This window comes from Salvelinus namaycush, chromosome 31 (assembly GCF_016432855.1).
Source record: "Salvelinus namaycush isolate Seneca chromosome 31, SaNama_1.0, whole genome shotgun sequence".
Taxonomy (NCBI): domain Eukaryota; kingdom Metazoa; phylum Chordata; class Actinopteri; order Salmoniformes; family Salmonidae; genus Salvelinus; species Salvelinus namaycush.
The window spans coordinates 21,930,222-22,002,310 of NC_052337.1; the positions used below are offsets into that span (position 1 = coordinate 21,930,222).

The 72,089-nt window shown below is 42.6% G+C and overlaps 1 non-coding gene across 1 annotated transcript; it reads right to left on the reverse strand.

Annotated features, from left to right (window-relative positions):
* Positions 1 to 31,992: 31,992 nt before the first annotated feature.
* Positions 31,993 to 32,049, reverse strand: LOC120026591. The gene has a single exon (XR_005473163.1). It is a non-coding gene; the product is annotated as a U7 small nuclear RNA (small nuclear RNA).
* Positions 32,050 to 72,089: the final 40,040 nt, after the last annotated feature.

The following is a 72,089-nucleotide window of genomic DNA, read 5'->3' on the forward strand; positions in this document are numbered from 1 at the left end:
TGCACATCTACCACTCCAGTGTTTAATTGCTATATTGTAATTATTACGCCACTATGGCCTATTTATTGCCTTACCTCCTTTATCCTACCTCATTTGCACACACTGTATATAGACTTTTTCTATTGTATTATTGACTGTATGTTTGTTTATTCCATGTGTAACTCTGTTGTTGTTTGTGTCGCACTGCTTTGCTTCATCTTGGCCAGGTCGCAGATGTAAATGAGAACTTGTTCTCAACTAGCCTACCTGGTTAAATAAAGGTGATTTTTTTATTTAAAAAAAAGCCCTATCAATTGAATTTACCACAGGTGGATTCCAATCAAGTTGTAGAAACATATCAAGGATGATCAATGGAAACCGGATGCACCTGGGTCTGAATACTTATGTAAATCAAGTATTTCTGTTTTTTTATTTTGTATAAATTTGCAAACATTTCTGAAAACCTGATTTCGTTGTCATTATGGGGTATTGTGTGTAGATTTCTGAGGAATTGTTTGTACTTAATCCATTTAATAAAAAGGCTGAAATACTTTACTTCATAGAAAGTACAAATGACATATGCTCTTCATTGGTACACTCATTAGACCAATATTTCAGAATTCATAAGGGCACTGTTTCACTATCCAACCCCCTCACCTCGTCCCCTTTTTCTCCTTTGGAACCGCCTTCTCCCCTATACCCGAAGGGTCCCTAAGCAAAATGAGACAGCAATCATTGATATAATCAGAGATAAAACAACTGAAATAGCACCCTATTCCCTATATAGTGCACTTCTTAGGAAATACTTACTGGTCAAAAGTAGTACACTAAATATAGGGAATGGCTAGAATGGTTGTTTCTGAGAACAGATGGGTTCATAATAAGAAGGTTATCAATGTAATCACCAAGTGGTGCCTCACCTGTCGCCCAGGGTCACCCGGCATCCCAGGCTGACCGTCCAGCCCATTCTCTCCATATTTCCCATGGAGCCCTGGTCTGCCCGCCACGCCCTTTGGGCCAGGCTCACCCTGCAATACAACAGACACCATCACCCAATCAGAGACTATGGATCTGTGACAAGGACACCATTACCCGAGCCGAGGCTGTGTAAAACTGTGACACAGTGAGGACACATCATAACACACTTGGGCTACATCCCAAATGGCACCCTATTCCTATATATAGGGCTCTGGTGAAAAGTGGTGCAATATACAGTACTAGTCAAAAGTTTGGGCACACCGACTCATTCAAGGGTTTTTCTTTATTTTTACTATTTTCTACATTGTGGAATAATAGCGAAGATATCAAAACTATGAAATAACACATATGGAATCAGGTAGTAAGCAAAAAAGTTAAACAAATCAAAATAGATTTTAGATTCTTCAAATAGCCACCCTTTGCCTTGATGACAGCTTTGCACAATCTTGGCATTCTCTCAACTAGCTTCATGAGGAATGCTTATCCAACAGTCGTGAAGGAGTTCCCACATATGCTGAGCACTTGTTGGCTGCTTTTCCTCCACTCTGCGGTCCAACTCATCCCAAACCATCTCAATCGGGTTGCGGTCAGGTGATTGTGGAGGCCAGGTCACCTGATGCAGCACTCCATCACTCTCCTTCTTGGTCAAATAGCCCTTACACAGCCTGGAGGGATGTTTTGGGTCATTGTCCTTTTAAAAAACAAATGATAGTCCCACTAAGTGCAAACCAGATGGGATGACGTATCGCTATGGTAGCCATGCTGGTTAAGTGTGCCTTGAATTCTAATTAAATCACAGACAGTGTTACCAGCAAAGCACCCCCTCACCATCACACCTCATCCTCCATGCTTCACGGTGGGAACCACACATGTGGAGATCATCCGTTCACCTACTCTGCGTCTCACAAATACACAGGGGTTGTAACCAAAAATCTCAAATTTGGACTCATCAGACCAAAGGACAGATTTCCACCGGTCTAATGTCCATTGCTCGTGATTCTTGGCCCAAGCAAGTCTCTTATTATTATTGGTGTCCTTTAGTAGTGGTTTCTTTGCTGCAATTTGACCATGAAGGCCTGATTCACGCAGTCTCCTCTGAACAGTTGATGTTTAGATGTGTCTGTTACTTGAACTCTGTGAAGCATTTATTTGGGCTGCAATCTGAGGTGCAGTTTACTCTAATGAACTTATCATCTGCAGCAGAGTTAACTCTGGGTCTTCCTTTCCTGTGGCGCGGTCCTTATGAGAGCCAGTTTCATCATAGCGCTTGATGGCTTTTGTGACTGCACTTGAAGACACTTTCAAAGTTCTTGACATTTCTGGATTGACTGACCTTCATGTCTTAAAGTAATGATGGACTGTCATTTCTCTTTGCTTATTTGAGCTGTTCTTGCCATAATATGGACATGGCCTTTTACCAAATAGGGCTATCTTCTGTATACCACCCCTACCTTGTCACAACACAACTGATTGGCTCAAATGCATTAAGGAAAGAAATTCCACAAATTAACAAGGCACACCTGTTAACTGAAATGCATGAAACCTCATGAAGCTGGTTTGAGAGAATGCCAAGAGTGTGCCAAGAGTGTGCAAAGCTGTCATCGAGGCAAAGGGTGGCTATATAAAATATATTTTGATTTGATTAACACTTTTTTGGTTACTACATGATTCAATATGTGTTATTTCATAGTTTTGATGTCTTCACTATTATTCTACTATGTAGAAAATACAAAAAATAAAGAAAAATCCTGGAATGAGTAGGTGTGCCAAACTTTTGACTAGTACTGTACATGAATGCTATTTAAGGCACCATTCCTGCCCAATGGCATTATTTGTTTATCCTTATGTTAGACCCCCTTGTCATCAATAACTTGCACTGCAGACAGGTGGAGAACATGTACAAATCAGATAGCTTAAACACCTGTTAGCTCTTGGCAGTGTGGACAGTGTGGACTGTTATATTTCTGGTTCTGAACAGTGATTGATATTTTATGTGTGTGTGTGCGTGCGTGCGTATGTGTGTGTGGACAGTGATTAATATTGTACATGCAGAAGCTCGCCAGACTGATAAATGAGTTCTCAGGTGCACATATTAGGGATGCATTATATATCGGTGAACATATCGGAATCGGACGATATTAGCTAAAAATGCCTACATCGGTATCGGCCGATGTCTAGTTTAACGCCGATGTTAAAAAACGATGTCAAAGGTACTGGGCATACCTATATAACGTAGGTACATGACGTAATGCCGCCATGTAAAATTTTGCGCTACACGTGCAACACAGCATTCCTAACCTAACCCACACAATGTCTGCTGTGTGGATCGAGCAGTCAAGTCGAGCAGTCATTTGAAAGAGTAAGAACATTTCAGCAAGACAACTCAAAGGGGAAATCCATTAAAGCCAAGATAATGGAATTCAATCAACCGTTCTCTGTCGTGGATGATGTTGGCTTTCGCCGACTGGTCGAGCACCGGTACACAGTAATAGCGTCATTGCTATTAGCTTCACAACATACATACTATGGAACGCCGTTTGGGTTTTTGATACAGAAGCACTGTCAAAGCTGTACAAAAAAGTTTGCAAATAAGCAAACACCAACCACGAACGATGTGTTAACAATACCGCGTTGGTAATAAAGCATCATTTGTTCAACCGCAACTTCTGGGGTAGCTAGATTTAGCTTGGTACCTAGCTAGCACCAATACAACCAGCCTGAAAACAATGACCAGTAGAAACTGTAGTCATTTCATTATTCTTATTAATGATTTAGGAATCCTTGTGAGTAAGTATTAGCTATGTTTCCACTTGATGATCACCTATTGAAATTGAATTTCAGTTCATGAAAATAAATAGCTAGCCAGCTACTTAACCCTGTTGCCCAAAGCTAACGTTATAAGCAGCCAGCTAGCTTCATCTGGCTAGTGGGGCTCGACCGGTCCGGGTTATGTGTTGTGAAGCTAGGCACAATAAGGCACAATAGTGGAATTTGCAGTTTGCCTGCAAAATAAAAGTATGTCATTGACAGTGATGCAAATTAATACAAATAGTAGAATTATGCCATACTTTTATTTTGAAGGTTAACCGCAAAGTCCACTATTGTGGCTAGCTTCACATGGTTGGGTCCGACAACCATTAATCAAATAAGAACTGTCTTATAAATTAGGGTTATTTTAGATGATGACACCTAGCTATATAGTTAGCTAGCTAACTATAGCTACTGAAACAGATTATGTCGTGTTATTTGACACGTCAAATAGTGTTATTTAACGTGTATCTTTTTTGACACGCAAAGACCCATACGGCTTTCCCCATAGAAATCCTGGTTGAGAATGAAACGACTGAACAAATGAACAACAAAACCGCACAGCAAGTAAGTGAAAGAAATAGGCTTTGATTATGTTTTACTGGTAATGGGGATACGTAAATGCCAACAAAATAACTTTCTGGTCAGTGTGGTGTGTGTGTGTGTAACCTATATTTAACTAGGCAAGTCAGTTAAGAACAACTTCTTATTTACAATGACGGCCCGGACGACGCTGGGCCAATTGTGCGCCGCCCTATGGGACTCCCAATCACGGCCGGATGTGATACAGCCTGGATTCGAACCAGGGACTGTAGTGACACCTCTTGCACTGAGTGCCTTAGACCACTGCGTCCATGTGTGTGTGCTAACTATTTAAAAGGCTGCTAAAATGTTAAATATTGGTTATCAGTATCTGGGGTTTTTGGCAAGGAAAATATTGAAAAAATATAGAAAAATATTGAATATCGGTATTGGCCAAATCTGTGTACACACACACACACACACACACACACACACACACACACACACACACACACACACACACACACACACACACACACACACACACACACACACACACACACACACACACACACACACACACACGCACATAATACAGCCATTCTCCACGCCACGTGTGTGCCACACAGCCTAGACATCGTAGCTTTCGTATTGGGGAGGGAGAGGAAGTGTTTACAACTGTACCCAAAACCTCAGCAGTCTATGATGTGGGCAGTCTTGTTAGGCCCGTAGCGTCAGTGCTCAGTTCAGCTGAGGTCTCTGACTGGCTAAGACACAACATAGCAACATAGTTGTTCTGTTGCCACAAAGCCACAGCTTGGAAATCAGGCTCCAAGCCTTGTGCTAATGTGTTTGTGTGGTTGTGAGGGATGTGGGAAGAGCCTGAGATGCTAATACCTTTAGCTTTACAAAGTGCTAACCGCTAAACAGATTCTCCCACGCTTTCTTTAAGTACATGTTTAGTACAGTCAAATCCTCATAGCATTATGGCATCTATTAATTCAGCTGCAAAACAACTTGAGCCATTTTGATTTGACCAATTTCCCAGGGACAACAATGGGGTCATTGGGTGTTATTGTATAACAGTAATGCGCCTAAACCCAGAATGGATGTCATCAGTACTCAAAAATATGTTATTTTGATTTGATAACAGAAAGACCCTCACATTCTATGATCCTAATGATCACCTTTAATGACACCGTTTCCATCCAGAGGATTTCCATCACGTCATCTTGGATTGAAATAGAGTGTGCAGGCCTTTGTTATTTTTACAGTATGTACACTTTATTAGTACAGCCCCTATCCTTTTAAGGATGTGTGTATAACAACAAACATTGCTCCTGTCATCAGTACCATTTCTCCAATTATTCCTGGAGGCCCTTGTTGGCCAGGATCCCCTGTTGGCCCCTGGGTGGGATAAGAAAGATAGAAAGAAAGAGAGAGGGGGGGGGGGGCAAGACAGACAGGCAGAGACAGAAAAATGTGTAACTCACAATAGGTCAAACAGTATGAATCAACACTTTTGCTGAGTGTTGATTCATTGATCAGGCATTCATCTCAACTGCATCATGACATTTAAACCAGTATTCATGGTGTACTACCCAGATGATGAGACTCTCTACCAAACCTAAAGTAGGACCAAATATGCAGGGAAGGGGTTTCGCTCACCTGTGGGCCTGTCTTTCCCATCTCCCCAGCTGGTCCTGGGGGTCCCTGCTCCCTCTGCAAGCACACAGAGAAGGAAACAGTGTCAGGAAGAACCAAAACACACCCTGCTGTATTTTATGACCCATAAACTCTATAAGACCCTTAATGTGTCCCAAATAGCACCCTATTCCTGTTATAGTGCAACATTTCTACCAAGACCCACAGGGGTCTGGTCAAAAGTAGTGCACTATATAGGGAATATGGTGCCATTTGGGATGCATTCCCAGTCTAGTCCTAGTCAGTGGGTGTCCATTACTTACAGGCCAGCCAGCATAGAGCAAATGGTAGAAAGAGGTTTGCTGGAAGAAACATGGAGACATTACAAATTATTTAAAGTTTCACGCGTCAGGAATCAAAACGATAAGAAAATGTAATGTATATAGATTCCATCAACCATAATTCATAGCAGTGCCATCTTAATGGGACATTTCACTCATAAATAAAAGTGTCAGCTGATTTCGGACCTGGTTTTCTTGGTTTTATTCTGTGCCTTATTCTCTCAAGAAAAAGCACTGGGGCTAAAATCAAAGCTAGTTTTATCATCCCTACTCATTTGAAATAGATAGCAGTATCTGATCGCTGTCTGACCACATGGCTCAGTTCAAAGCCCAGAGTAACAAATTGCCTTTTATTCTTACACAGCACCTTTATTCAATAATGGCCATGCAGTTTTCTGTCACGCTGATAGTCATGCTGTACTATACAGCCTGCAGCTGCGGTCAGTCTCAGACTCAGAGCAGGCAGGGGGATTAAACTGATGAGGGATAGATGGAGCATCGGCTCACACGCACCAGCAGTGTGGGGTCAAAGAATGTACAGCTAGCCTGGGAAAACCTCTGGGCAATACCTGGGAATTTCAGGGAAAGTTACCAGAATTTTGCAACCCTGCACAGGCAGTCTATAGAGTCATAGCCTAATACTGTATGTCCTTGTGGAGTTGAGGTAAAGCATCTGCATGCTTCCCATCCAAAACAGTTTGTGTATATATTTTTAGGATTGATTTTCTTACTTGAGAAATACTGCACCAAACATATTAGTTGGATATAAAAGTTTGCGACTAAGACCTCCTCAGCAAAAACGTGAAAATTAATTACAGATTTCTTGAGTTTTATCTAAGATTAATTTTGACTACATTGAGGCTACGTCATCTCAAAAGGGACAAACAGTACTACTGCCGCCTTTTTCTAGTTTTTCAAGCGAAGGTCTTATAAAGGAGTATGCAAGGCACAGACGTTCACTTCACCTAGCCGCGTTCTGCTAGGAGCAAACTGAACCTAGTATGCAGACGCCTTTAGGTTTGAGTTGGGGCAAGGTTGGGTTATTGCTGGAGGTGGGATTTGGGGGTGGAGTTGACATGTGACAGGTTTGAGTTGGGGGTTGGAGTGAGGCTGATTTTTAAGTGAGATGGGGTGAGTTATTATTACCGTAGTATTTATTAGGGATCACCATTAGCTGTTGCCAAGGCAGCAGATACTCTTCCTGGGGTCCAAACACATTAAGGCACTTACATCGCACAAAACCCCCAAAATAAAACAGTACAACATATAACATTATTACACCACTACATATCTACAATACAATGCACGTGTGTGTAGAGTGTGTGTAGAGTGTGTGTGTGTGTATGCGTGTGTGTGCCTGTGTGTGTGTCTCTTCACAGTTCACATTGTTCCATAAGGTGTAGTTGTATCTGTTTTTTAAATCTGATTTTACTGCTTGTCTCAGTTACCTGATGTGGAATAGAGTTCCATGTAACCATGGCTCTATGTAATACTGTGTGCCTCCCATAGTCTGTTCTGGACTTGGGGACTGTGAAGAGACCTCTTGTGGCATGTCTTGTGGGGTATGCATGGGTGTCTGAGCTGTGTGCTAGTAGTTGGAACAGACAGCTCGTGCATTCAACACGTCAATACCTCTCACAAAGACAAGTAGTGATGCAGTCAATCTCTCCTCTACTTTGAGCCAGGAGAGATTGACATGCATGTTATTGATGTTAGCTCTCCATGTGCATTTAAGGGCCAGCTGAGCTACTCTGTTCTGGGCCAACTATAATTAGCTTATGTCCCTCTTTGTGGCAGTTGACCATATGGCTGGGCAGTAATCCAGATGTGACAAAACTAGTGCCTGTTGGACTTGTTTTGTTAATAGTGATGTCAAGGAAGCAGAGCATCGTTTTATTATGGACAGACCTTTCCCCATCTTAGCTACTGTTGCAACTATTTGTTTTGACCATGACAGTTTACAATTCAGGGTTACACCAAGCAGTTTAGTCTCCTCAACGTGCTCAATTTCCACATTATTCATTGCAAGATTTGGTTGGGGTTTAGGGTTCAGTGAATGGTTTGTCGCAAATACAATGATTTTAGTTTTAGAAATATTTAGTACTAGGTAAAGTGTGAGCGTGAGGTTGGAGTAGGATTTGGGATGGAATGGGAGTTGTCAACTCACCCGAAAAGCAGCCCACTCCTCAATAGTGTTCTTCCACAGGTAGAAGGACGGCAGACCAGGTGGGCCGGGGGGGCCTGGATCCCCCTGTCGCCCTGCACGCCCCTCAGGCCCCAGCTGGCCCTGTGAGGAACATCATAGGTACTAGTTATCTACACCTAGAATGAGTAAGCTGAAGTCATACAGTCAGTCATAATGGACTGTGAGAGATTTTACAGGAGGACTTGGAGTCAAAGAGAGGCTGAAAAGCTATTGCTGTAAACACATGACTTATTATATCAACTTCAGTCGTAAAACAATTAGTTACTCATGCTCTGATCCTAACACAATTCCATCATTTACTAAGACAAAGTTAAGGTGCATTCAAATGCGAGGTCAAGCAGACTAACCCAAAGGCCATTGTCATAAATTTAAGCCACCTCAAGCCATTCCAAAATGTCAGCTCCTCTTACCCTGTCACCTTTAAACCCACGTAAGCCAGCGTGACCGGGAAAGCCCTGGAGAAAGTAAACGAGAAAAGAAAGAGAACATGTGAGACATTAATTCAAGTTAATTCAGAGATGTAGTGGAGTGCAGAGGACTTCTTAACTTCTCATATACAGAGGAAATACATTTGACTGATTCATAAATACATTTGACTGATTGATTAATTAAGAACACCTTCCTAATGTTGAGTTGCAGCTCTTTTTGCCCTCAGAACAGCCTCAATTCGTCGGGACATAGATAGACTCAAGGTGTCGAAAGCGTTCCACAGGGATGCTGGCCCATGTTGACTCCAATGCTTCCCACAGTTGTGTCAAGTTGGCTGGATGTCCTATGGGTGGTGGACCATTCTTGAATCACACGGGAAACTGTTGAGCGTGATAACCCAGTAGTATTGCAGTTCTTGACACACTCAAACTGGTGCGCCTGGCACCTACTACCATACCCCGTTCAAAAAAAAGACAAATATTTTGTCTTGCCCATTCACCCTCTGAATGGCACACATACACAATCCATGTTTCAATTTTATCAAGGCTTAAAAATCATTATTTAACCTGTCTCCTCCCCTTCATCTACACTGATTGAAGCAGATTTAACAAGGGACATCAATAAGGGATCATAGCTTTCACCTGGATTCATCTGATCAGTCTATGTCATGGAAAGAGAAGGTGTTCCTAATGTTTAGTCCATATGTCACGTCAAATATCACAGAAGATTTACATGCAACGAGGACAATAAAATTCCTCAAATGCCGTCCATGTCATTTGAGGGAGCTATAGCCAGACCAGCCTCACCTAACAGTCACAAACACACACGCAAGCATGCAGAAACACACACCCTCCACAGGCCTGACATACAACCCTATCGCCAGGACATCTAGAACATAAGACCATAGCCTTGCTTTACATGAGAGGGGGCTTAATTATTGCAGCCTTCTCCACTACAGAGCCATTTACTCCTGGCCAGCAGGACATCTATCATGTTCGATACAGCCGGGATAAATCACAGTAATGGTGCCGAGTGATCCCAGGCTTTTATAGCAGCAAGAGAGCCAGGCTGAGGCTCCAGGACCAAAATGGGCCAGATGTTGCTCCATCTGGGTCTGGTTCTGGCGGCCCTAAGGGCTTCACACCCCCTCCACCAATCAAAGAGGCTTGTTGATATGCTTGCCGCGACTAATGCAGTGATGAAGGCATTGACACTTGTGGTACCATTTGGAGCTGTGGAGTAGCTAATGTAAGGAGAGGACCATGAAAGACATCAGGGTTAACTCATGTTTTAACAAGATCAAGGCTGTTGATTATATTCAGATTGATGCAGAACCTAAAGGCCAAACACAGAATATATTTTCTAGTTTCATAATGCTCCACACATTATTTTATGATTTGAAGGACTTTGTTACTTGTATTGAAAAGAGCTATACAAATAAAGTTATTAATATTATAATCATTATTATTATTATTGTTAGGTTTGTTTTCTTGTTTACATAACAAACGTGTTCAGCAAGACAACGATCTCTGCTCTAACATAAAAACTACTAATGAACTGTCCCAAGCAGTAAGCATCACCCTCCATAAACATGAACATTAAAAGTTACACAACATGACACATGAGCACTGGCACAGCGAAAAAGTCGAGGAAGATGTTGAAGACACTTACCTCCTTTCCTGGGGGCCCCATTCGGCCTGGGGGCCCTCTCTGGAGCCTATACATCTGGCCATCAGAGCCCAGAACCAGATCCCCTTCCCTGTGTACGATGGTCACTGTGCGTGGGTGTTCTGGTCCTCGTTCCACAGTGATAGCCCGGTCAGGGTCTGGGTCAGGCTGGGTGGGGATGTGTGTGGTGGGTCTCCTCTCCTCAGTTACAGCCTCCACAGGGGAGGCAGAGGGCTCTGAGGTGGGGGCGAAGGCAGTCTGAGAAGGGGTCTGAGGCCACTCCACCTCCTCTCTCAGCAGGTTAGAGTCTGGGTGCTCCTGGTCCAGGGGGGTCTCTATCTGAGTCTTAACGACATGGGGAAACTCCACTGAGGGCTTCTTCGGGGAAGACCCAGGGTCCAAATCAATAATGATGTCATCCAAGGGTTTTGCGGGAAACAGGCCGACGCCCCTCCCTCCAGAGTCTTTCGTCTTCTTGTCCGTGGTGATGTTCTCCTCCAAGAGTTTGGAGGAGGGCTCAGGCTTGCCCTCGTGGCTGCCTTTGGGGCCCTGCCTGCTGGGTTTCCACTGAGGGTTGAGGTGTCCCCCCTGGAGGTTTGGATCAGCCAGGTCTGTGTCCTCGTCCACCACAAAGACGTCCCCTCGTCCCACCGAGCCTTTCTGGCGGGGACCCCATGTCCCGTCCCCACGCCGACTCCCACTCTGCCCAAACACATCCTATGGAGACACAACACAAACACAATTAATGTATTGTGGTGCTGAATATCAGTATATGAGATCATAGGTTAGATGACATATTTATCAGAGATGTTTATTTCTTATTGTGTATGCATAACTTGTGGAAAGCTGTGGAAATAATTACTTAGAAAAAAAACTATTTTAAAATACAATACACATCATTGACCTATCTATCAATCATGCATCCCTAGCCTCAGAGCCTGCGCAGACCAGCTGGCTGGTGTGTTTTTCGGACATATTCAATCTCTCCCTATCCCAGTCTGCTGTCCCCACATGCTTCAAGATGGCCAACATTGTTCCTGTACCCAAGAAGGCAAAGGTAACTGAACTAAATGACTATCGCCCCGTAGCACTCACTTCTGTCATCATGAAGTGCTTTGAGAGTCTAGTGAAGAAGGTGTAAAGTTTTAAGTTCCTCGGCGTACACATCACGGACAAACTGAAATGGTCCACCCACACAGACAGTATAGTGAAGAAGGCGCAAAGCGCATCTTCAACCTCAGGAGGCTGAAGAAATTTGGCATGTCACCGAAAACCCTCACAAACTTTTACAATGCACAATTGAGAGCATCCTGTCGGGATGTATCATCGCCTGGTACGGCAACTGCACCGCCCTCAACCGCAGGGCTCTCCAGAGGGTGGTGCGGTCTGCACAACGCATCACCGGGGGCAAACTACCTGCCCTCCAGGACACCTACAGCACCCGTTCACCCCGCTACCATCCAGAAGGCGAGGTCAGTACAGGTACATCAAAGCTGGGACCGAGAGACTGAAAAATAGCTTCTATCTCAAGGCCATCAGACTGTTAAATAGCCATCACTAACATAGAGAGGCTGCTGCCTACATACAGACTTGAAATCATTGGCCACTTTAATAATGTTTACATATCTTACATTACTCATCTCATACTGGCCAGAAACAAAGACCTTTCTTCTGAAACTTGTCAGTCTATTCTTCTGAGAAATGAAGGCTATTCCATGCGAGAAATTGCCAAGAAACTGAAGATCTCGTACAACGCTGTGTACTACTCCCTTCACAGAACAGCGCATACTGGCTCTAACCAGAAAAGAAAGAGGATTGGGAGGCCCCGGTGCACAACTGAACAAGAGGACAAGTACGTTTTTATTGGCCAGTCTGAGATATGGCTTTTTCATTGCACCTCTGCCTAGAAGTCCAGCATCCCGGAGTCACCTGTTCACTGTTGACGTTGAGACTGGGGTTTTGTGGGTACTATTTAATGAAGCTGCCAATTGAGCACTTGTGAGGCGTCTGTTTCGCAAACTAGACACTCAAACGTACTTGTCCTCTTGTTCAGTTGTGCACCGGGGCCTCCCACTCCTCTTTCTATTCTGGTTAGTGCCAGTTTGCGCTGTTCTGTGAAGGGAGTAGTACACAGCGTTGTACGAGATGTTCTGTCAAGCAAGCCAAGTCCTAAGCATCCTCTCAAACTCCATGTGTGGGGTGCAATTTCTCACTAGGGACCAGGTCCATATTTGATTTTTGATGGTACGTTTGGCTATATACAAAGCAAAAGGTATGTAGTAAAATAAAATGTTAAATAAAATAACAGTATACAGTTGAAGTCGGGAGTTTACATACACCTTAGCCAAATACATTTAAACTCAGCTTTTCACAATTCCTGACATTTAATCCTAGTAAAAAGTCCCTGTCTAAGGACAGTTAGGATCACCACTTTACTTTAAGAATGTGAAATGTCAGAATAATAGTAGAAAGAATGATATATTTCATCTTTTATTTATTTCATCACATTCCCAGTGGGTCAGAAGTTTACATACACTCAATTAGTATTTGATAGCATTGCCTTTAAATTGTTTAACTTGGGTCCAAAGTTTTGGGTAGCCTTCCACAAGCTTCCCACAATAAGTTGAGTGAATTTTGGCCCATTCCCCCTGAAAGAGCTGGTGTAACTGAGTCAGGTTTGTAGGCCTCCTTGCTCGCACACACTTTTTCATTTCTGCCCACACATTTTCTATAGGATCGAGATCAGGGCTTTGTGATGGCCACTCCAGTACCTTCACTTTGTTGTCCTTAAGCTATTTTGCCACAACTTTGAAAGTATGCTTGGGGTCATTGTCCATTTGGAAGACCCATTTGTGACCAAGCTTTAACTTCCTGACTGATGTCTTGAGATGTTGCTTCAATATGGGGCGGCAGGGTAGCCTAGTGGTTAGAGCGTTGGAATAGTAACCGAAAGGTTGCAAGTTCAAATCCCCGAGCTGACAAGGTACAAATCTGTCATTCTGCCCCTGAACAGGCAGTTAACCCACTGTTCCTAGGCTGTCATTGAAAATAAGAATTTGTTCTTAACTGACTTGCCTAGTTAAATAAATAAAACATATCCACATAATTTTCCAGCCTCATGATGCCATCTATTTTGTGAAGTGCACCAGGCCCTCCTGCAGCAAAGCACCCCCACAACAAGATGCTGCTACGGTTGGGATGGTGTTATTCGGCTTGAAAGCCTCCCCCTTTTTCCTCCAAACATAACAATGGCCAAACAGTTCTATTTTTGTTTCATCAGACCAGAGGACATTTCTACAAAAAGTACGATCTTTGTCCCCATGTGCAGTTGCAAACCGTAGTCTGGCTTTTTTATGGCGGTTTTGGAGCACTGGCTTCTTCCTTGCTGAGCTGCCTTTAAGGTTATGTCGATATAGGACTCATTTTACCCTGGATATAGATACTTTTGTACCTGTTTCCTCCAGCATCTTCACAAGGTCCTTTGCTGTTGTTCTGGGATTGATTTGCACTTTTCGCACCAAAGTACGTTAATTTCTAGGAGACAGAACGCGTCTCCTTCATGAGCGGTATGACAGCTGCGTGGTCCCATGGTGTTTATACTTGCGTACTATTGTTTGTACAGATGAACGTGGTACCTTCAGGCGTTTAGAAATTGCTCCCAAGGATGAACCAGACTTGTGGAGGTCTACAATTTTCTTTCTGAGGTCTTGGCTGATTTCTTCTCGATTTTCCCATGATGTCAAGCAAAGAGGCACTGAGTTTGAAGGTAGGCCTTGAAATACATCCACAGGTACACCTCCAATTGACTCAAATGATGTCAATTAGCCAATCAGAAGCTTCTAAAGCCATGACATCATTTTCAGGAATTTTCCAAGCTGTTTAAAGGCACAGTCAGCTTAGCGTATGTATACTTCTGACCCACTGGAATTGTGATACAAGTGAAATAATCTGTCTGTAAACAATTGTTGGAGAAATTACTTGTGTCATGCACAAAGTAGGTGTCCTAACCAACTTGCCAAAACTATAGTTTGTTAACAAGAAATTTGTGGAGTCGTTGAAAAACTAATTTTAATGACTCCAACCTAAGTGTATGTAAACTTCCGACTTCAACTGTGTCTACAAATATTTTTTTCAATGATGTGACTCTCTGCCAATAATTACATTTAGAGGACTGAGGGCATTTTTCGTTAGATTTTCTCAGATATTCTCACAGATCCTAAGGGGCTTTTATATCATTCTAAATTAATTAATAATAATAATCGCTTTGTTTAAAAAGTAACGATATTTTGGAGATTTCGTTTTCATTTAGCCTAGAGTGAGTGAGAAAAAGGCAATTCTTGAACATGGGGTGAGACATTCTCACTAATTTGAAAATAAAGGCAGTTTGTTATTGAGAATTATTTATTTCTGGAGAAACCTAACTTGATTATTTAGCAGACATCACTTGCTTATATTCAGTCAACACATGTCTTAAGAACATCAAATAATATTTTTATATTTTCGTTTCTCCATGCTTGTCTCAGAGCAGCGCCAAACGGTGCTGAAATAGACGTCCACAGCTGGAAGGCTATGTATTCTGTGCCCACTCGTGGTATCTCTCTTCGGTTACACATCCGTGGAATAGCAGAACAGCATAACGGTCCAGGCGGCCCTTGCTGTGCCTGGTGAGCAGTTGGTCAAGTTCTGTTGTCAGAAGAGGAATGGAAATGTTAGGGTGAACCGACGACCTGACGATCCACCACGTATGTTGACTCTGCCTGTCGGAGGTGGCGTTCCAGAGCTCACAGGTGTGCCTGGCATGGACTTTAACTCCATCTCATTCCTCGCCCTTCTCCTTTTCAACGCGTGAGTGAGTCAATGATTCCAATGATTCATCTGACAAACAAAAAACGTTGCGTCCTGCCGGCCGAGGCATGGATCAAAGCTGGCGAGATATTCAATAACGTCATCTTCACAGACTAATCAACCGTGGCCCTTGAGCAATTTGCTCAAAATTGCCACAGAAAAAAAGGAAGATCAAGAAGATTAACGAAAGCATAAAGATGTTGATGAAGAAATGCTGTTTTGAGTTAGAAATGTACACTTTAGAGTACTTTTAAGCATTGAATACATTGCAAGTTCAGGGATTTTCACAAGAATAGCCAGGCTATAAAAAGTATATTGTCCTGCTAATAGGAAACATTTGCATGATGGGCTACATTCTTTATTGTAACCACAATGTCACATCATTTAGATCTACCTTTCCAATTACTTTTATAGTTTGGGATTTAGAAATGTGCACTTTTAATTACTAGTTACATTGTTTTAGTTCCGACATGCAGACTTTTTTTCTTTAAATGATTGTTTTATGTAGGATCCTACATTGTTAACCAGTTGCAATTGTAAGTAGGCCTAATAAAAAAATCCTACTTCTATTAGGCTGTTAAGCCTCATAGCCTACATCAAACAGTTAAGTTATTTTATATAGGTCTAGGCTCCAAATAGACTCCAATTAAGCCCTCTTGTTGTTTGTAAAGTCAAATTAAAATGAAGATTAATGTTGAAATGAATTGCTCGACTGGTGTAGGTTCTCTCCATCTGTTGGTGTGCAACACTTGCATAACAAGCTTTAGCTATATTTTCAGCACCAGCCACTGTTCACCTCCTATTGAATGCGCTACGGTTGCCGCCAGTTGTTTTTTTTAGATTGAACCCCTTCTTAGGGATAGGCGTCCCGTCAACGGGACAGTTGTAAATCATGCAGCGCCTTATGTCACCATCGCAGATTTTAGAGAAACAACAAATGTTGGTACATATAAGTGTCTTACATCGGCTGAAAGCTTAAATTATTGTTAATATAACTGCACTGTCCAATTTACAGTAGCTGTTACTGCGAAAAAATGCCATGCTATTGTTTGAGGAGAGCTCCTATCAACAAAACACTTTTCCCCCCCGCGACACATACACCATCTATCTACCTGAACACCATCTATCTACCTGAACACCATCTATCTACCTGAACACCATCTATCTACCTGTACACCATCTATCTACCTGTACACCATCTATCTACCTGAACACCATCTATCTACCTGAACACCATCTATCTACCTGAACACCATCTATCTACCTGAACACCATCTATCTACCTGTACACCATCTATCTACCTGTACACCATCTATCTACCTGAACACCATCTATCTACCTGTACACCATCTATCTACATGTACACCATCTATCTACATGAACACCATCTATCTACCTGTACACCATCTATCTACATGAACACCATCTATCTACCTGTACACCATCTATCTACCTGTACACCATCTATCTACCTGTACACCATCTATCTACCTGTACACCATCTATCTACCTGTACACCATCTATCTACATGAACACCATATATCTACATGAACACCATCTATCTACCTGTACACCATCTATCTACCTGTACACCATCTATCTACCTGTACACCATCTATCTACATGAATACCATCTATCTACCTGTACACCATCTATCTACCTGTACACCATCTATCTACCTGTACACCATCTATCTACATGAACACCATATATCTACATGAACACCATCTATCTACCTGTACACCATCTATCTACCTGTACACCATCTATCTACCTGTACACCATCTATCTACATGAACACCATCTATCTACATGAACACCATCTATCTACCTGTACACCATCTATCTACCTGTACACCATCTATCTACCTGTACACCATCTATCTACATGAACACCATCTATCTACCTGAACACCATCTATCTACCTGTACACCATCTATCTACATGAACACCATCTATCTACATGAACACCATCTATCTACCTGTACACCATCTATCTACATGAACACCATCTATCTACATGAACACCATCTATCTACCTGTACACCATCTATCTACCTGAACACCATCTATCTACCTGTACACCATCTATCTACCTGAACACCATCTATCTACCTGTACACCATCTATCTACATGAACACCATCTATCTACCTGAACACCATCTATCTACCTGTACACCATCTATCTACATGAACACCATCTATCTACATGAACACCATCTATCTACCTGTACACCATCTATCTACCTGAACACCATCTATCTACCTGTACACCATCTATCTACCTGAACACCATCTATCTACCTGTACACCATCTATCTACATGAACACCATCTATCTACCTGTACACCATCTATCTACATGAACACCATCTATCTACCTGTACACCATCTATCTACCTGTACACCATCTATCTACCTGTACACCATCTATCTACATGAACACCATCTATCTACCTGTACACCATCTATCTACATGAACACCATCTATCTACCTGTACACCATCTATCTACATGTACACCATCTATCTACATGAACACCATCTATCTACCTGTACACCATCTATCTACATGAACACCATCTATCTACCTGTACACCATCTATCTACATGTACACCATCTATCTACCTGTACACCATCTATCTACCTGTACACCATCTATCTACATGAACACCATCTATCTACCTGTACACCATCTATCTACCTGTACACCATCTATCTACCTGTACACCATCTATCTACCTGTACACCATCTATCTACCTGAACACCATCTATCTACCTGAACACCATCTATCTACCTGAACACCATCTATCTACCTGAACACCATCTATCTACCTGTACACCATCTATCTACATGTACACCATCTATCTACCTGTACACCATCTATCTACCTGAACACCATCTATCTACCTGTACACCATCTATCTACCTGTACACCATCTATCTACATGTACACCATCTATCTACCTGTACACCATCTATCTACATGTACACCATCTATCTACCTGTACACCATCTATCTACATGAACACCATCGATCTACCTGTACACCATCGATCTACCTGTACACCATCTATCTACATGAACACCATCTATCTACATGTACACCATCTATCTACCTGTACACCATCTATCTACATGTACACCATCTATCTACCTGTACACCATCTATCTACCTGTACACCATCTATCTACATGTACACCATCTATCTACCTGTACACCATCTATCTACCTGTACACCATCTATCTACCTGTACACCATCGATCTACCTGTACACCATCTATCTACCTGTACACCATCTATCTACCTGTACACCATCTATCTACCTGTACACCATCTATCTACCTGTACACCATCTATCTACATGTACACCATCTATCTACCTGTACACCATCTATCTACCTGTACACCATCTATCTACATGAACACCATCTATCTACCTGTACACCATCGATCTACCTGTACACCATCGATCTACCTGTACACCATCTATCTACATGAACACCATCTATCTACATGAACACCATCTATCTACATGAACACCATCTATCTACCTGTACACCATCTATCTACCTGTACACCATCTATCTACCTGTACACCATCTATCTACATGTACACCATCTATCTACCTGTACACCATCTATCTACCTGTACACCATCTATCTACCTGTACACCATCGATCTACCTGTACACCATCGATCTACCTGTACACCATCTATCTACATGAACACCATCTATCTACCTGTACACCATCTATCTACCTGTACACCATCTATCTACCTGTACACCATCTATCTACATGAACACCATCTATCTACCTGTACACCATCTATCTACCTGTACACCATCTATCTACATGTACACCATCTATCTACCTGAACACCATCTATCTACCTGTACACCATTTTATCTACCTGTACACCATCTATCTACATGAACACCATTCTATCTACATGAACACCATCTATCTACCTGAACACCATTCTATCTACCTGTACACCATTCTATCTACCTGTACACCATTATATCTACCTGTACACCATCTATCTACATGAACACCATCTATCTACCTGTACACCATCTATCTACCTGTACACCATCTATCTACATGAACACCATCTATCTACCTGAACACCATCTATCTACCTGTACACCATCTATCTACCTGTACACCATCTATCTACATGAACACCATCTATCTACCTGTACACCATCTATCTACATGAACACCATCTATCTACCTGTACACCATCTATCTACCTGAACACCATCTATCTACCTGAACACCATCTATCTACATGAACACCATCTATCTACCTGTACACCATCTATCTACCTGTACACCATCTATCTACCTGTACACCATCTATCTACCTGTACACCATATATCTACCTGTACACCATCTATCTACATGAACACCATCTATCTACTTGTACACCATCTATCTACCTGTACACCATCTATCTACATGAACACCATCTATCTACATGAACACCATCTATCTACATGAACACCATCTATCTACATGAACACCATCTATCTACTTGTACACCATCTATCTACCTGTACACCATCTATCTACCTGTACACCATCTATCTACATGAACACCATCTATCTACCTGTACACCATCTATCTACCTGAACACCATCTATCTACCTGTACACCATCTATCTACCTGAACACCATCTATCTACCTGTACACCATCTATCTACATGAACACCATCTATCTACCTGTACACCATCTATCTACCTGTACACCATCTATCTACCTGTACACCAGCTATCTACCTGTACACCATATATCTACATGAACACCATCTATTACTTGTACACCATCTAACTACCTGAACACCATCTAACTACCTGAACACCATCTATCTACCTGTAACTGACCTCAGATGTTAAAACTCCTCATATTCCCCTCCCTCCCAGTGAACATCGCTAGCTGAGGAGAAGGTGTTGGGCCTAGGGGAAAGTGGAGCAGAGAGGGGCCTACTTGGGGTGAGGGGTTGTAAATTCTGTTTGATGACCCTGACGAGCCGCCACGGCAGGGAGCAGTAAAGTTAAGCTGGCCTGGGAGGCATGTGGGGAGCAGCAGCCTGCCTGCCCGGCTGTGTGTGTGTGTGTGTGTGTGTGTGTGTGTGTGTGTGTGTGTGTGTGTGTGTATGTGTGTGTGTGTGTGGACTGGGGGAGGAGGGGAGAGGACAGTGTGAAGTTCAGAATCAGTGCAAAACTATGCGCCACAAGGTACATCTAGTTTCTCTCATCAACCCTCAATGTAATATGAAACAGAAAGTTAGAGATCCAAACTCAAGGGCACTCGGGTGACTGAGCAAGGGGGGCCAGTGAGGAGCTGAGGTGGGCTGGTACGGGGTGCTCCACTGCTGGAAACAAAGGTTCTTTCTCAAGTTCCTCTGCCCGGCCCGCAGTGACTCCTCTCTGATAAGCCGACACTGGATCTGCCCCTGGCCGCTGCCGCCTCTCCAGCTTATCTACTGTATTGTCTGCCTGATATCCCTCTGGCCCACTCCCTGGTAGGCTGCGCTTACTTGGGGTTCCATTACAGTACACACACACACACACACACACACACACACACACACACACACACACACACACACACACACACACACACACACACACACACACACACACACACACACACACACACACACACACACACACACACACGCCAGGGGTACTGAGCTGTTGTAGTAATACTCAGTACCCCACTAGGGGGCAGACAGCACAATGATGCTTTCCATTATGATCCAGCAAGGTCTTGGCAATCTCGAAGTGATGTTTTTCAGTACCTCAAGTACCTCCTTATGATGGATATATTAAGAACCTTCATAGGCATCACAAGATGCCCTATTTGCTCCCTTCACCCAGGGGCCTCTGCAGCAACAGGCTCAAGCAGGCACTGTATGTGTCATCAACAGTAGCGCTTTCAACCAGCGTGCTGAGACACAATGAGGAAATGTGAACTCAGCACAAACAGAGGAATAGGTGGAGGGTGGAGAGGGCCAGATGTGCAGGCGAGTGACAGTTATATAGCATGTTGGTATGTCTGTAGGTTCAGAGCAAGGCACTAACAGCCATAACACAAACACTTTACATAAGACATTTCACTTTCAAATGAAATCAAATTTATTGGTCACATAGATATGGTTAGCAGATGTTACTGCCAGTGTAGCGAAATGCTTGTGCTTCTAGTTCCGACTATGCAGTAATATCTAACAAGTAATCTAAGAATTTCCCAACAACTACCTTATACACACAAGTGTAAAGGAATGAATAAGAATTTGTCAATATTAATATATGGACGAGCGATGGCCGTGCGGCATAGGCAGATGCAGTAGATGGTATAGAGTACAGTATATACATATGAGATGAGTAATGTAGGGTATGTAAACATTATATAAAGTGGCATTGGTTAAAGTGACTAGTGATACATTTATTTTAATTATTAAACAGTCTGATGGCCTTGAGATAGAAGCTGTTTTTCAGTCTCTCTGTCCCAGCTTTGATGCACCTGTACTGACCTCGCCTTCTGGATGATAGCGGGGTGAACAGTCAGTGGCTCTGGTGGTTGTTGTCCTTGCTGATCGTTTTGGCCTTCCAGTGACATCGGGTGGTGTAGGTGTCCTGGAGGGCAGGTAGTTTGCCCCCAGTGATGCGTTGTGCAGACCTCACTACCCTCTGGAGAGCCTTACGGTTGTGGGTGGAGCAGTTGCCGTACCAGGCGATTATACAGCCCGACAGGATGCTCTCGATTGGGCATCTGTAAAAGTTTGTGAGTGTTTTCGGTGACAAGCCACATTTCTTCAGCCTCCTGAGGTTGAAGAGGCGCTGTTGTGCATTCTTCACCACGCTGTCTGTGTGGGTGGACCATTTCAGTTTGTCCGTGATGTGTACGCCGAGGAACTTAAAACTTTCCACCTTCCACCTTCCACCTCCTCCACTAGAATGAATGTGTCTGGTGTCTGGGCTGCATGTCACAATACAAACAAATGACTCTTCCTGTTAGTTTTACATGCTCTTTGTTGACCCAGCTACGCCCACTTGGAAATTCTCCATCCCAGGCGGTCGGTGGCACCTTAATTCGGGAAGACGGGCTCATAGCAATGGCTGGAACGGAATAATTGGAACGTTATTGAAGAAATCAAACATGTTTTCCATGTGGTTGATGCCATTCCATTCCAGACACTATTATGAGCTGTCATCCCCTCAGCAGCCTCCTGTGTTCATCATTTGATTTCTTCTACTCTCAGTGGATTTCAGGGGGAAAATGGGAAATTCCTAGGATTCATCATAGATGTCAGATCTTTAGTGGCACACCTGGGATGGAGACGAATGGTTATTTCTAATTGGGGTGATATCCCTCTGTCAGCGCCAGTCTCAGTCTGTTCTGGTAGCCTCCATGTCTCTGGAGCTGACAGCGCTCCACTCTACAGGCCATCCTGAGAGATCTATGGAGGCCAACCACTCACACAACTGCTCTAGGCATAGGTGCTACCCCCCACCACCCACCCACCCACCCACCCACATCCACACACAAAGGCCCAATCAAGCAGTTCGGTTCGTAAATCTATCCCAGACACAGGTATGTATGTAGGCAATCTCAAACTGGCTGGGTCTTGCAGCAGGAGGTAGAAAAATTGGCATAAAAAAACACCACAAAAACACGACAATGCTCAGGACTTCCCTGGTGGAAAGAGAAGTAAAGATTGAAAAACATTGAATTGACACAAATTGGAAACCAGAAAATAATAGCAAGGAAAATGTAGTGGAAATAGCCATAAGAATATGGCTGTTGAAAAATATGCTATGTTATATATGAATATATAGAGCTGAAAGAAAAAGGACATTACAAAAAGGAACAAAGAAACGCTGTCAGCTTTGAGGCTAGAGGACTGGACAGACTTACTGTACAGACATGATCAAAGAGGATGAATAACATGGAGTGAAATATTGAGTGGAAGAGTAACAGTATACTGTAGGCCAACATTTCCACTTCCCAGTAGGAGAAATCCCTCAGAGTACGGGTCAGCTCTTATTCCCAACTCCAACCAACTGAAAAAGCCTCAAGTACAACTTCAGAATCAGAGGATTGCTGAGGATCCCAGTACTTTTGACATTTCAATTTGATGTTTTCCTCCTTTTAACATTGCACTTACAAAATGACTAGGATTTTCACATTGTATCACAATTAAATTTCACTCAACATAGACCTACTAATAGGGAGGTGAACATTGTCATTTTCATTGGATAGTGCATAGTGCAATGAAACAGAACCTGCCAACCTTGAACAAATCACATATATTTATATAGCCCTTCTTACATCAGCTGATGTCACAAAGTGCTGTACAGAAACCCAGCCTAAAACCCCAAACAGCAAGCAATGCAGGTGTGGAAGCACGATGGCTAGGAAAAACTCCCTAGAAAGGCCAGAACCTAGGAAGAAACCTAGAGAGGAACCAGGCTATGAGGGGTGGCCAGTCCTCTTCTGGCTGTGCCGGGTGGAGATTATAACAGAACATGGCCAAGATGTTAAAATGTTCATTGATAACCAGCAGGGTCAAATAATAATAATCACAGTGGTTGTAGAGGGTGCAACAAGTCAGCACCTCAGGAGTAAATGTCAGTTGGCTTTTCATTGCCGATCATTCAGAGTATCTCTATCGCTCCTGCTGTCTCTAGAGAGTTGAAAACAGCAGGTCTGGGACAGGTAGCACGTCCGGTGAACAGGTCAGGGTTCCATAGCAAATCCATAACAAATCTCCCCAGTACTCATTGTTGTATTGTTGAACATGAACTCAACCAAAGGGATAGTTGAGGTTAAAACAGCTCACTGATGACTGTTCTTCTGTCTAACCAACAAAAACCGCTGGGAACCTCTTAGATCTAAAACCTCAAAACCACAAGCAACATTCAGTGTGTTAATAACACACAAACATTAAACAAACTTAAAGACCTCTATAATCAAGCCGACCCGTTGCACAGTTATTAACATGAAACTGAACTAAATTAAAGCATTGTCAAGCCCTTTGTAACAGTTATGCTAATGTATTCATTATGTGGATATTTCTCTCACATACCAAAGTGACTGCACAGATCCTATCTAGGACATAAACATCTCTGGCCCTGTCATGTTGCCATATTGAGGACCTACTAAAGTGCGCTTAAGGACCACATTAATAATTCTACATCAATGGAGCATAATCACACTACACCAACCCAATAGAAACATATGGGTGTTTTTACTTTAATGACTTTATTTTTCCCATGGGGAAATGTTGTTGCAGTATCATGTACATGTTTAAAGTGGCATTTAAATACTGTAGAACACAACATTCATTACAGTTACATACCAATAAAAGAAACTAGCCTGCTGGCCTTACAGGGTTGATAGGAACATTAGCCCAAGCTGTTTAGGAGGGGCATCACACCTGGCACAAATGATTGTCTAGTTCTGTTTTTCCTGCCAGGATGCCCTTTACCTGCACTCAGAGGGGAATAGATCAAAGTCCAGGTGAGGCCCTACCTATTTCCTCTTTGACTTTGGTATCCTTTGTCCCTCCAGACAAGCTCCAAGTAAATCCAGTAGCAGGCATCCAAGAACCAAGTACCATCCAAGATGGTAGTGCATGTCTGCATCAGACATGGGGCTCTCTGCTCCCAGTAGATTCACAATACCCCCAGCCACACACACTCACTGTGAGGAGAGGCTGGTCCAACTCAAAGCAGACACACCCATAGCCCCACACACCTAACGGATACACAACCCACACACTGGCACACATCTTACACAGGGCAAAGTATAGCTCTAATCCTGGGGTTTTCCACGAAATGAGTGCCTTTTACTAATTGTTTTTCAATTTTAGAAATTGTGCACCAGTATTGAATTTTAAAAGTCTATTATATTAAATGAAGTGCCCTTTAATGAAGACCACATGGATAATTCAATAAATCAGAATTGTTATATTAATTTGCTAAAGTGCCACAATTCAGCATTTGGACATGTCCCCCCGTGCACCCACTGATTCAAGAGATTTTAACCCAGTTATCCACAAATGTTAGGTTTTCACCATCATTGTAAAGCCCTAGTTATTATGTTGCTTTGACAAAGTCATCTCTGAAGATGATTATTTATTTAATGTGATGATTAGTGATTCGTTTTAAGGAAGAAGAAAAAACAGCTGGCCCTCATTTTAAGGTCAACCCTGTTATGTGAACTGAACTCTCATTTTAAGGTCAACCCTGTTATGTGAACTGAACTCTCATTTTAAGGTCAACCCTGTTATGTGAACTGAACTCTCATTTTAAGGTCAACCATGTTATGTGAACTGAACTCTCATTTTAAGGTCAACCCTGTTATGTGAACTGAACTCTCATTTTAAGGTCAACCCTGTTATGTGAACTGAACTCTCATTTTAAGGTCAACCCTATTATGTGAACTGAACTCTCATTTTAAGGTCAACCCTGTTATGTGAACTGAACTCTCATTTTAAGGTCAACCCTGTTATGTGAACTGAACTCTCATTTTAAGGTCAACCCTGTTATGTGAACTGAACTCTCATTTTAAGGTCAACCCTGTTATGTGAACTGAACTCTCATTTTAAGGTCAACCATGTTATGTGAACTGAACTCTCATTTTAAGGTCAACCCTGTTATGTGAACTGAACTCTCATTTTAAGGTCAACCCTGTTATGTGAACTGAACTCTCATTTTAATATGGTGAAACCATTCATTTCTTTATTATTCTTTCAAAAGAAACAAAGCACATCTAATAGTCAAATCTACTATTCTACTATTTTTGGGCCATTTTCAGTTTTTTGTTGTTGTGGTGGAACCCTGAGTGGGTCGAGCATAACACATCAACCATGTTACCCATAGAAAGACAAGCTAGAAATGTTTTAATCATTACACTTTTTTTGTGAAGCTTGTATTCAATTGCCCCTCCCTGATGCACACAAGGGAAATGTATGGCAGATTTAGGCACCCTTGGCACTTAATAGGCACTTAATATAGTCATTTTTTCTTTTAACCTCTTGAAATGTATTAAGTTGAACATGTATGTGCTCTTTTTGACAGAATGTTGAAATTAGGTGAAATCAATCTTTTTGTTTTACCAAGTTACACATTTCAAAAGGCACTGAATTGGTGGAACGATCTTCCTACATTCAGAATATCACTCACCCACACAGTCATATTATAGCAGACCTTAGCCCTGCGCTACTTGCTTTACAGATTTCTGATCCTGCCCAACTTCCCTATGTAAACAGGTGTCTCCAACTGTGTGTGTGTATGTTTGTGTGTGTGTGTGTGTGTGTGTGTGTGTGTGTGTGTGTGTGTGTGTGTGTGTGTGTGTGTGTGTGTGTGTGTGTGTGTGTGTGTGTGTGTGTGTGTGTGTGTGTGTGTGTGTGTGTGTGTGTGTGTGTGTGTGTAAGCATGTGTATGTCTCTGTGTGCGAGTGTTAATGTTTGCTCGATGAGGGACACAAAAACCAAAACCTCAAACATGACCAACGATTTACACCCAAAATACATGGGATCTCATGCAGGGCATGTGTTGTAAATGCTGAATGAAGCTTGTTTCTACAACATGACTCACTCTAACCAAGGCCTAACCAAGTTAGATTTAGGGTGAAAGTAAACATCTGATTATGGACATCCATTGGCACAACAATAGAAACAGCGGTTTCATGGGCAACCAAGTGTCTCCACTTGAGTGAATCCCCTAACAGACCCCAAGCCAGAGCTGAGGGGAAGAAGATGAGGCTCAGCATCAGATGGAAAAAGAATCCCCACTGTTTTCAGACGTGTATGGTTCTGTCTGTTCGACTCTAGGAACGTGGATGGGGGTTCGAGGAGGAGGGAAGCCACAGAACCCACATGGATGACATGCTCTGGAGCAGAAAACTCTCCCCAAAACAGAGCTCCAGAAAAAAACACAGTTGAAAGCAGAAGATGGTAACATTTACTGGAGAATCTCAGAGGTTCAATTGAATTATATGAGGGGGAGGAAGACGAGACCTACAGCGTACTGAATCACAGGCCATAACATAGTGGGGGCAATCCCTAACACAGGAAGAATTTCTTCATGTATATGGGAACAAAGAAGAACCACACTAATGTAACTATAAGCTATTCGAAAGCATGAGAGGGGTTGAGTTGGGGTGACAGTCCCGTATGGGGATTCTCTGAGACTGTGCGTGTATGTGTGTGAGGTCATTGGTTCCCTTCCATCACATCCCAGCCTTCCCCACCAGCTAATAGCTTCCAGAGAGCTCCAATGTCTCCTATAGGATAGTATTCCCCATAAAACACTGGTCTGGAGCAGAGCTGTGGCTGAGTGGTAACACTTCCCGGTCTCCACATATGATTCTGTATCGGAGAGCAGGGTTCAATCCCTGAGTCAACCCTTCTAACTTCCTCTCTTGTAATTTCTACTATGTCTGAATAAAGCTTGAATGAAAAAGAACATTGGTTTGGAGGAACCACTTTAATGTACTGCATTTTTGAGGGAGCGAGCACACAAGCGATTCGCTGCACCTTTTATACCTGCTGTAAACACTGTACATGCCGAATACAATTTGATTTGGCTATCCTACGAACCCACTCAACCTACCTTTGGGACTCCATGGTACAGGTATGGTTGGGTGTGAGAGATAGAAAACAAAACAGGGCTGCCTCCTCCTTCATCTCCCCTGCTCCTCCATCTCCACGTCCTCCCCCCTTGCCCAACACCTACTCCACTTTCTCTTCTCATTCATGACATATACACTATGAACACCCTTTGTGTCTGTCAAGGAGCCAGTCTAGAAGAATTCAGCCTATTGTTTATCACAAGTGTACCCACTGGGTACCCACTACATTAAGTGCCTATTAAGTGCCAAGGGTGCCTATTAAGTGCCAGGGTTGACGATTTCATCTTAAATCTGCCATACATTTCCCTTGTGTGAATCAGGGAGGGGCAATTGAATACAAGCTTCACACACTAGTTGAATCAACATTCTTTCCACTTCATTTCAATGAAATTACCGTGATTTCTATGTCCAGTGGGTATATATTTCAGAACTGAAACCTTTGGCTGTAGTATTAAATAAAACATTAACATTACACAGAATCTTCCTGACGAGGAAACAAACAGCGCATATAATTCAGAAGTCTAAAGACGTTTTACAACAAACAAAGTATTTTATGAGTGGGGGTGAGTGCCCTGTGGCTTGCCTCTTCAAACTCTCAAATAAATAGTGCCCAAGGGAGAGATGGGGTATGTCCCAAATGGCATCATATTTTGTATTTAGTGCACTATATATAGTAGGGAATATGATGCCATGGGATGCATCCGTGTGATCTCCAGCCTCCTAATTAACACAGGGTTCTGGGAACCTCCGGATCCCATCAAACTTAACCTGGAGGGGGGATTGTTTTATCCTTTTATGAATGGAGTGAGTGAAAGATGAGTTCCCTTCTTTCTTTATATGAGAGCTCTTGATGCTGGATGGAGGTTTGCTCTGACTTGCTCTGGCTGCTGTGTCATCTATTCCTCAATAACAGGAGTTCTATACGGCATCAGAGATGGAATACACAGAGAAACAAAAAAGGTTTTCCAGATATTGTGTTAGCCTCTCTAACCCCCTTCCATTTAATGATCCACAAACCGTCCTTACTGAGGTTCCATTATAAGTGTCAAAAGATGACAACTCTGTCAGAATAATCAAAATGGGTCTATTGCCAATGACGTCATCAATAACAACCCAGGTATGATGAGAATGGATATTACAGTGCTAACATGTAAAGTGCTTATCCAATGTCAAAACTCACATATGTGTAGGCAGGCACGCGTGTATAAGGGTGTGGATACATACATGTCTTTCAGTGTGTGTGCATGTGTGTGTGTTTGTGTGTGTGTGTGTGTGTGCGTTCGCGTGTGTGTATACATCAGTGGAGGCTCCCCAGAGGCAGAAGGGGAGGACCATCCTACTCAGTAAATAACAATACTGAAACAAAACATTTTCTTATTTTTAGATAAAAATATACTAAATATACACACGTCACCAAATAACTGATTAAAATACACTGTTTTGCAATGAAGGTCTACAGTAGCTTCAACAGCACCCTCTAGAGTAGCACCATGATGTAGCCGGAGGACAGCTATTTTGGGTCCTCCTCTGGGTACATTGACTTAAATTCAGAACCTAGGAGGCTCATGGTTTTCACCCCCTTGCATAGAGTAGTTGACTCAGAGAGAGAAAGACAATAGTTGAACAGTTTTTAGCACATTAATTTCTTCAAAAATTAAGGAGAAGCAGCAGAGAGAGAAGGCAATTTTTGTTGTTGTTTTGTTTTGTTTGTTTACCTTTCACTTAAGCTTTCGGGTTTATAAATGTATTGCCACCTGGGCCTGCCGGTGTAACTGGTAAACTGTTTGCTGTACACTGCATTGTGTGATAGTAAACCCAAAATCCAATCTGTGTGTACAAACGCGTTAGTTCTAGTTTGCTGACTATGAAGTGCATAGGGTGACAGCAATTTAGGCTGTGTGGCGGCTAGCTAAAGGTGAGAGGAGAAGAGCACAAAGATGCGAGAAGGAATTATACAACGAGCAAGTGATAATGCTGTATGTGGCTGCTATGAAAGTGAATTGTGTGTGCGGTGATCAGGGATGTATTCATTCCGCCGATTCTGTTCCAAAACGTTTCTTAAAAGGAAGCAAACACTTTGTTTTGCAACTGTTTGGACTAATGATTACACCCCAGATTAGCTAGATGCAGGCAAGAGTGTGCAATGCGGTATTGAATGTGTGTGTCACACAATGATTAGTCTAATTTGTCTCTCGACCTTTACATCTACGTTATAAACGTTAATTTGTAGGCTAGGTTGTACCAACCTCATGATGGGTTTAGGGTACATTTGAGTAGCCTAAACCTATCGCTGTTACATTGAAATGGGTGAATGGAATATGAATGACAGTCATCCAATATGCTGTAATAGAAATAAGGCCGTGCACATAAAAAATATCCTCCCTAATCTTAAACGGCACCAACCGCCACTGGTATCCTTGAAAATGATAGCCCAAACAGCCCATCTGAGAGTTGGCTGATCTTTCAGCACCAAAAAAAGGGTAGGTAGGGTGGAGATGTACAGATAATTACCCTTATTATATCATGGGCTTCATCATGACAGCTCCGATGCAGTAGTAAAGCAAAAGCAGACAACCACTTAATCATCCCATCAGAGGCCGAGGACAAGGAGAACAAAAGCAGCCAACAGATACACACTGTACTGTACACATTCAGCATATCAGGGTCATATTCGTTAGTGCACATCAGTTCAAAACGTAGCAAAATGTTTTGCAACGGAAAAGGAAAACAAGCTTTTTTTATTGGACAACGGCAGGTTGTCGGCCCTCCCTGTTTCAATCCATTTTCTTCTGTTTGGTGCCTAATGAATTCGACCCAGGTCTGATCATCTCTGAGCTCTGAGGTGTGTCTGATTTATTATGTCAGGTTGGCAGAGCACCATACAATCCAGGAATAGGATCTACCGCGCTGACACACAGGTCATTCATCTACTAGTGCCAGCACCTACTGCTGCTGGCAATGGAACATTACCAAAGGTGCCTTCTGTCTGAACGATAAGGAGCTCTGTCTGTCGACACTCCTACCCTGCCGCTCCCCGTCGCTAGGCAACCGCACAAACCTGTCTGTGTTTTGTAACCTCATCCCCTCGCCTTCTGAACTACAGGGGAAAAGAACGATTTGGAGGCGAACGTCAGGATCAGGAAAATGAGATTGAGGAAAAAAATGAAAAACCCTGGAAAGCGATCTGTGGTATGTATGACATGGGAGAATGTTGGTCTTGGCTGGCATTGCAGAGTTTTGGCCTGTAGCGTATGTACTGTACATGTCTTACAGATGAACAGACAACAATGAACAGTCTCCGTTTTTAGTTTTTTTGCCACATTAATGCACATTCCTATAGAAATCATCATATCCGGAAAGGCAGGTGGTCATATTGATCCTGGCAGAGCTTGATCTGTGACTAGAGATAGCTTATAACTAGAGATAGCGTATACATGTAGATTAGAGATATTAGGCCAGAGGTAGTGTAGTGTGTGTGTGTGTGTTTTTGGTTTTACTATCCTTGTGGGGACCAGAAGTCCTCACAAGGATATTAAAACAAGGAAAATTCAGCAAGTGGAGACATTTCGCCAGTCCCCACAAGGAAAAAGGCAATTTTAGGATTAGGGTTAGAATTAGGGTTAGGAGTTAAGGTTAGGTTAGGGGTTAGGGATAGGTTTAGGTTTAGGGAAAATAGGATTTTGAATGGGAATCAATTGTTTGGTCCCCACAAGGATTGTAAACAATTGTGTTGTAGGTCTTTCCTAACATGACCTCTCCTTCCAGGTACTCCCTCTGGCCAACTAACCAACTTGACTAGGTGTGTAAGAATTCACGAAAGCTTCCAGTATTTCACCTGCATGAAGAAAATACTATACTGTAGTATTAACTATTGTGTTTTTGCTTTATTATCTTTTACATAGAAGTGGGGCTTTCTCCTTGAGGAAACCTACTGGACAAATACTAAAAGAGCACATTTTCTATAACCTGTAGGTAGGTAGGACTGGAGTCTAAATGGATAGTTCAGAGATTCTGCTCTTTTCTATAGCCAAATATGGTCTATACCTGGCATGTAGGTTTCTCATTCATGGGTGGTGTATATGCAAATTAAATACTGTAGTATAGTTTAAAAAACTGTTGTGTTTTTGAGGACACTGTAGTGTTTTTGCGGATAATACTGTAGTATTTACTATAATATTCTACAGCATACAAAAAATATATATAAGTACTACACATGCTCGAGGGATACTACAGCGTGTAGTGTATTCTACAGTGTACTACAATATACTACATTAAGCACTACATAATCGATGGATACTACAGTGTGTAGTATAGTACAGTGGGTCCTCATTTAAAAGTTGAATCATACCGCAGCACAGCTTGCGGGATATTGCGCAATGTTATGGCATGTTGGAGTGCATGATGTCATAGTATTTTACCGTCAGCCATTGTTGCCATTGATGCTAGTTTGACCACCAGAGGGCATCTTGAGGGGGTCTTTATGAAGCATGTTGGTGCTTGCTTACTTTTCCATAAAATCCTACAGAGGTCCATGCAGGCAAGACGTTTTGATTGCTAAACCCTATCCGAAAGTGCATATTCCAAGGTTTTTAATTAACCTAGTTTTTCCAAGCAACACAAAATGTTTTACAGATGGTCTCTCTTTCAGAGTGAAACGGTGCTGAAATAGTTGACCACAATCCGGCTATTGCTTCAAATCCTATTATAACAATTGGATGACTCTGGGTGTTTCAGTATTCAACAATTTCATGCCACCAATTGCATTAGCCTACTTTATTCCAATATTTGTGTCATTCAGTGATATTTATTCCCATAGTAATTCGTTATGGATCCATCCAGATGTGGTTAGAAAACAGTGCATGTGGTGGGCTATGCAAAGAGATGGGTGAAGTGAAATGCTGCACAAACACTCATTAATAAATGTAAAGTCCCTAAACTCGGCAAGAGTCTATTGTTCTGCTAAACCATTTCCACCTGGCCCACAGCCTTGTTGAGTACTTACAGTACGGTGCACTTTCACTCTATTCTCCGCATGACTCTCTGCCACCAGATGCTTCTTTCTATTGTTGTTATCTATTCGGTAACATTCCACAGGTAAATGTAATAAATAAAACACAGCTCTGGTCTGGAAAACATGTTAAACCTTTTTTGGAGTTTTATTTATCTGTGTTTAGTAGCTGAGGCTTTATGGCTTCGCCATCAACTTGTCACTTGCGTATATTGTCAACACATATATTTGAAGAATATAACAGAATATAACATAACATTTTAGTTTCTCTTAGAATAAAAACCTTATAGTGTAACAACAGTTGTAGTAAGTAACAGCTACAGAGGAAGAGAAATTCTTACACTATTGTTCTAAATTCAATCACCCTCTTCTTCTTCACCCTCCTCATCAAGCTCATTAAAATTAAATTGTAATACATTTTGTCACTCCCGTTCAACAACAAATCTTTTTTGCATGTGCTCCAAAGGGATAACTTGAAATAACATGATATAGGTTCATTAAATAATCTAAATAAATGTTTTTATTATTTATTATCGTCAGTCCACATGTCAAGTGTAATTGTGCCATTGTATTAACCCAAGTTCTCTCTCAACTCCAGGACCATTCGCTAGCAAATGTTTTTGTTGCCTGATGCAGGACTCCAGTACCAGAGGAGACTATCAAACTGATACATTCACACCTCCATTAATTTACAAAAAGATAGTCTAATAGCTTGGCTAGGTGTGAAAAATACCCCAAATTGTGCCACAGTTTAGACTACCGATAGATCAGCGTTATAATTCCCCTTTGTGATAGTGTGGCGCAATGACAGAAGGAAGCAATTTACCACCATCCACCACAAACTGTTACGGCATAAACTCAAAACTTTTAATTGAGGAACCACTGTATTCTACAGTATACTACAAAATTATATTGTAAGTACTACACATGATAAAGGGATACTACATTGTGTAGTATAGTATTCTACAGTATATTACAAAATGCTATAGTAAGGACTACACATGCTTGAGGGATACCACAGTATACTACAACATTCTATATCAAATCAAAGTGTATTTGTCACGTGTGCCGAATACAGTGAAATGCTTACTCACAAGCCCAAATCAACAGCGCAATTTTTAAGTAAAAAATAGGTAGTAGGTAAACAATAGATAAGTTAGGAAATATAAATGAAAAAAACAAACAGTAAATGACAGTGAAAATAACAGTAGCGAGGCTATATACAGGTGGTACCGGTACAGAGTCAATGTGCTGGGGCACTACACTAAGTACTACACATTATCAAGGGATACTACAGTGTGGAGTATAGTATTCTACAGTATACTACAACATTTGATAGTAAGTACTATAGTATTCTATAGTAAACGGTAGTATTTTTTTATGTGGGCAGTCCGCCCTGCGGTGTGCTGAGCAATAGACTGACTGACCCTCCCTCACACACCTGTGCCTGTATACTGTGCCTGTATGCTGTGTCTGTATGCTGTGTCTGTAATCCCAAGGGCACTCTTTCTCTCTCATGTCTGCCAGACTGTATTGTATTCAACTTAATCAGTAGTATAGGAAACTGACCTTACATTCTAAGGACTCTGATCAGTAGCATTTTAGCAATGACATTATACATTCCATGGTGGTAGTACAATATAGAGGGCTGCCAGTTGACGTACGACGCCTTCTGGCGGCCATGTTGGAAGTCCACCGCATCAATTCTTTCAACAGTAGCTGAGTGGCTACTCCAAGCTACATAGTAACAGTGCCTAAAACTAGTTGATTCATCACCACTGTCAATTTCAGTGCAGTATTTGGCTGCTCTACCAAGGCAGGAAAGACAACAGGAAAAACATATTTTTACAGATTACTCACAATCATGAAACACCAAGGAGATAAGACTCAAGTACGGTCAGAAAAGCAAAGAAACCTGACTCTGGTCTTCCAACATGGCACCTGATTTGTGATGCAACTGTAAGTTGGTTATTTGTGCATGACCTATATGGATTAGAGTAAGAAAACACTTGGTTTCACTATCCCCACACCCTTAAAACATCCAGATCAGCTCTATTAGATATATTAAACACTCCTGTACACACCAGGCTTCAGTAATAAAATCACAACACTTTTGTCTTGTTGCTTAAAATCCTTACCTGAATTACAAACGTCTGACAGAAGCTATTTCAGATGAAGCTCAAAAAGATATCACTCAATGCCGAATCAAAACTAGCAATAGGCTATGCAAAGTCATGAAAATGCTAGCTGGGTAAAGTCATTTAAAAAGGAAAACACTGCCAAGCTTATCTTTAAAGAGAATATTGTACAGTATGAAAGCAGTGACTTTACACAGTCATGGAAAGTGTCAAATTAAGGATGGATGTTTTTTCCCACTTGTTTTTGGTCCTTAACTTGACAGTTGAAAGAAATCATTTAGAACGTTTTATAAAAGTCTACCCAAGAGATTGGAGGGGAAAACACAGTTTGGTTGTTAGCCGCTGTATATTGTGGAATATTTCTGAACCGCAGGCTTGTGTCCATGTTTTTCTCTAAAAGATGTAGTCTTAGGGACAGTGTTAGTTGGATCTAAACTACTTCTAAAACCAAATGGCTTCCGGACTGTTGGAAGCACATATTACACACACAAACACGCAAACATTGTCATGCAACATCAAGCAGAAATGGTGAGGCTTGCAATCCTAAACACATCAGCCAATCCTTGAGCATTAAGACATAGCATCTCCGTTTGGGACTAACACAATAGTATAGTTGTTAATAACGCACACAAATGGGAAATTCAGTGCAGTCCAATTCTCAAACTGACATTAGCTGGTGTTGAGAGTTCTGGACCTTGGGTTATGAGGGTTCAAAACCATCAACTAATGTTAAAACCCATTGCTTTGGCTTTAGTAATGATGTCTTTACCTAAGGACTCTGACGTCCAGAAGTGTTTCATATCTTTGGGGTGCATTGTGGGAGTTGATGATTAACTACTCGAGTGCCATGGCACTACACGGAGCACCTGTCAAGGGAGCTGAGGTCCCAGACGGAAAATGCATCAAAGTCAGGAACAGCAACAACAGGCCCCGACAACCACAGACCACAGAGGCCTCGGCTTCAAAGAGCAGAGAGAGCAGACCTTGGTCAAAGAAAAACACATTCAGGTTATGTGGGCTGTATCTCAAATGACACCCTATTCCCTACATAGTGCACTACTTTTGACAAGAGCTCTGTGGCCATAAGGCTCAGGACAAAACGAGTGTACTATACTGAATAGGGAATAGGGTGCCAGTTAATAGTTGGACTCAGTCTGTGTCAGGTCTCAGGACTGGAGCCTTCATCATGCACTGCCTAAGAAGTTCCTTTCCATCTAGTAGAGCCAACAGAGCAGAGGAACTGTAGTGGATGTAGTTGGTATCGTAACACTGTGCTGCTGACATTAGTTAGTGCTGGGTGCAGTGGGTGGACACAGGGCATGGCATGATATAAAATGTTTTAAAAGTTTATTCTCAGAAGCAGGTTTCCATCCAATTGGAATATTCTAAAATCGGCATAAAAACAATATGCGCATTTTCCCACCAGAGATGTGTTTCCATCAAATAGACTTGTGGATAAAAGGCTGTGCATGACGTTGTAGTGCACATAAAAATACCTGTTGCGGTTAAATTCCCATGTACTGAATAAAACATACCAGTTAAATGGGTTTCCATCACATTTTTAACTCTGATGGTTTTCTCACACAAAATGTTGCGTTATACAGTGAGTGTGCCCCCTCTGGTATTGACACGTGCGCTCTAGCCAAAAGCTCGCAGATTCAGTACGGGAATAGCCTACATGAGATCATTATTATGGAATATTTATATTTGTCAAACGGCAGCCATTCATTGATGATCATGTCACCAGAATAAGACCCTCCATATTGGAAACGAGCATCAAGCTCATCTTGCACTTTCACCACCCTGTGAAGTTTATCTTAATTTATTTCATCTGTAGCCTAATAAACTGCATGCTTTATGGGAGGACCACACAACATGCCATCACGTGACTTAATTTACTTCGATTTGATGGTTATTATATCAATATTTGCGCATAAAAGCGTTTCCACCGACATTTCTCGCATTATTCACTTTTCCGAAATAAAATGATCCCACCTCGTATAGCGTATTTTGTTTTGTCGACATTGGGGAAAGTATTCCAACAAATGTTCTGTTTCCATCAGGCCTGTCATGATATTTTTTTATCCGTTGGAAACCTTGTTCGAGAGGAAGATAAATCACTCCCTTATCCATGTGTAAAGACTTCCAGATGAAATGTATCCGTTTGAAGAATGCATACATTTGCATATAGTGCAAAATTCTAAGTTAAATCTTGCTGTGCTTTTACTATTGTGTATAGAAACATTGACTGTGTTTCCATATCAGTTTAGAATGCTGCCAAATACTACCATTATTTCAGGAATACGTTTATTTATTATAAGAAACTAAACACAACTGAGACGTTACACGTTAATCAAAAACAGCATCAAGATATATCATGATAAGTAATATTATCACATAGTTGTGATATAATTCTCAGGCTCCAAGTGAAAATAATTGAGGAAGTTTGTGTATGTAAGATTAATTATTGAGATAAGAGCTCCTTGTGTGCCCATATATTCACATGTAATTTGCCCCCCTGAGGCATTTGCTATTCATCATAATATTACGATCTAAGTGTGCTTACAATCTCAAAATGCACGCACACACACACACACACACACACACACACACACACACACACACACACACACACACACACACACACACACACACACACACACACACACACACACACACACACACACAGCGGTCAGCCAAAGGGTTGGTTGGGGTCTCAGGTCCACAATGCCAATTAATCATAGTCCTCCCTGTTTATGATGGAACAAAACAGAACAGATCAGTGGTGTTTTATATTGGGACTAATGAAAAACCAGGGCAGGTCCCTTCTCTGTTGTCTGCATGTCACTGGCTGTGGCTGCAATTGGGGACTATTCTAGATTATACAACGGGTGGGTCTAATCCTGAATGCTGATTGGTTAAAAGCGCATTCCAGCCGGTGTCTATTCGACAAATTACCAACGGCTAAATCTATGACGTTAAAATGTTTATTTCCTCTGTTCCATCTGACTGTGCAATCCACTGTCTCATCAGCCCAGGCAGGGAAGTTTTAAACTTGATCTCCACTACAAAAAACCTCTAGACATTATCTCACATTTCTTCTAGACTAACATTTAGTTTTCATCAGTGGAGATTTGTTTAAACCTCGCTGTCTGTCTCTCCAACATTTGCAACATTGTTTCAATATTCAAATTCGATCTCCAACCATGGTAATAAACGTGTAGGGTTTGTGAGTCAGGACGAGAGAAAGAGGCAGGCAGCTTTTCTCAACCAGTCGAAATCATGAATTAGCTGGCAGAATTTTTATGGATATATACAAATGTCAACTGAAAAAAAAGGTAAAACGAAATGAAGTGCAGCTAGTTTGCAGTCTTTCCAGCTTCAATTTGAAGTGATTGTGTCAGCTGTGTTGTTGGCTAGCTCCTCTGAACAACAGTGTCCTGACGAGAGAGAATATTTTCTATGCCAGGCGAAATCACGCCTCATTAGCTCATTGTTATGGATGTATCTAAATAAATGTCACCAGAAAACACCTTAAACAAATGCAGCTACTGTTGTTATTCTGTCTGCACTGTTTGACGTGACTGTAAGTTAGCCGTAGTTGGCTAGCTAGCAAGCAAGGCATAAGAACGTTTCCAGCCAGTATGGCAATGGAACATTTAGAACGAACGACTGGGTTGCGTCCACAGAACAAAAAGACTGAACGACTGGGCAACCGACCAATAGAATGAATGACCAACCCGGCTTGGGTAGCAACCCTAGATTTGTTTCGGGACTTTATCTTGTGGAAGGATGAAATAGTATGAACAAATTCATCAAAATAAAGTTTTTAATGAAATATGTCAATCATTATTTGAATATGTTGGTAACCCATCTCGGGCCTAAAAACACCCGTGCCAATATATCCTCCAAACACATTATCACTTAAATCTACACCTTGCAGGGCCTATACTTCTGGTCAGTTTCCTTGATTAAAAACCTCTTGGCGCACGGATCCCTTTAACGGGATCATTTTCGTAAACAACCGCTGAATTGCAGAGCGCCAAATTTAAAAAAAATTACTAAAAATATTTATTTTCATGAAATCACAAGTGAAATATACCAAAACACAGCTTAGCTTGTTGTTAATCCACCTATCGTGTCAGATTTTGAAAATATGCTTTACAGCGAAAGCAATCCAAGCGTTTGTGAGTTTATCGATCACTAGACAAAACATTACGAACAGCTAGCAGCAATGTAGATTGGTCACGAAAGCCAGAAAAGCAATAAAATTAATCCCTTACGTTTGATGATCTTCGGATGTTTGCACTCACGAGACTCCCAGTTACACAATAAATGTTCCTTTTGTTCGATAACGATTATTTTATATCGAAAAACCTCCATTTGGTTGGTGCGTTATGTTCAGAAATCAACAGGCTCGAGCAGTCATGAAGGGCAGACGAAAATTCCAAATAGTATCCGTAAAGTTAGTAGAAACATGTCAAACGTTTTTTATAATCAATCCTCAGGTTGTTATTAACATAAATAATCGATAATATTTCTACCGGACGGTAAACTATTCAATAACAGAGATGTTGAGCTACAACTTTTGCGTGCATGAACTAATGGAAGGACATCCGTCTATCCACTGACGCGTTTTGATAAATCTCATTCTTCAGAATAAAAGCTTGAAACTATGTCTAAAGACTGTTCACACCCTGAGGAAGCCATTGGAAAAGGAATCTGGTTGATATCCCTTTAAATGGAGGAAAGGCAGGCAATGGAACAGGGATTTTTCCAAATAAGAGACACTTCCGGGTTGGATTTCCTCAGGTTTTCGCCTGCGAAATCAGTTCTGTTATACTCACAGACAATATTTTGACAGTTTTGGAAACTTTAGAGTGTTTTCTATCCTAATCTGTCAATTATATGCATATTCTAGCATCTGGGCCTGAGAAATAGGCAGCTTACTTTGGGAATGTTATTTTTTCCAAACATAAAAATTCTGCCGCCTAGCTTCAAGAGGTTTTAACCCACAATATTTATCACGGTAATGCAACAAGGAGTCCATCCTGTGCCAGACCAAGCTCAAGAGAAGCACTTAATCTGTGAATCCAGTCAAAGGACTGTTTCTGTCTAAATCATGGCAGGTAGAAACAGAGCATATGCCACGTCCCCCTTTACAAGAAAGGTTTCTTACCCCAAGGGTATTTTCCTGGTTAAATAAAGAACAATTACATTCAGCTAGATTTGGGATTCCCCTTGAATCAGATAGACCTTTATACTCACAGTCTTCCCCACTTGCACATCCAAGAAAGAGGAGTCCTTGGATCTCTCTAGCAGGTCCACCAGGTCATTTGAGGACAGCAGGAGCTTCTGAGTGGAAAGAGAGGGAATTAAAACAGTACAGCGCAAAACTAATGAACAAAAAAAAGCCCTGGTTACGTCTCAAATCGCCTTTATAGTGCACTACTTTTGACTAGAGACCATAGGGTGTGATTTGGGAAGCAACCACTCAGAGTAATGAAATTTACCAGACTGGATCAAACCACAAGAGGAGTGCCAGTCTTGTTGATTCTCTATTGGTAGCTATTATCACAGGGTGCTGTACTGTACAGGGAGTCTGTCGACAGGGTCTTAACTCCTGGAGTCTGTGTGTCTGCACACAGCACTCTGACAGACACCTGGCCCTTTTATCTCCAGCACACTACAGTACTTCGACCATAAACACACAGCCCCCGTGCCAGGGCTTTCATTCTATGCACTTGTATATAGTACTCATACTACCTAAGACTATTATTTGTACCATTTGGAGTCAATGCAGTGGCACAAACCACTAGAACATGACCTCAATCTTTCCTAAGCGTCCCCCCTCTCCCTCTCTTTATGTTGTGTAACCATTATTTTGGGTCAGCATAACATTGTTTGAATGTTTTTCTGTGTCATTTAAACATGGTCTAAACGTTAGTTTGGATCAGTCTAATGTTGTTGAGAGCTGCAGCGTACCTCCAGTGCGTGGTTGGTACGTGGGGAGCGGGGGGACTTGAACCCGGCCCCCCCACACTGGGCAGGATGAAGAGTGCAGTGATGGTGGCCGGCATCTGTGTCGCCCATCAGGAACGTCAGCTGTCGGAATTGGCCCTGTGGAGACAGAGCCGTCAAACACACTCACCTGACCCCCAGAGGTCACAATGTTCAGACAGAATACCCAGAGGACCATTCCTCAGTCAGGGCCTCTGAGATACTGAGACAAATATGATGGACAGACAGACTTTAGAGACCTCTACATACATTTATCTACACCAGCTAGCGTTCTACTCCCCAAGCTATGTTTAGAAGTGTGTGTGCTAGCGTGTGTGAGGGTCTGTGTGTGTTAGCGTGTGTGAGGGTCTGTGTGTGTTAGCGTGTGTGAGGGTCTGTGTGTGTTAGCGTGTGTGAGGGTCTGTGTGTGTTAGCGTGTGTGAGGGTCTGTGTGTGTTAGCGTGTGTGAGGGTCTGTGTGTGTTAGCGTGTGTGAGGGTCTGTGTGTGTTAGCGTGTGTGAGGGTCTGTGTGTGTTAGCGTGTGTGAGGGTCTGTGTGTGTTAGCGTGTGTGAGGGTCTGTGTGTGTTAGCGTGTGTGAGGGTCTGTGTGTGTTAGCGTGTGTGAGGGTCTGTGTGTGTTAGCGTGTGTGAGTTAGTGTGTGTGAGGGTCTGTGTGTGTGATTAAATGTGTAGCATTTTACGTAAACAGAAAGATCGCTCCCTTTGCCGCAGACAAAGAGCACCAGACATCATTCGTCTTTTTTGAAGAATGTAAACATGTTACAGTGTAAAATGCAAATGTATCTGTGCTTTAGCTATAGACTCAGACAATGCATTCCTTAACTGTTTACACATCAAACCTTTAATGATGATAAAATATGGCTTATAATTACAGTGCCAACTAAACAAATAACTTTATCGCATGAAATATGGACTAAATAATTGTTAGAAGCTAAATAAAATTGAGAGAGAAAGAGAGATAGAGAGAAATACAGCACACAGTATACTGTTTCCCCACCTCTCTCTTTTTGGTCCTAATGTGTCATAATTAAACTTGATTAAACATAGTTAAACATAATTAAATGAAGAATGGCTTAATGAATACATGTAGAAATTAAAATGTATACATCTGAATGTCTGAGTGTGTTGGAGAGGGTCCTGGTAGGGCACTGGGCTCGCTAAGGCTCTCCGTCTAAAGCTCATGGTGCATTAATGGGACAGTTCACCGAAATTACAGAATATATTGGTTTCCTTGTCCTGTAAGTAGTCTATGGACAAGGTAAGATGCAGCCCATGCTTTGGTTTTGTAAGTAATTTTGGAATCTAGGTGAACTATCCTTTTAACTTTTCCATCCACTAAACAGTAACACTCTCTCTGTCTTCATCCATCCTTATTTCATCTTCTAAAATCAAAGAAATTCTCTTCCGACATGCCAGTGGATTCAAGGGCATTCCTGCCTGTCTGTCTGTCTGTGTCAGAGCTCTGTCTTTCAGTAGACGAATGCTCTTGTAGTATGGGATGGGTGCACAGAGATACAGTGACAAGGTCCTGAGGCCCATTGTCATGCCATTCATCCGCCGCCATCCCCTCATGTTTCAGCATAATACACGGCCCCATGTCACAAGGATCGGTACACATTTCCTGGAAGCTGAAAATGTCCCAGTTATTCCATGGTCTGAATACTCACCAGACATCTCACCCATGAGATGGCTGGTTCAACGTGTATGACAGTGTGTTCCAGTTCCCGCCAATATCCAGCAACTTCGCACAGCCGTTGACAAGTAGTGAGACAACATTCCACAGGCCACAATCAACAGCCTGATCCACTCTCCCGAAGGAGATGTGTCGCGCTACATGAGGCAAATGGTGGTCACACCAAATACTGACTGGTTTTCTGTTTCATGCCCCTACCATTTTTTAAAAGGTACTATATCTGTGACCAAGAGATGTACAATTGAAGTCGGAAGTTTACATACACTCAGGTTGGAGTCATAAAAATTTGTTTTTCAACCAGTCCACAAACTTCTTGTTAACAAACTATTTCGTTTTGGCAAGTCGGTTAGGACATCTACTTTGTGCATGACACAAGTCATTTTTCAAACAATTGTTTACAGACAGATTATTTCACTTAAAATTCACGGTATCACAATTTCAGTGGGACAGAAGTTTACATACACTTAGTTGACTGTGCCTTTAAACAGCTTGGAAAATTCCAGAAAATTATGTCATGGCTAATTGACATTATTTGAGTCAATAGGAGGTGTACCTGTGGATGTATTTCAAGGCCTACCTTCAAACTCAGTGCCTCTTTGCTTGACATCATGGGAAAATCAAAGGAAATCAGCCAAGGAAGTCTGGTTCATCCTTGGGAGCAATTTCCAAACGCCTGAAGGTACCACGTTCATTTGTACAAACAATAGTACAAGTATAAACACCACGGGACCACGCAGCTGTCATACCGCTCAGGAAGGAGACGTGTTCTGTCTCCTAGAGATGAACGTACTTTGGTGCGAAAAGTGCAAATCAATCCCAGAACAACAGCAAAGGACCTTGTAAAGATGCTTGAGGACACAGGTACAAAAGTATCTATATCCACAGTAAAACGACAAAGATCGTACTTTTTGGAGAAATGTCCTCTGGTCTGATGAAACAAAAATAAAACTGTTTGGCCATAATGACCATCATTATGTTTGGAGGAAAAAGGGGGAGGCTTGCAAGCCGAAGAACACAATCCCAACCGTGAAGCACGGGGGTGGCAGCATCATGTTGTGAAGGTGCTTTCTGTAGGAGGGACTGGTGCACTTCACAAAATAGATGACATCAAGAGGAAGAACAATTATGTGGATATATTGAAGCAACATGTCAAGACATCAGTCAGGAAGTTAAAGCCTGGTTGCAAATGGGTCTTCCAAATGGACAATGACCCCAAGCATACTTCCAAAGTTGTGGCAAAACGGCTTAAGGACAACAAAGTCAAGGTATTGGAGTGGCCATCACAAAGCCCTGACCTCAATCCAATAGAAAATTTGTGGGCAGAACTGAAAAAGCATGTGCAAGCAAGGAGGCCTACCAACCTGACTCAGTTACACCAGCTCTGTCAGGAGGAATGGGCCAAAATTCACCCAACTTATTGTGGGAAGCTTGTGGAAGGCTGCCCGAAACGTTTGACCCAAGTTGAACAATTTAAAGACAATGCTACCAAATACTAATTGAGTGTATGTAAACTGCTGACCCACTGAGAATGTGATGAAAGAAATAAAAGCTGAAATAAATAATTCTCTCTACTATTATTCTGACATTTCACATTCTTAAAATAAAGTGGTGATCCTAACTGACCTAAGACAGGGAATTTTTACTACGATTAAACATCAGGATTTGTGAAAAACTGAGTTTAAATGTATTTGGCTCAGGTGTATGTAAACTTCCGACTTCAACTGTATCTTTATTCCCAGTCATGTGAAATCCATAGATTAGGGCCTAATGAATTTATTTACATTGACTGATTTCCTTATATGAACTGTAAAATCTTCTAAATTGTTGCATGTTGTGATTCTATATTGTTTTCAGTATATATATTCACAGACCTAAAGGAACTGTCTGGACAAATGCCTACCTTTCCTCTGTGGAGGAACAACAAACCATTTAAAACTGGTTTTAAAGCCTGCTTAACCTTCACGAAAACCCATTAGCAAAGGCCTCATCTATATCAGTCTTTATTGTGCTGTAACTGTAGAGAAAGGAAATGGATCAACTGACAATAAACACTTAAAACAGACAGGGGAAGGTGTTTTCCTCCCTTAGTTGTCCTGAAGTGGATGACCGTTAAGGTGAAAAATGGAGGTGTGCTAAAGTTCCAGTAAAGAGGAACCTGGCGGGAGAAGACTGTTACCACCTCAGAGAGGAAGCTTAATCCTCGGAGGGGTTGTCATAAAGACCTGTCGCTGTGGGAGAGAAGGCGATGGAGAATCAATCTTGGCTCTGGAATGAGCTGAGCACAAAGCCAGATGCTGCCTGCTGTCTGTCCTGTCCTGCTCCCCCCCCCCCCCCCCCCTTCCTGCTCAGCACTCATTCTGTACGCTCTAACACGTCCTTCATAAACACTGGCTCTGGCTGCTGGCTTCTGCTATGGACAGCACAGGGATGTCTTCATGTGTCTTGGGGAATGGGGGCAGTTGGTGGGGTCAGGGCAATGAGAGGAGCCCCCATCCCATCTCACCCCCCTAAACCTCCCTTACAGGTTGGGTAGGGGGATTGCTAGACCATTGGGTTCCTATACAGTGTGCTGATTCACAGTGTTTTTTGGCTACAAGGTTTGACAGCACATACATCCTGCAGACCGGTACTGATCTTCTATGATAATAACCCACCATTCAACAGAAAGGGCACTCAGTTATTGAGTCACTCTGAACAGCAGGAGATGAAGCTGTATAGTCTATGTTGCATAATGTGTTGCTGGTATGTTGCATGATGATTTAGGCAAATACATCCTCTTGTATGGAAACATGCAGGAGAAGGGAGGAGAGGAGTGGAGAGAGTAGAGGAAAGGAAAGGAGAAAAGAGGAGAGGGGGAGAGGAGAAAAGAGGGGAGGAGAACAGAGGAGAGAGGAGAGAAGAGGAGAGGAGAACAGAGGAGAGGAGACGAGAGAGGAAAAGAGAACGGAACTGGAGAGGAGAGGAGGAAAAAGAAGAGAAAGGAGAGGAAATAAAGAGGTGGAACGGTAAATCCAGTACTTACCTCAAAGGGTGTCTCGAAGCCCTCTATGATCCCTCCCAACAATAGTAGGCCTTCAGGGGTGATGCCCATACCCTGGTACACCCAGTCCACACTTTCCACCAGGGCACAGTCCACATACAGCGCCAGCCTAACAGATGACACACTCACAGCTACGTGGTGCCACTGGCCGTCAGACAGACCACTGACCGGGAACCTGGGAATCGGGTCAAAACAATGTAATGGGTGATGTCATACAGTATGACAAACATTATTGAGAAGGAAGTGCATGTCTCTGTTATGTGCTGTTTTGGCAATAATGTGAAGTGTGTGGTGCATGTTGGCCCTCTAAAAGCTTCACTTCCAAGACAGTGTTGAGATTCAAATATAGTCACACCTCAAATATCAGCTGTAAATTTCATGCACTATACAAGTACCAAGGCAACAAAATGACTCTGTCCATCTTCTGGCCAAGTCTTAAGTCTGTCTAACAGTGATGTATTGCTTAAAATCCACTGTGGCTTAAGAAGAGAGGAACAAGCAACCTGCCAGTAGGCTTTAGAAAAACAGCCCTTGAATCGTTTCACCCTCAGTCAACATACACACACGATTTTGCAAAAATGGGCCCTTTTGTCATGTCTTATTTAGAAAAAATATTTAGTTTCTTGAAAAATACTTTTAGCAACATAAATACTTTTCTCATTTTAGCAGGAACCAAACTGGTATTGGCTGTGACCATTTTATTCAACAATACATGAAATTTACTCCATCGTCCCAAAACACTTTCCGCACGAAGCATTTACATCACATCATAAAACATGATCATTTTAGTTTAAAACTGAATCACAAACAAAATGGGTTTGGGGATCATTTGGTTTACCTGGTTTATTTAGAAAATATGATTTGAATTCCTTATTGAATACATATGACTGTTTGCTTCTTGTGCTTGTAAACCTGCACTGAGGCTACCATAAACAATATAGTTACTTGTTGAAATTGTTATGTATTTATCATTTTTAAGTAGTTATATTGAGAATAAGTAAGTGCTTTACACCTAAAGACAGGAGTGTGATATTTATTTACTGTTTAAATATATTTTTTAACAAATGTGTAGATTGTGGTGGTAATTACTGTGTAATGACAGGGTAATGGTCAAATGCATTGCTACGAACACAGTAAAATATTAAGTAATAAGCAGTACTGAGCAGGGAGGGATATACCCATTTTACACTTTATGGTGGTAATAACCTGGAAATCTTCATTACAGACGGTAAGGACACAAAATAAAATATTCTCTTATCTTGACAAATTCAAATGTACTTTTCTTGGAGGTAGAGATATAATATCATGTACTCTCTACCTCATATCCTTGTTCGCCACTGTCACTTCCCAGTTCTTGGGTGAATTGATTTGTAAAATGTTGATAAATACTACAATTGATCACTTGATTCAGTGTGATGGTGATGACGTAAAACTGTGGGACAACTGTATTTCGTAAAACAAAATATATTTTTAGTGCTTATGAACATTAAAAAGTACATAGCTTTCATTTATTTAACTTTTTTTTTTAAACAGCATTAACTATTTTCAAATTATCAAAATGTTTCTTATTGAAATACATAGCAGAAGGTCAAAGTCAGGGTGTGGGACAACTGCCTTGTCAATTCAAAACAGTGAAATCCAGAAATAAAATGCTTTGGAAAAAAAAAAAAAATGTAAACAAAAGTTTAAGGTTAATTTGTGACAACTTAACATAGGTAATAGATTAAAACCAATTATTATATATTTTTTTAAATTACATCTACCTGAGACACAAAAAAAGCCTGTATTTGCAAAATCACCACAGACGGGCAGATAGACATACACAGACACACAGACTCACTCGTAGTGGCGCTGTTGCGTGCTGATGAAGGTGAGTGTGTATGCGCTGATGCGTAGTTGCAGCAGGATGTGGCTGTCATGGCTGAGCAGGGTGAGCACGCTGCGTTCGTCTCGCTGTGGGCTTCGTAACTGCACCAACAGACTGAACTCATCTGCAAACCTGTACAACACAATGCCGGTACACAGTGTCAGTCTCTGTGTGTACAGTCGTGGCCAAAAGTTTTGAGAATGACACAAATATTAATTTTCACAAAGTCTGCTGCCTCAGTTTGTATGATAGCAATTTGCATAAACTCCAGAATGTTATGAAGAGTGATCAGATGAATTGCAATTAATTGGAAAGTCCCTCTTTACCATGCAAATTAACTGAATCCCAAAAAATCCCACAAAAGGACCAGCTGACATCATGTCAGTGATTCTCTCGTTAACACAGGTGTGAGTGTTGACGAGGACAAGGCTGGAGATCACTCTGTCATGCTGATTGAGTTCGAATAACAGACAGGAAGCTTCAAAAGGAGAGTGGTGCTTGGAATCATTGTTCTCTGTCATCCATGGTTACCTGCAAGGAAACACGTGCCGTCATCATTGCTTTGCACAAAAAGGGCTTCACAGGCAAGGATATTGCTGCCAGTAAGATTGCACCTAAATCAACCATTTATCGGATCATCAAGAACTTCAAGGAGAGCGGTTCAATTGTTGTGAAGAAGGCTTCAGGGCGCCCAAGAAAGTCCAGCAAGCGCCAGGACCGTCTCCTAAAGTTGATTCAGCTGCGGGATCGGGGCACCACCAGTACAGAGCTTGCTCAGGAATGGCAGCAGGCAGGTGTGAGTGCATCTGCACGCACAGTGAGGCGAAGACTTTTGGAGGATGGCCTGATGTTAAGAAGGGCAGCAAAGAAGCCACTTCTCTCCAGGAAAAACATCAGGGACAGACTGATATTCTGCTAAAGGTACAGGGATTGGACTGCTGAGGACTGGGGTAAAGTCATTTTCTCTGATGAATCCCCTTTCCGATTGTTTGGGGAATCTGGAAAAAAGCTTGTCCGGAGAAGACAAGGTGAGCGCTACCATCAGTCCTGTGTCATGCCAACAGTAAAGCATCCTGAGACCATTCATGTGTGGGGTTGCTTCTCAGCCAAGGGAGTGGGCTCACTCACAATTTTAAGAACACAGCCATGAATAAAGAATGGTACCAACACATCCTCCAAGAGAAACTTCTCCCAACCATCCAGGAACAGTTTGGTGACGAACAATGCCTTTTCCAGCATGATGGAGCACCTTGCAATAAGGCAAAAGTGATAAATAAGTGGCTCGGGGAACAAAACATCAATATTTTGGGTCCATGGCCAGGAAACTCCCCAGACCTTAATCCCATTGAGAACTTGTGGTCAATCCTCAAGAGGTGGGTGGACAAACAAAACCCCACAAATTCTGACAAACTCCAAGCATTGATAATGCAAGAATGGGCTGCCATCAGTCAGGATGTGGCCCAGAAGTTAGTTGATGGCATGCCGGGGCAGATTACAGAGGTCTTGAAAAAGTAGGGTCAACACTGCAAATATTGACGCTTTGCATCAACGTCATGTAATTGTCAATAAAAGCCTTTGACACTTATGAAATGCTTGTAATTATACTTCAGTATTCCATAGTAACATCTGACAAAAATATTTAAAGACACTGATGCAGCAAACTTTGTGGAAATTAATATTTGTGTCATTCTCAAAACTTTTGGCCATGACTGTGTGTGTGTGTGTGTGTGGGGGGGGGATTTACCCGTCAGTGAAGAGTTGTGCAAGGGGCAGGGACAGGGTGGAGTACTGTCCCACCTGCAGCACCGGACACCTCAGAGCATCCAGAGACATGGAGGCATTGCTGCTGTTGGACACCTGCAGCGAGAGCTCCTCTAGAAGGTTCACCTCTGTGGAGAGAAAGAAAGGACAGACACACAGTGAAATAAAGTCGTGAGCAGCCATGTCGGGGTTCAAGCCTTAACTGTCAACTAACAGACAGATAACAATTCTGTTGTATTATGGAGGCAGACCTCAATCCACTCCCCTGTAACACTCAGCTACCATTCTGAAGATCACCCTGTGAAAAAAACTCCTTGTACCCCACTCAATGGACTCTGAGAGTCAATGGACTCTGACCATAATGTTCCACACAGTAAGCTTCATTTTCTGTGAAAAGAGGGTCAAAAACAGCCACCTCATTCCATTCACTTTGCCCATCATTTAATATACTAAATTGGTATAAACTATTTTGGGAACCATTCCTTCTGGACTGTTGAGGGCTAGAACAAATACCAATAGTTTCAAAATGGTGGTGCTCTAGTGTGTACCATAGTGCCCTCCATTGTTTTGGTTTTCCTTCCATTTTTCTGTTTGTGTAACATGCCATGGTGGGGTCTATGGGCTGTTGATGAGGAGTTGAGGGTTGAGGAGCCCCTCCTAAGGGTTATGAATACAACAGTTGATCAATGGTGGAGAAAATGACTTAAGTCAGCATTGAAAGACATGTATTGTTGTGTATTGATTGGGCTGTAACCTGCAGTGCCTGGCCTTATTCTAAGGTCACCTGGGAACTACACTATCTAAGATGAGGAGGGCTTGAGGCCAATTAGACAAACAGGCAGTACTTTAGCACAGCAGGTACTGCAGGCAGGCAAATCAATTAGCCTAGACTGAACTAACCTTCCCCTGTGATGGTGTGGGGGTGCTTTGCTGGTGACACTGTCAGTGCTTTACTTAGAATTCAAGGCACACTTAACCAGCATGGCTACCACAGCATTCTGCAGCGATATGCCATCCCATCTGGTTTGCGCTTAGTAGGACTATCATTTGTTTTTCAACAGGACAATGATCCAACATACCTCCAGGCTGTGTAAGGGCTATTTGACCAAGAAAGAGAATGATGGAGTACTGCATCAGATGACCTGGCCTACACAATCACCTGACCTCAACCCAATTAAGATGGTTTGAGATGAGTTGGACCGCAGAGTGAAGGAAAAGCAGCCAACAAGTGCTCAGCATATGTGGGAACTCCTTCAAGACTGTTGGAAAAGTATTCCTCATGAAGCTGGTTGAGAGAATGCCAAGTGTGCAAAGCTGTCATCAAGGCAACGGGTGGCTACTTTGAAGAATCTAAAATATATATTTATTTGTTTAACTCTTTTTTGGTAACTACATGATTCCATATGTGTTATTTCATAGTATTGAAATCTTCACTATTATTCTATAATGTATTTAATAGTAAAAATAAAGAAAAACCCTTGAATGGTGTGTCCAACCTTTTGACTGCTACTATATATATACACTGCTCAAAAAAATAAAGGGAACACTAAAATAACACATCCTAGATCTGAATGAATGAAATATTCTTATTAAATACTTTTTTCTTTACATAGTTGAATGTGCTGACAACAAAATCACACAAAAATTATCGATGGAAATCAAATTTATCAACCCATGGAGGTCTGGATTTGGAGTCACACTCAAAATTAAAGTGGAAAACCACACTACAGGCTGATCCAACTTTGATGTAATGTCCTTAAAACAAGTCAAAATGAGGCTCAGTAGTGTGTGTGGCCTCCACGTGCCTGTATGACCTCCCTACAACGCCTGGGCATGCTCCTGATAAGGTGGCGGATGGTCTCCTGAGGGATCTCCTCCCAGACCTGGACTAAAGCATCCGCCAACTCCTGGACAGTCTGTGGTGCAATGTGGTGTTGGTGGATGGAGCGAGACATGATGTCCCAGATGTGCTCAATTGGATTCAGGTCTGGGGAACGGGCGGGCCAGTCCATAGCATCAATGCCTTCCTCTTGCAGGAACTGCTGACACACTCCAGCCACATGAGGTCTAGCATTGTCTTGCATTAGGAGGAACCCAGGGCCAACCGCACCAGCATATGGTCTCACAAGGGGTCTGAGGATCTCATCTCGGTACCTAATGGCAGTCAGGCTACCTCTGGCGAGCACATGGAGGGCTGTGCGGCCCCCCAAAGAAATGCCACCCCACACCATGACTGACCCACCGCCAAACCGGTCATGCTGGAGGATGTTGCAAACAGCAGAACGTTCTCCACGGTGTCTCCAGACTCTGTCACGTCTGTCACGTGCTCAGTGTGAACCTGCTTTCATCTGTGAAGAGCACAGGGCGCCAGTGGCGAATTTGCCAATCTTGGTGTTCTCTGGCAAATGCCAAACGTCCTGCACGGTGTTGGGCTGTAAGCACAACCCCCACCTGTGGACGTCGGGCCCTCATACCACCCTCATGGAGTCTGTTTCTGACCGTTTGAGCAGACACATGCACATTTGTGGCCTGCTGGAGGTCATTTTGCAGGGCTCTGGCAGTGCTCCTCATGCTCCTCCTTGCACAAAGGCGGAGGTAGCGGTCCTGCTGCTGGGTTGTTGCCCTCCTACAGCCTCCTCCACGTACTGGCCTGTCTCCTGGTAGCGCCTCCATGCTCTGGACACTACGCTGACAGACACAGCAAACCTTCTTGCCACAGCTCGCATTGATGTGCCATCCTGGATGAGCTGCACTACCTGAGCCACTTGTGTGGGTTGTAGACTCCGTCTCATGCTAGCACTAGAGTGAAAGCACCGCCAGCATTCAAAAGTGACCAAAACATCAGCCAGGAAGCATAGGAACTGAGAAGTGGTCTGTGGTCACCACCTGCAGAACCACTCCTTTATTGGGGGTGTCTTGCTAATTGCCTATAATTTCCACCTGTTGTCTATTCCATTTCCACAACAGCATGTGAAATTTATTGTCAATCAGTGTTGCTTCCTAAGTGGACAGTTTGATTTCACAGAAGTGTGATTGACTTGGAGTTACATTGTGTTGTTTAAGTGTTCCCTTTATTCTTTTGAGCAGTGTATATATACACACACACACAGACGTGCTCAAATTTGTTGGTACCCCTCCACAAAAAATGAAGAATGCACAACTTTTCTCTGAAATAACATGGAACTGACAAAAGTAATTGGCATACACCACTGTTTATTCCATGTTTAATAGAAATCAGACTTTGCTTTTGATTATTTATTATTTATTCAACATAATATTGAAATAGTAAAACAAATTAAAATGGCATGGACAAAAATGATGGGACCCTTAAGCTAATATTTTGTTGGACAACCTGAAATCACTGCAATCAAACGTTTTCTGTAGCTCTCAATGAGACTTCTGCACCTGTTAACAGGTAGTTTGACCCACTCTCCCTGAGCAAACTGCTCCAGCGGTCTCAGGTTTGATGGGTGCCTTCTCCAGACTGCAGGTTTCAGCTCTTTCCATAGAGGTTCGATAGGATTCAGATCAGGACTCATAGAAGGCCACTTCAGACTAGTCCAATGTTTTGTTCCTATCCATTCTTGGGTGCTTTTAGCTCTGTGTTTTGGGTATTTATCCTGTTGGAGGACCCATGACCTGCGACAGCTTTCTGACACTGGGCAGTACGTGATAGTCTTGAGACTTCATTGTGACCTGCACAGATTGAAGGCCCCCTGTGCCAGGCGCAGCAAAGCAGCCCCAAAACCTAACCGAACCTCCTCCATGTTTCACTGTAGGTATGGTGTTCTTCTCTTTGAAAGCTTCATTTCTTCATCTGTGAACATAAAGCTGATGTGACTTGCCAAAAAGCTCCAGTTTTGACTCATCTGTCCGAAGGACATTCTCCCAGAAGGATTGTGGCTTGTCACTATGCATTTTAGCAAATTCCAGTCTGGCTTTTTTATGTTTTTCTTTCAAAAGTGGTCCTCCTGGTTCTTCTTCCATGGAGCCCACTTTCACTCAAAAACTGACGTACCTTCACCTTGGAGTTCAGCTTTTATCTCTTTGGCAGTTATCCTTGGTTCTTTTTCTACCATTTGCGCTATCCTTCTGTTCAATCTGTAGTCGATTTTCCTGGGGTCGATGTTCTTCTTGCGGCCACGCCCAGGAAGGTTGGGTACAGTTCCATGGACCTTAAACTTCTTAATAATATTTGCAACTGTTGTCACAGGAACATCAAGCTGCTTGGAGATGGTCTTGTAGCCTTTATCTTTACCATGCTCGTCTATTATTTTGTTTCTGATCTCCTCAAACAAATCTCTCCTTTGCTTTCTCTGGTCCATGTTCAGTGTGGTGCACACAATGACACCTAACAGCACAGTGACTACTTTTCTCCATCTAAATAGGCTGAATCACTGATTACGAGATTGGAAACATGTGTGATACTAATTTAATTTTTTTTTTTTTTGAAATGTCACTATAATCCAATTATTTATTATATTTTCTAAGGGGTACCAACAAATGTGTCCATATTTTAGAATATCTTTGTAGAATAAGCAATAATTAATCTCTTTTCACAGCTTATTTTCTTTATTCTATGACATACCAAAGGCATGCAAGTATACATGATAAAATAGCTTTTAATGTCATCACTTTTCAGGAGGAATTAAGCATTATTTCAATGAGCTGTAAGGTTACCAACACATTTGAGACGTCTGTATATAAATATATACACACAGTGCTTTCAGAAAGTATTCATACTTATCCATATTTTGTTGTGTGTGTTACAGCCCATCTACACACAATACCCCACAATGACAACGTGAAAACATGTTGAGTCATTTTTGCAAATGTATTGAAAATGAAATGCAGAAATATCTCATTTACATAAGTATTCACACCCCTTTGCTATGACACTCCAAATTGAGCTCAGGTGCATCCAAATTCCTTCGATCATCCTTGAGATGTCACGACAACTTGATTGGTGTCCGACTGCGGCCAATGCAATTGTTTGGACATGATTTAGAAATAAACACATCTGTCTATATAAAGGTCCCACAGTTGACAGTGCATGTTAGAGGAGAAACTATACTTTGAAGTCCAAAGAACTATTCTCTGAGAATTGTGATGAGGCACATATCTGGAGAAGGGTATAAAACAATTTCTAGAGTGTTTGTAACGGCTGCTCTCCTCCTCTTCCTCTGAAGAGGAGAAGCATGGGTCGGACCAATACGCATCGAGGTATGCAGTCATAATGAATTTATTTAAATGATAGACAAACACGAAACACTTGAGAATTTACAAAATAACAAACGCAGTCAACAGACCTGAACAAACGAACTTACATGACACGAAGAACGCACGAACAGGAAAATAGACTACACAAAAACCGAACGAACAAACAAACCGAAAACAGTCCCGTGTGGCGCAACATACACAGACACGGAAGACAATCACCCACAAACTAACAGTGTAAAACAGCCTACCTATATATGATTCTCAATCAGAGGAAATGAATAACACCTGTCCCTGATTGAGAACCATATAAGGCTAATTAACCAACACACTCCCACATAGAACAAACAACACAGACTGCCCATCCCAACTCACGCCCTGACCAACTAAACACATACAAAACAAGAGAAAACAGGTCAGGAACGTGACATAACCCCCCCCTTAAGGTGCGAACTCCGGGCGCACCAGCACAAAGTCTAGGGGAGGGTCTGGGTGGGCATCTGACCACGGTGGTGGCTCAGGCTCTGGGCGAGGTCCCCACCCCACCATAGTCAATCCCAGCTTACGTCTCCCCCTCCGACTGACCACCCTCCTATTACACCCACTTAATTTACAGGGTAACATCAAAATAAGGGGCAGCACCGGGATAAGGTAGCTCAGGACAGAGAGGTAGGTCAGGATAGAGAGGTAGCTCAGGATAGAGGGGCAACTCCGGGCTGAAGGGCAGCTCCGGACAGAGAGACAGCTCTGGACTGAGGGGCAGTTCAGGATTAATGGCAGCTCTGGGCTGAGGGGCAGCTCATGGCTGGCTGACGGCTCTGGACGCTCATGGCTGGCTGACGGCTCTGGACGCTCATGGCTGGCTGGCGGCTCTGGACGCTCATGGCTGGCTGGCGGCTCTGGCAGATCCTGTCTGGTTGGCGGCTCTGGCAGATCCTGTCTGGTTGGCGGCTCTGGCAGATCCTGTCTGGTTGGCGGCTCTGGCAGATCCTGTCTGGTTGGCGGCTCTGGCAGATCCTGTCTGGTGAATGGCTCTAGCGGCTCCTGACTGACTAACGGCTCTGACGGCTCGGGACAGACGGGCGGCTCTAATGGCTCGGGACAGACGGATGGCTCAGACGGCACTGGGCAGACGGATGGCTCAGATGGCGCTGGGGAGACGGATGGCTCAGATGGCGCTGGGGAGACGGATGGCTCTGGCCGGATGAGGCGCACTGTAGGCCTGGTGCGTGGTGCCGGAACTGGAGGCACCGGGCTAAGGACACGCACCTTCAGGCTAGTGCGGGGAGAAGGAACAGGGCATACTGGACCCTGGGGACGCACATTAGGCCTAGTGCGTGGTGCCGGAACTGGTGGTACCGGGCTGGGGACACGCATCTCAGGGCTAGTGTGGGGAGCAGCAACAGGATGCACAGGACTCTGGAGACGCACAGGAAGCTTGGTGCGTGGTGCCGGAACTGGTGGTACCGGGCTGGAGACACACACCACAGGGCTAGTGCGTGGAGGAGGAACTGGGCTCTGGAGACGCACAGGAAGCCTGGTGCGTGGTGTAGGCACTGGTGGTACTAGGCTGGGGCGGGAAGGTGGCGCCGGAAATACCTGACCGTGCAGGCGTACTGGCTCCCTTGAGCATTGAGCCTGCCCAACCTTACCTGGTTGAATACTCCCCGTCGCCCGACCAGTGCGGGGAGGTGGAATAACTCGCACCGGGCTATGTAGGCGAACCGGGGACACCATGCGTAAGGCTGGTGCCATGTAAGCCGGCCCAAGGAGACGTACTGGAGGCCATATATGTAGAGCCGGCTTCATGGTATTTGGCTCAATGCTCAATCTAGCCCGGCAGATACGAGGAGCTGGTATGTACCGCACCGGGCTATGCACACGTACAGGAGACACCGTGCGCTCTACTGCGTAACACGGTATCTGCCCCTACTCTCGCTCTCCACGGTAAGTACAGGGAGTTGGCGCAGGTCTCCTACCTGACTTCGCCACATTCCCTTTAAGCCCCCCCCCAATACATTTTTGGGCTTGTCTAACAGGCTTCCTACCGCGTCGTCGTGCTGCCTCCATTCTCCGGTATCCCTCCGCACATTGCTCCATTGAATCCCAGGCGGGCTCCGGCACTCTCCTTGGGTCGATCGCCCATCTGTCGATCTCCTCCCATGAATTATAACCCAGATGCCTCTCCACCTTCTGTTTCCGTGCTTGCTCCTCAAATCGCCGCCTCTACTTTCGCTGCCTCCAGCTCAGCTTTGGGGCGATTATATTCTCCTGGTACTTCGCGGTCCAGAATTTCCTCCCAATTCCTGTAATCCTGCGTTTGTTGTTGCTTCTTTCTCCCTCGTTGCTTGATCCTTTGTTGGTGGGTGATTCTATAACGGCTGCTCTCCTCCTCTTCGTCTGAAGAGGAGAAGCATGGGTCGGACCAATACGCATCGAGGTATGCAGTCATAATGAATTTATTTAAATGATAGACAAACACGAAACACTTGAGAATTTACAAAATAACAAACGCAGTCAACAGACCTGAACAAACGAACTTACATGACACGAAGAACGCACGAACAGGAAAATAGACTACACAAAAACCGAACGAACAAACAAACCGAAAACAGTCCCGTGTGGCGCAACATACACAGACACGGAAGACAATCACCCACAAACTAACAGTGTAAAACAGCCTACCTATATATGATTCTCAATCAGAGGAAATGAATAACACCTGTCCCTGATTGAGAACCATATAAGGCTAATTAACCAACACACTCCCACATAGAACAAACAACACAGACTGCCCATCCCAACTCACGCCCTGACCAACTAAACACATACAAAACAAGAGAAAACAGGTCAGGAACGTGACAGTGTTGAACGTTTCCAAGAGCACAGTGGTCTTCATCATTGGGAAATTGAAAAAATATAGAACTACCCAGACTCTGCCTAGAGCTGGCCGTCTGAGCAACCGGGCAAAAAGGACCTTGGTCAGGAAGGTGACCAAGAACCCAATGATCACTCTGACAGAACTACAGAGTTATTTGGCTGAGATGGGAGAACCTGCCAGAAGGATAACAGTTTCTACAGCACTTCAATAATCTGAGCTTTATGGGAGAGTGGCCAGACGGAAGCCACTCCTGAGAATAAGGCACATGAGAGCACGCCTGCAGTTTGCAAAAAGGCACGTGAAAGACTCTGAGCATGTGGTCTGATGAGACAATTGATCTCTTTGGTCTGAATGCAAAGCTCTATGTCTGGAGAAAACCAGGCAATTCATCACCCTTCTAACCCATCCCTACCGTGAAGCATGGGTGGCAGCATCATGCTTTGCGGATGCTTTTCAGCGGCAGGGACTGGAAGACGGGTAAGGATAGAGGGAACAATGAATGGAGCCAAATACAGGCAAATCCTTGATGAGAACCTGCTTCAGAGTGCGAATGACCTTAGATGGGGCAAAGATTTATGTTCAAACGGGACAATGACCCCAAGCATACAGCCAAAGCAAAGCTGGAATGGCTTCAGAACAAGAATGTGAAAGTCCTTGAGTGGCCCAGCAAAAATCCCAGTCTCCCATTGAAAATCTGTGGAAAGATGGAAAGATTGCTGTTCACTGCCACTCCCCATCTAATTTAACAGAGATTAAAAAATCTGCAAGGAAGAATGTGCAAGGCTGATACAGACATACCAAGACGACTCAAAACTGTAATCGCCGTCAGAGGTGCTTCTACAAAGATTTGACTCAGGGGTGTGTATACTTATGTAAATTTGATTTCTGTATTTCATTTTCAATAAATTTGCAAATATTATTAAAAAGTTTTCACTTTGTCATTATGGGGTATTGTGTGGAAATGGGTAAGAGAAAATATTTTATTAATGTTTAATTCAGGCTGAATGTGTAAAGTCAAGGAGTGTAAATACCTTATGAAGGCACACAGTACAGTACATTTAATTGTTATACATTTTGGGGGAGGAAACAAACTCTAAAACCAAATCAAAACTGTGGTGAAATGACAATGTACCTACATAAATACAGTTTCTTGACTGTGTCCAGCTCGCTAATAATCACTGAAATGAAAGCTAGACAGTCAGGGAGCTTAGAAAATCCCCAAATCAATGGATAGAGGAGTACAGTATTTTGATGCAGAAGAAAACATGACCTTGTCGAATACTGACTGGCTCCTAAGCGGAAATACTGTAGACAGAGGTTTTTCTTAATTTACATGTTGTATCATACATTCATATTTTTCCCAGCTGAAAGACTGAGACAACATACTGTATATGCCTGACTCAATCAACACCTGCAAACGGTTAGCACTAGACCTTACCAGCCACTATGACGCACCCACAGACTAAGACCTGTTCCCCACCTGTATCTACTGTATGCCTGTCAGTCCCTCTGAGTCGAATGAGGCCCTTCTAGAGCAGGAGCAAATATACAGTTGAAGTCGGAAGTTTACATACACTTAGGTTGGAGTCATTAAAACTTGTTATTCAACCACTCCACAAATTTCTTGTTAACAAACTATAGTTTTGGCAAGTCGGTTAGGACATATACTTTGTACATGACACAAGTACTTTTTCCAACAATTGTTTACAGACAGATTATTTCACTTATAATTCACTGTATCACAATTCCAGAAAATGATGTCATGGCTTTAGAAGCTTCTGATAGGCTAATTGACATAATTTGAGTCAATTGGCAGTGTACCTGTGGATGTATTTCAAGGCCTACTTTCAAACTCAGTGCCTCTTTGCTTGACATCATGGGAAAATCAAAAGAAATCAGCCAAGACCTCAGAAAACAAATTGTAGCCCTTAACAAGTCTGGTTCATCCTTGGAAGCAATTTCCAAATGCTTGAAGGTACCACGTTCATCTGTACAAACAATAGTACGCAAGTATAAACACCATAGGACCATGCAGCCGTCATAACGCTCAGGAAGGAGACACGTTCTGTCTCCTAGAGATGAATGTACTTTGGTGCGAAAAGTGCAAATCAATCCCAGAATAACAGCAAAGGACCTTGTGAAGGGCCTCCCGGGTGGCGCAGTGGTCTAGGGCACTGCATCGCAGTGCTAACTGCGCCACCAGAGTCTCTGGGTTCGCGCCCAGGCTCTGTCGCAGCCGGCCGCGACCGGGAGGTCCGTGGGGCGACGCACAATTGGGCTAGCGTCGTCCGGGTTAGGGTGGGTTTGGCCGGTAGGGATATCCTTGTCTCATCGCGCTCCAGCGACTCCTGTGGTGGGCCGGGCGCAGTGCGTGCTAACCAAGGGGGCCAGGTGCACGGTGTTTCCTCCGACACATTGGTGCGGCTGGCTTCCGGGTTGGAGGCGCGCTGTGTTAAAGAAGCAGTGCGGCTTGGTTGGGTTGTGCTTCGGAGGACGCATGGCTTTCGACCTTCGTCTCTCCCGAGCCCGTACAGGAGTTGTAGCGATGAGACAAGATAGTAATTACTAGCGATTGGATACCACGAAAATTGGGGAGAAAAGGGGATAAAATTTAAAAAAAAAAAAAAAAAAAAAAGGACCTTGTGAAGATGCTGGAGGAAACAGGTACAAAAGTATCTGTGTCCACAGTAAAACGAGTCCAATATCGACATAACCTGAAAGGCCGCTCAGCAAGGAAGAAGCCACTGCTCCAAAACCGCCATAAAAAAGACAGACTACGGTTTGCAACTGCACATGGGGACAAAGATCGTACTTTTTGTAGAAATGTCCTCTGGTCGGATGAAACGAAAATAGAACTGTTTGGCCATGATCATCATCGTTATGTTTGGAGGAAAAAGGGGGAGGCTTGCAAGCCGAAGAACACCATCCCAACCGTGAAAATCGGGGGTCTTTGCTGCAGGAGGGACTGGTGCACCTCACAAAATAGATGGCATCATGAGGAAGAACAATTATGTGGATATATTGAAGCAACATCTCAAGACATCAGTCAGGAAGTTAAAGCTCGGTCGCAAATGGGTCTTCCAAATGGACAATGACCCCAAGCATACTTCCAAAGTTGTGGAAAAATGGCTTAAGGACAACAAAGTCAAGGTATTGGAGTGGCCATCACAAAGCCCTGATCTCAATCCTATAGAAAATTTGTGGTCAGAACTGAAAAAGCGTGTGCGAGCAAGGAGGCCTACAAACCTGACTCAATTACACCAGCTCTGTCAGGAGGAATGGGCCAAAACTCACCCAACTTATTGTGGGAAGCTTGTGGAAGGCTGCCCGAAACATTTGACCCAAGTTAAACAATTTAAAGGCAATGCTACCAAAAACGAATTCAGTGTATGTAAACTTCTGACCCACTGGAAATGTGATGAAAGAAATAAAAGCTGAAATAAAGCATTCTCTACTATTATTCTGACATTTCACATTCTTCAAATAAAGTGGTGATCCTAACTGACCAAAGACAGATAATTTTTACTAGGATTAAATGTCAGGATTTGTGAAAAGCTGAGTTTAAATGTATTTGGCTGAGGTGTATGTAAACTTCTGACTTCAACTGTATCAGGAGAGCCAGCGCTAGCTATATGGTCACACTGTGTTGCCATCTGGAATGGAGCTGAAGGACCATAACCCTATCTGGTGTCACAGTCAGCATACCAGCATTCCACTGGTCCACACGTATAAGATGGGTGAAATATGTTTGGTAACCAGAAACGCTAGGAAAAGCCATTGATTTGAGTAATGGCTTAGTAACCTCTTTCTGCTAGCAGGACAAATCGGAGCAAGAGGTCAAGTTAGTCTGAAACTAATTTGTTTAACATCTGATTTCGTATCAGAGTAGTTCATAATGGAAGACAGCTATTGAATATTTGGGCTGCTCATTCATGGCTAACTCACTCTGAAATGAAGTCCACGTGGTGATAGTATCATCTTAGATTTCATTTAGCTTAAAATGTTAACATCTTATGAAAAATCGTGCAGTTTCAGATAGCAATCTCACAAATCTGCTAGTAATATTACTGTAGGTAGGTGGAGGTACGACCCATGCTTGGGAATTGGGATTTACGATTGTTCAAACAACTTCAACTGTGCTTGCTGCTGTAAGCAGATCTCTTGAAACTTTGCAGTTGCCTCAGGCATGTTTTAAATCAGGGGTTGAAACCGGTTCAGGGAACAGAACCCCCCCACCCCCAAAAAATAACGGAATCTTTCAAGGAACAGAAATGGAACCTGGAATGAAAGTGATCCATACTGATCCGGAGCAGAACTCTTTAAAAGCACGGGAACCGGTTAATTATGTTATTTTACGTTCCAGGCATTTTTTCTAGTCCCACAAAAAAATGCCTACGCAAAGCCCTCACACTGTCACTCAGAAACGTATTCCAGTGTCTGCCTGCAAGCTGAACATTTTTGCCAGTGTATGTGTGTTTAGGCTACCTGCCCCTCCCCCCTCCGAAGCATAGGCTACTGTACTAACATTACAATCATGATTCAGAAGATAGGGAGAAATATTTTTAGCTAGAGAAGAATGGATTACCGTTTCAATGCTAGTTAAGGATACTACAGAGATAAATAGTAATGGTGTCTTTTTGTAGTCACTAACTCTGCCATGGTTTGTTGGACAAAGCTTATGAGGAAGATGAATGGTGTTTTTGGAGGGTTTTTGGAAACGTCGAAAATAAGGTCTGTGGTAAACACAGCCTTAGGAGAGTTTATACATTTTGTTCTATGAGATAATCTTCATCAGTTAATGTCACTTTTTGTGAATTTTGAAGAATTGGTGTAATAATAAAAAAACAAAATCACAAATTCATAAAGGTCAAGTTTACTGACAGCTATTAATTCATAGAACAAAACGTATAAGATCTCCTAAGCCTGTGTTAACCGCAGACCTTATTTTTGCAGTTTAGTCCAAAATCCTATTCTTTCCCCATTCATTTTTACCATAGGGATGGTTGAACAAACCAGAGGTAACTTATTTCCGGGTTTTAGGACTACAAACTGGTGAGCTCTATAGGCCTAGTTATCACATTTCACATTGGATTTATTAACTACAAAAAGGTATGACGTGTTTTTAATTCTGGTGCCTCTCTGCACACACAGGCTTTTTAACTAGCTAGCTCATTAAATAGTACCCGTAAAACACCAGTCTCAAAGTCAGATGGGATGCTGGCCTTCTAGGCAGAGTTCCTCTGTTCAGTGTCTGTGTTCTTTTGCCCATCTTCATCTTTTATTTTTATTGGCCAGTCTGAGATATGGCTTTTTCTTTGCAACTCTGCCTAGAAGGCCAGCATCGCGGAGTCGACTTTTCACTGTTGATGTTGAGACTGGTGTTTTGCGGGTACTATTTAATGAAGCTGCCAGTTGAGGACTTGTGAGGCATCTGTTTCTCAAACTAGACACTATAATGTACATGTCCTTTTGCTCAGTTGTGCACTAGGGCCTTCCACTCCTTTTTCTATTCTAGTTAGAGCCAGTTTGCGCTGTTCTGTGAAGGGAGTAATACACAGCGTTGTACGAGATATTCCGTTTCTTGGCAATTTCTCGCATGGAATAGCCTTCATTTCTCAGAACAAGAATAGACTGACGAGTTTAAGAAGAAAGTGTTTTGTTTCTGGACATTTTGAGCCTGTAATCGAACCCACAAATGCTGATGCTCCAGATACTCAACTAGTCTAAATAAGGCCCGTTTTATTGCTTCTTTAAATCAGAACAACAGTTTTCAGCTGTGCTAACATAATTGCAAAAGTGTTTTCTAATGATCAATTAGCCTTTTAAAATTATTAACTTGGATTAGCTAACACAACGTGCCATTGGAACACTGGAGTGGTGGTTGCTGATAATGGGCCTCTGTACGCCTATGTAGATGTTCCATTAACAATCAGCCTTTCCAGCTACAATAGTCATTTACAACATTAACAATGATACACTTTATTTCTGAGCAATTTGATGTTTTCTTTCAAAACAAGAACATTTCTTAGTGACCCCAAACTTTTGAACGGTAGTGTATGTAAACAACTAGATTGCCTGCTCTATCCGAACTGATTGGTGAAGTAGTTTAATGAGCTAAATGTAAAAAACTGTTGATTTCACAGATAAAAAAAGAAACAGAAAGGAAAAATATAAACCAGTACTTTTTTGGGGTTTGAACCGGTTCAGAACTTTATTTTGCAGGTCGGAACAGCGGAATGGAACAAAATAAATTGTGGTTCTCTTCAGAACGAAACGATTGGAAAGTAATTTAGGTTCCAACCCCTGGTTTTAATATGTGTGAACAATTGGATTAATAGAGTTCACTACGACCTGGCTTTATGGCAACATATCAATTCCATCTGGCACCTCCCCTTCATCTGAATTGTATGGCCAAGTCACTTTTTTACCACAAACAAACACTCTAATTTCTGTATTTGATCCAAGAGTTACAGACAAAATACCTTTATATCTCACATCTGTTATGGATTGTGTGAGCTGGCTTCAGTTCACATGCTAGCATTGCCAGTCCATGAGTCAATGAGGATTGCAGTGATTGACTGAATGCTGTGTGTGTTGGGATACATATCCAGTCCTTTTCATGGGAGAGAGAGACTCTCCCACACTGGGGCATTCCTCTCAGACACCTCATGTCTGTTGCCCTGCTGCTCACACACACATGCACGCACGCACACACCACCATGAATCTGAGGACTAGAGGGATAGGGTATGGGCGCTCCTGGAGGGCCGCAGTAACAACATTTTTGTTCGAACTAAAGCGCAATACTTCATAAAGTAATTAATGAGGGACAGAGATGTGATAAGCTTTGCCAGGTGTGATCCAGCTGCATCTAATTACACCTGGGGGGACAGCGAGAGGTGACCTTCTCCTCAAATTATGTTGTTTATTCATCAATAATAAATGAATCATTGGGTTGGGGCACAATGAAAACCAGCTGACAATTTTACTGTTGAGGATAAAGATTCTCAGTTGTAGTTGAAACACTAGTGGGAGCTGGAAAACATTCTCACACACGTAATAAACCACTTAGGATGTAACGGCTTTCTTCCTGGGATGAAGGAGAGGACCAAAATGCAGCGCAGTTAGTGTTCAACATGTTTAATTTAACGAACTGTGAACACTTACAACAATACAAAACAACAAACGTGAAAACCGAGACAGTCCTATCTGGTGCAGAACACAAACACAGGAAACAACCACCCACAATCCCCAACACAAAACAAGCCACCTATATATGATTCTCAATCAGGGACAACGATTGACAGCTGCCTCTGATTGAGAACCATATTAGGCTGGACACAGAAACAGACGAACTAGACACACAACATAGAATTCCCACCCAGCTCACGTCCTGACCAACACTAAACAAGCAAAACACATAAGAACTCTGGTCAGGACGTTACATAGGATTTAAACCCCTGATACTCTGCATTAAGCTCCCACTGGTGGTACAGAATTTGTGAAAGACCATTTTGTGTTACCACTCTGTGCCCTTGAGAACGAAACACTAGAACACAGCATAATCAAAGGATCGTGATGATGAGGGGGGTGGCTGCCAGTCACGCTTGTTCTGTTCGCCGCTCATGAAAGTAAAACAGATGTTGAGTTCCTTACGAGACAATACTGCATCAGCAAACATGGTAAGAGAAGGGGGAAAAGTGGTGGTATTGAAGATGCATGTAGGAAGAGAGAGAGCGGGAGAGAGAGAGAGAGGGAGGTTGAGAGAGAGAGCGAGAGAGAGATTGAGAGCAAGAGAGAAGTACAGTATGAGACAGGAGAAGAAGACAGAGTGGTATGGAGAAGAGCCAGGGAGACCGCAGACAACAGCAGTATAACATCATAGCTAAGTGCCTCAATCACTGTACATACAGTACTGTATCGCTCCTCTTCTCTTCTGAGAGGACCCCGTGTTCTGTCCCCTTCCATAAATCCCCCATGGTGCCCTCTGGTGAGGGGAAAAGGAAAAGGAAGGAATCCACCATGTCCACCAAAAAGAACACAGCTCCAGGGTGATACAGACACACTGCACACTAGTGCTGCTGGTGGTGGTGATACACAGGAAAGGCTGTTTGTGTTTGTCTGTTTGTGCTTTAGCTAACTGTTGTGATTTGATGTCAATTTGTCAGATTTCATGCAATTCTACTCATTTTGCCATGGGGCAGAAAGAACGCTTGCAGTTTTAAAGTACATTTCCTGAAATTCTACCCTATTTGCCATGGTGTGGAGATAAATGTTTGCAGTTTTAAAGCTATTTCCTGCAATTCTACACATTATGCCATGACTTACGCCATGTGAATGATATCTGAGTGAGAGTGAATAACAAAATCAATGGATGCCCTGTGTGCCCGGTCTGTATTTGGCCATGATTACTGCAAGTTTAGATAACTGGCTAGACTACGTTACCAATCAAAAAATTGTTAGCTGAGATGGCTAATTCAGTAACTGTCAGTAACCAGGTTTCTATCTAAAAATTGTATGCGAGTAAAGTACGTCTAAAAAAATGTCATAACAGGCTTGATGGAAACTTTCCAAATGTTGACAAAACAAAATACGCTAGACAATGTGTGATCTTTTTGTGTCTGTAAAATTCATTATGTGAGAAATGTCGGAAACGATTTCATGCGCAAATTTTGATATAATAACCATCATATGGAAGTAAACTTGGAGTCACGTGGTGACATGTTGTGTGGTCCTCCCACTACGACTCGTTGGTAAAGCATGCAGTTTATTAGGTTACAGACAAAATAAGTTTTGATGAAATTCACAAGGTGGTGAAAGTGCACTGTGATGAGCTTGACACTCCTTTCCAAAATGGAGGGTCTTATTCTGGTGACATGATCATAGATGCTTGTTTGGCTGTCGTTGGGCAAATAAAAATAATCTTGCTCTTCTGTCCATAATCATCATGCCTACCCGCACTGTATCTGTGAGCTGTTGGCTATAGTGCACATGCCAATACCAGAGTGTACACACTCCTTAACTCTACATTTCTTTGTGGGAAAAAAATCAGTAGAGTTGAAAATGCGATGGAAACCCATTTAACTTGTATTTTTTATTATGTACATGGGAATTTGACAGCAAAGAGGTATTTTTAGGAGCACGTCATCACGCACAGCCTTTTATCCACAACAAGTCAATTTGATGGAAACAAAATCTCTGGTGGGAAAATGCACATATAGTTTTTATGCAGATTTTAGAATATTTGCATGAAAATCTGTCACCAATTAGATGGAAACGTAGCTACTGACGGACAAAACAAGAGGAACTGCTGATGCACATGTATGTATGTATGTATGTATGTATATACACACACACACACACACACACACACACACACACACACACACACACACACACACACACACACACACACACACACACACACACACACACACACACACACACACACACACACCATCAAAAGTTTGGACACACCTACTCATTCAAGAGTTTCTTATTTAATAAGAGATCAAAACTATGAAATAACAAATATGGAATCATGTAGTAACCAAAAAAGCATTAAACAAATCAAAATATATTTTATATTTGAGATTCTTCAAAGTAGCCACCCTTTGCTTTGATGACAGCTTTGCACAATCTTGGCATTCTCTTAACCAGCTTCACCTGGAATGCTTTTCCAACAGTCTTGAAGTTCCCACATATGCTAAGCACTTGTTGGCTGATTTTCCTTCACGCTGCGGTCCAACTCATCCCAAGCCATCTCAACTGGGTTGAGGTCAGGTAATTGTGGAGGCCAGGTCATCTGATGCAGCAGTCCATCACGCTCCTTCTTGGTCAAATAGCCCTTACACAGCCTGGAGGTGTGTTGGGTCATTGTCCTGTTGAAAACAAATGATCCCACTAAGCGCAAACCAGATGTGATGGCATATCGCTGCAGAATACTGTGGTAGCCATGTTGGTTAAGTGTGCCTTAAATTCAAAATAAATCAGTGTCACCAGCAAAGCACCCCCACAACATCACACCTCCTCCTCCATGCTTTACAGTGGGAAACGCACATGCGGAGATCATCCGTTTACCTACTCTGCGTCTCACAAAGACACGGCGGTTGGAACCAAAAATAATACTTTTTTGGTTACTACAATATTCCATATGTAATATTTCATAGTTTTGATGTAGAAAATAGTAAAAAATAATGAGTAGGTGAGTCCAAACCTTTGACTGGTACTGTGTATATAAATACTGTATATACAGTATATAATAATATGTGGGGTTTTTTGGGCCGGGGGCCGCATAGCGACCACGGGCCCTAAGCGACTGCTTATGTTGCTTATGCCTGAAGCCGGCCCTGTCTGTACTGCTGCTGCTAATTTCATGGCAACGTTTGCAAATAACAAATAATAGATTGAAATAATATACTTACTCATGATATACGTCTGCCAGGTAAGCCTACTTTTTTATTAGGATCCCTTTAGCTGTAGAAATAGCAGCAGTTACTCTTCCTGGGTTCCACACAAAACATGAAACATAATACAGAATGACATAATACAGAACATTAATAGACAAGAACAGCTCAAGGACAGAACTACATCTAAATTTTTCATTTAGGCACACATAGCCTACATACACACAAAACTATCTAGGTGAAATAGGAGAGAGGCGTTGTGCCGTGAGGTGTTGCTTTATCTGGTTTTTGAAATCAGGTTTGCTGTTCATTTGAGCAATATGAGATGGAACGGAGTTCCATGCAATAATGGCTCTATATAATACTTTAATTTGTTCTGGATTTGGCATGCCTGGTGGGTAAGTGTGTGTGTTAGAGCTGTAAGTTGACTATACAAACAATTTGGGATTATCAACACAAATGTTTCTTATAAAAAGAAGAAGTGATGCAGTCAGTCTCTCCTCAACTCTTAGCCATGAGAGACTGGCATGCATAGCATTTTTATCAACCCTCTGATTACAATGAAAAGCAAGACTTGCTGCTCCGTTCTGGGCCAGCTGCAGCTTAACTAGGTATTTCCTTGCAGCAATCGACCACACGACCGGAGAATAATCAAGATAACAAAACAAGAGCCTGCAGGACTTGCTTTTTGGAATGTGGGGTCAAAAAATCTCTTTATTTCAGACAGACCTCAGCTTTATCGGACTCACCTGGACTCCATCACGTTATTCATTACCACCCCTATTTCTGTTACTTCCTCAGTTTCTTTCCCGAGTCTGCATTAATGTCGTTATGTGTCCCTTGTCCAGACGCTGTTTGTATTTTGTTTTCTGTCTGTTTATTCATTAAATATTCACTCCCAGGACTTGCTTCTCGTGTCCCAGCGTCTGTCCTTACAGAATGCTGACTCAACAATTTGAAGAGTCGGGGAGTTTGTTTTTTGTCTTTGTTGGTGACGTCAGGTCTGGGTGCCGCTGCCGAAGCAACCGGGGATGCCTCGTCCGCCCTGTCGGGCTCCCGCGTCTCGGCCAGCTCACCCAGGTGGAATGCCGGGTGGCGCCCCTGGGGGGGGGGGGGGGGGGTACTGTCACGTCTGCTCCCGCTCCCCCTCTCTGGCGCTCGAGGTCTCCAGGCTGCTTATCATTACGCACACCTGTCACCATCGTTACGCCCATCAGCGCTTCATTACCTGGACTCGATCACATTATTAATTACCTCCCCTATATCTGTCACTTCCTCAGTTTCTTTCCCGAGTCAATATTAATGTCGTTATGTGTCTTGTCCAAACGCTATTTGTGTATTGTTTCCTGTCTGTTTATTCATTAAATATTCACTCCCTGTACTTGCTTCTCGTCTCCCAGCATCTGTCCTTACAATTACAGAGATATTTAGGACCAGTTTATTACTGGCCATCCATTCCAAAACAGACTGCAACTCTTTGTTAAGGGTTTTAGTGACTTCATTAGCTGTGGTTGGTCATGCTTTGTTTAATGCCAGTGGCAGGTCATTGGTAAGAATAGAAAAGAGTAGAGGGCCTAGAGAGCTGCCCTGCGGTACAATACACTTTACATGTTTGACATTAAAGACAACCCTTTGAGTTCTATTAGATATATAGCTCTGAATCCACGATATGGCAGAGGTTGAAAAGCCATAACACATACGTTTTTTCAACAACATGTTACGGTCAATAATATTAAAGGCTGCACTGAAATCTAACAGTACAGCTCCCACAATGTTCTTATTATTAATTTATTTCAACCAATCATCAGTCATTTTTGTCAGTACATGTTGAGTGCCCTTCTCTATAAGCATGCTGAAAGTCTGTTGTTAATTTGTTAACAGAGAAATAGCATTGTATTTGGTCAAACACAATTCTTTCCAACAGTTTGCTGAGAGCTGGCAGCAAGCTGATAGGTCTGCTGTTTGAACCAGTAAAGGCCGCTTTAACACTCTTGGGTAGCGGAATGACTTTGGCTTCCGTCAAGGACCGAGGAAACGATTTTCCTCTAGGCTCAGATTAAAGATATGACGGATAGGAGTGGCTATAGAGTCAGCTACCATCCTCAGTAGCTTTCCATCTTAGTTGTCAATGCCAGGAGGTTTGTTATTATTGATCTTTGCAGCTAACATTTAATTGAGAAGGTTTCGGGGAAAGTATTTCCTAAAACCCACAAGACAGTTATCACACCAACTGGCTACACATGGAGTGATCGACAAATGCGCGCACCACACAGACAGACGGGAGCAATATTGCTGGAAATTAATTGGCAGATATTGTGTTAGGTTTGGCTTTTTAAGCCAATAGCGGCTAACCAGAAGTGGGATAATGTCAATGTTGCCTTGATTAGATAGTAGCTGAGAGCTTGCAATGTCTGATACTTGTGAGATTTGTTTATGACAGTTTGCGGTGGAACACATGAAAATTGCATGCACTCTCAGAATTGTTTGGCAAGCTACTCATAGTTGGGCTTCAAGCTACTGGTAGCTCGCGATCGACCTGTTGGAGATCCCTGTGCTGTTCTATATCATTAGACAAGCTGTAGTTCTGTGAGGACGGCTACATCCTCTGTCTGTCCTCTGACTATCTGCCTAACAAGGAATCATTTTTATAATGCACACATGTGGATCTCTGTATGCTACATTACAGTAAAAGCTTATATAGATTCCTGCATCCGCCACGCAGTGCCTATCTGTAAAGAGTGACAGGTGTTGATAGTTATGAGTCTTATCCCAATGTCCATATGACACGGTGTGTTAGGCCTCAAAGCTAGCCATTAGGGTTGCCAGATCAGACCAGTTTGAGGGTGACTTTCTGAATATTACCAAAGACAGACCCACATATACTGTCCAAAGCAGACCTGGCCACCCCCAGTCTCTCTCTAATGGACGGTTCCTGCTCTCTGAGGCATCAAAGAGCCGTCAGTCATCCCCTGCTCCTCTCCTCTGGCCATGGCAGCGACCCTCACATTCACACAGGATTGATGGGCTGTAATAGCAGAGAGGCAGAGACTCTCCTTAACATGAGATCACAGGAGAATCCCAGGCTGGGGGTAGGCAGAAAAGAGGAGAGGGGGCTTCCAGAACGGTCTGGATGGATGAGTGGGGATGTGGGCCACAGGCTCTGAGAGGCAGGTTGGGACACTAAGCAGGGGGTGATGGGGCCCATCTTGAGCACATATGGTGGACTGTGTCTGCACAATGAGAAAAGACAGAAAGCTGAATGTGCATCGACCCTGGCCATGATGTTCTAGGCTAAACTACATCTGTAAGCCCCTGCTAGCATTTCCTTCACATCAGATGAAGAACAATATAATTCAACTGAGAACTGGCCATGTTTAAGTATGTATTTATTTTGGATTGTATTTATTTTGGATTACAGCCATTGAGCAAGAAAGCTATTGAGAAACATACATACTTTCAAATACAAAATATACAAACCACACACAAAGAAACACACACACACACACACAAAGGCTAAAAGCCCACCACCCACCTGACTTGCCTTAGGAACTTGAGGTTATTTTAATAGTCTTGCTATAAGTAGCTTGGATATCGTTCATCTTGAAAACAATGAATATATTTGGAAATATTTTAAACAGAAAGAACACATATTACTTTATCAAGTTATTTCAGAAAAAGCTGCATGATCTAATGAAGGAAACATTGAAAAACATGTTCACCATTGTTAAACCCCCAAAATGCAGTCTCATTCCAGAAGAGTGATAATGGGCAGTGTCAACATGAACACAGACCTTCTGGAATGGGTTTGTTTTGGATGTGTGGTTCTAGCACAGACAGAGGAGGAAGGCAGTGGAGAGGAGGCCAAGAAGAAAGCCTTACAAATCATTGCAGAACAAAGTCATGAATCCCAACTCATGCCCCTTTCTCTCGGCTCTGAATTCCCCTCTCCCACATTCAGGTTCATTCAGACAT